At 36.2% G+C, this 54,387-nt stretch overlaps 1 protein-coding gene across 1 annotated transcript; it reads right to left on the reverse strand.

Moving 5' to 3' along the window:
• Positions 1-23,535: 23,535 nt before the first annotated feature.
• Positions 23,536-31,596, reverse strand: LOC110936191 (26S proteasome non-ATPase regulatory subunit 14 homolog). Its single transcript, XM_022178532.2, has 6 exons — positions 31,395-31,596; positions 30,434-30,611; positions 26,646-26,727; positions 26,369-26,545; positions 25,842-26,009; positions 23,536-23,856 (listed from the first exon to the last, which is right to left on the reverse strand). Exons 1-6 carry the CDS (start codon positions 31,534-31,536, stop codon positions 23,665-23,667), a joined length of 939 nt encoding a protein of 312 aa, XP_022034224.1. The 5' UTR covers positions 31,537-31,596; the 3' UTR covers positions 23,536-23,664.
• Positions 31,597-54,387: the final 22,791 nt, after the last annotated feature.

Below are 54,387 nucleotides of genomic sequence, written 5' to 3' on the forward strand. Positions count from 1 at the left end.
TTCACTCAAATGTCTAATTTAGCTTATTTTTTCTTTGCAAATATTTGGATGAAAAAGGCAAAAGGTTACAAACCTCAGGGACGACTTTGGCAAAAAATATTTAAACGTTTAGATGAAAATAACAAGTTGAGTAAACTGCCGAAATGGTCCCTGAGGTTTGATCACTTTTGTCACTTTAGCCCAAAACTCAAACCTTTTGAATCTGGGTCCCTGTGGTTTCAATCTTATTGCCATTTTTATCCAAAATCAAAATTTAGTCAGATTTTTCATTTAAAATCCAGTTTTTTTGTCTTTTTCCTCTCTTTTAATGAAGGCCAAATGGTCTTTTAATGTTTTATTATAACAAATTAAGAAAATCTAACCATTTTGCCTTTTAATTAAAAGAGAGGAAAAAGATAAAAAAGTTGGATGTTAACTGAAAAATCTGACCAGATTTTATTTTTAGATGAAAATGGCAACAAAATTGAAACCATAGGGACCCAGATTCAAAAGGTTTGAGTTTTGGACTAAAGTGACAAAAGTGACCAAAACTCAGGGACCATTTTGGCAGTTTACTCTAACAAGTTAGCCCAAAAGTGAAGGACAACATGCTACAAAAAAGTTCTTTTGAATGAAACTGGCAAACGTGGCCAAACCTATGGACGATTTTGGCAATTTACTTAAAAAAAAACGGAATCGTCATTTATGAGTTAATAATGAATTTAATTGCCTTAAATATGAAAGATTAAAAGTAACCCATGATGATCATTGAATAATACTTTAATTTACCACTTCGGTTTCTATTACTAGTTACCACCGAATCGTTCGGTTTCCGTTGGTCTTGCATGTTGTAACCCCTATAAGTATTCATTTCCATAAACAAAAGCAACACACCTTAAATCATTCGATCATAATACCCTAATCGAAGTTATCAATGACTTTGCGCTCGTTAGTAGCTTCACATGTGAAGCGAGAAAGACCAGAGATCAATGTGAAGGTGATGAGTCAACTGGACGAACTGGATCAGTATTTTAGAGTGAGGTGCGATGAGCCGCTACAACAACTTATGATCAGGTGGTCTGTTCGGGCCAACATCGAGGACTATCGTACATGTCGATTCCTTTATGATGGAAAGAGGGTTACTGATAGGCAGACGCCAAATGAAGTTGGAATGGAGGATGGTGATTCTATCGATGCTTTTACTGAACTCATGGGTGCTTGATTCTTGATTAAGTTGAATGTTTATGTTGTTAAGAACGTTAATTTTGCTCACAAAGTTTCGTAAGTGAGAGTTATAAAATATCATAGGAGTTGCCAATCTACTCTATTTTATATAATATGTCAGTTACAATGATTTGAATTTTATGAGAACATGTGTAGTGCTTAAGCCTCTTAACTTTTATAGATGTAGGGTTATATGATACGTGAGAAATGTGTAAGAAAGAGGGATTATATAATTTGAGTGTGCAGTGGGGTTATACTCTCTTCAATTATATATTATGTATATGTGTGTGATAGAGAAACCAATGGTAGCGCCGCTATGCATATTACGGCCATGTTCCATAACCTCCCATAACGCCGGCTGGGGTGATGTTCCAGCCTCCGGACGTTATGGGGCGTTATAGCCCAATATAGTACTTGTATAACCCCTCATTACACAAGGCGTAAGTGAAAATGTGCTTTGAAATAGATTATTTGATTATTACATAATCATACTAGCTTATAGACCCATGTATTACATGGATTTGATGATAGAAAATAAAAGGCCTTTAGATGACCGTGGAGTTAATCGAGTTCTTCGGAAAAATTGTGTTTCCCATCTATATAAACTTGAATGATTTTTTTAAATAAATATGTTATTGTTGAGATTGGTTGTGTTCAAGGAAGATAATCGTTATAAATTTTGAATTATATTTTATATGCCTTCTTGTATCAGACATAATCAGTGGCGGACCCAGAAAATTTTTCATGGAGGTGCGGAATATTTTCAAAGATTTTATGCCCCTAGGGGTATAAAAATATCAGTTTATAGCGGGCCGGGTCGGATCATGTAAGACAAAAGAACATCAAACTAAAATTTATAAATCATCAAAAACACGTCAAACATCATTACAAATTACAAACGTATTTAAAATTGTGCCCTGCACATTTTTTTTTTGAAATATATCCAAAATATCATCTAAAGATACTAAATACGCCAAAAGTTCATTACATTCTTACTCATTGTTCCTAACACATATAATTTGCTCCATAAGTTCATAAAACAACATTAAACACTTAAACAAAATAAACAATCATGTTCAACCATAGCCCATAACTTTCAATTATATTTTTAAACATTCAAGCCCTAATATTAAATGTTGATTACTTGTAACTAGGTAGAGGATCCTGTAAAAAGTGCTCAAAGTGTGAGAAGTGTATTATAACACTATATAACACCATATAAACACCGTATAACAATATGTAACACCATATAATACCATATAACACTTTGTAACACTATATATCATTATATAACAAATATAACACTATAGGTTGTCTGATAGCATGTATATGATAGATGTATAGTGTTATATTTGTTATATAATGATATATAGTGTTACATAGTGTTATATGGTATTATATGGTATTACATATTGTTATACGGTGTTTATATGGTGTTATATAGTATTATATATAGTGTTATAATACACTTCTCACACTTTAGGCCCTTTTTACACTATCCTTACCCACTTGTAACTAATCATTAAACAAACAAAGCTATAAATAAAACAATAAAATCATTTAACTACAAGTCTAGAACAACAAAAAAAAAATCAAAAAAATATTAAAAGATTAAACCCTTACACATTTATATTTTCTCCTAATCATCATATAAAACAAAATAAATAAATAAACCATACTAGTTCTATATTGGAATTCTGACGTAATGTGGGCCGGTCCAATCGGAATTTTGGTTTTTCCGGTAAAAAAAGTCACCAGGTCGTGAGCAGTGACGTCAAGTCGCTGGGAGTTTTTTTGGGGGCGGCATTTGGAAATGGAATGTGTGGATGGGTTTGGTTTCTTTTATTTAGTTCAAATTTCTTTAAGTTCCGTTTAGGCTTGTGTTAATAAAAATTGATTGTAGATTGGGCTTTAATTGTATTAAATAATTAAGTGAATAAGTGGTTAATAATTATTTTTTTTCTAAGTGAGGCGGTTGAAAATTTTCAAGGGGTGCGGGTGAAAAATTCCAAGGGGTGCGGTCGGAATTTCCGACAAAAAATAACACTAAAAATATTTTTTTCATGGGGTGCGCCCGCCCACCCTTAAGCCAAGGTGGGTACGCCCCTGGACATAATAAATATAAATTTTGATATGATACATATAACCCTAATATGAACTATACATACAAAATTAAAAAATATATAACATTGTTTATTTTAAATAATAGGTTAAAGAATTTTATTCCAAAACTAATATTTTCTTATTTTGGGAAATGTTATCAAAGTAGATGGAATGGAATTTGTTCATGATCTAAGCACGTATATATATATTTTAAACGTATATATACTTTTTATATATTTTTTTACAATATGTATTGTATAAATTTTGATAAATTTGGTTTTTTATTAAAATAGAGATAAGTAGATAACTAATACTAATTATTAATAATATCAAAGTGATATAATTATATACCTATACAAAAAGCAACTTAACGTTGCATTTAACGGAAAAGTGTATGGATAACCGCTCACATGTTGCATTTAACAGGAAGACTGTATGGATAACCGCTCATAGCCTCACGTGCTTCAACGTGCAACCCTATCCATATGCAACCGTCATCTCTGTTAAAATACATACAGTGATTTTGCATGAATAAAAGATGACGACGGAGCCAATAAGCTAGTGGTGGAGTGGTAAGGGAGAGACCTTGTGTTCCAAGTGACTCAAGTTCAATTCCTGCCCCTAGCATTTAGTTTCTGCGGCACCTGGTGATGATGGGAGACTAGGCGAGTAGGCGGCGATCGCTAGTTCGATCCTTGAACTGAGCGGGTTTTACCTCACCGCACTGTCGTGCCTTCGGGCGAGTGTTCACGGGCTTCAGCCCTAGGTGAGGGTTTTCCCCGGTTCAGAAGGCGAGTGTATCCTGATGTGTTGAATTTCGCCAGTAGCCCATTTGGAGGATTCGTTGGCCGTTAAAAAAAAAAGACGACGACGGAATGCGAAAAGTCACAACAGTTAAAAACAAACACATCGGTATGTTAAAAAAAGTAATGAACCGGCATGAATGCGTCGAGATTTTCATAACCTTCTCTGACGAAAACCTATAAGAACCCATGAACAATCTCCCTAACTTCCAATTCTTTAACTACCGCGTGATTGCGGTCTCATTCCAAACCACAAAACCACCATCACTATGTGTCTAATAAGATCTTCCGTATTGCCGGCAAGAACCATCTCATACCTCCGGTTAGCATTCGAGATCGTAAGATCAACCATGAAGATCTCAAAACCTCATACACCGAATCCGAAGATAACGTAATCCGTACGATGATGAGGATGGCATAATCAGCACGATGATGATCGTAGCCGATTCGAACAACGACAGTTACGTTTGGTATGAAAAATCGAGGGCGTGTTGAAGAATGCTGTTGCCGGTAACATCGGCGTGTTGGAGGTGGTGTGTAAGGCAATGGATGGAAACGGTGACGAAAAGGTAGATGTTAGAGGTTGATGATGATGAGAATTAAGCGATGATCAGGCTAGGTGGATGATGGTGATTATCGTAGATTACTTTTGATGGGTTTTTAAAGATACTTGCGGTTTGATTATACATCGCGTTGGATTTTTAAACCGTCGTAAAGTACAGTATCGGCCCCAGATTACGCGTTTCCAGATCTTTTACGCATCAGAGAGTGAAGTATTGCATCGCATAGTTTAGATACATAACGAGATCTCTATGTAGAAACCTCACATGGCGGAGAACGCCAAGAAGTGGATGAAGACAACGACGCCACTTGGACTAAGAGACACAACTCTACTGTAACGCTTGTCCTGTATAAGCCTTTTTCTTCATATCAATAAAATTTATATTTATTTTAGCATTATCAAATCGAAGTCACTTTATATTGCATTCGTGTGTCCCTGTAAGTTCAAACTTTATGTTATTTTCTTCAATGTAGACGTGTTTATGGATCAATAATGTCCTTTGAAAAAAATGATCTAAACACTGAAATTTACATAATAAGACTAATTAAGGCTATGGGGTATGGGGCTTGGGTTGGGGCGTGAGTTGGGGCAAAACGCCCAAGCCATCACCCCGGGGGCTTGGGTTAGGGCTTGAGTTTGGGCGTGGCCCCTTTTGGCGTGGGTTTGAAGCCGGGCGTGGGGCGGCTAGCAAGGTGACATGGCGGGCTCTCAATGGCCATGTGTCAACTCATGCCCCAAACGCAAGCCCCACCATACCCTATAGGCGTGGGTTTTTTTTCCCATTCCACGTGTCAACCAATGCCCAACCCAAGCCCCACCATACCCTACAGTCTAAAATGTGAAGAATTATAATTATCACAGTAGGCGTTATATTTTCATATATGAATTCCTCTTTATATGTATATATATTTTTTTTCCATATATAAATGGTCTGAGAATCTGAAAAACAAAGAATGAATTCTACTTCATTCCAACGATTTAAAATTTTAAATTGACTCATCTAAATTTGATGTATACATACCATTGTAGACTTACGCATCTTCATTAATATGCCGATTAATCTTCATCTCCCACTCTGTTAATTTATTAATTTCCTTAGTCACTTGATACATTTTGTATAATTGTGTTTACGTGCTGAATTGATACTCAACAATTGCGTTTAGTGCAGAATCAATACTTAACAATTGCGTATTTTCAACACGTTGATTGTGATTACGTTTGCTTACATAAATCTTTTGTTTCCGTTATTAGGTTTGCATAAGTTATGATTCGAGATTCCGTGATTTACTGATTTCCTTCCTTGAATCTCTTTTCTTTAGCATAGCTATTAATTTATGTAATCATTATTTTACAAATTATGATGTTTCATACCGTACTTGAACGATTAAAAGGCGAGTCTCATATTAAGTGTTTCAATTCCAACTTACACCAGATGCTAATTGGTTTCTGGTATAACAAATGAGAAATGATAATCAGCATCCCGCCGCAACGCGCGGGTGAACATTTACTCGTTATATATATAATCCAATCATTTAATATATATATATATATATATATATATATATATATATCTACTAGGTTATCACCCGTGAATACTCACGGGTTGGATATTTAAATTTTATTAATCACAAATGTTTATATAACATCTCAAGTGACCTCCATGCTACCATTTTTTTAATTTTGCATCTTCCATCACATGTTAAAAGTTTGACCCTTTATAAATAAATGAGTCGATATATAACATGTCAGATTGGTAAAACAAAATATTACCTATTACCAATGAAGTCTAGTCTCTCAATTAGCATACTAACTATTACCATGTAACTTCAACTCTCCTACTTAAAAACACATTAAAAATCTATAAACCACCTATTTATATAAAGATACCAACGAAAATCAATAAACCACCTATTTATATAAAGATATCAGTTTTATGTTTAAACATATAATTATTTCAAGACTATTATATTGTTTTAAATTTTCACTAAAGTTTGGTGGAACTATTTCCTACTAATCACATTCCACATAAAAGTCTGGGTAAACGATTATTTCCATTTAGATAGGAATTATCACATTCTACATAAAAGTCTGGGTAAATGATTAATTCCATTTATAGAGGAATTATCACCCGCGAACTTTGCGGGTTGGACCATTTAAATTTTATCAAACACAACTGTATATACATTTTTAAAAAAGATATTGGATTTAAATAACCTGAACTTTCATCAATTGGTCGATAACACTCTCAACTTTCGATTTGTACCACACCACTCTCAACTTTTAACTTATTAGCTGATAGCACTCCAAACTAACCTAGTTTGCTGACATCAACTACCACGTCACCAAACCAGTGCCACGTCAACAAAAAACGTCTTCTTTATTTTTCTTTATAATAGATAGATTATCACCAATGAATACTCACAGATTCAGATATTTAAAATTTGTTAAACACAACTGTATATATAATTTAAAAGACGGTGATGTGCACAAAACGCAACATATAAATTACATCAATTGTGGCATAAAACTAACCCTTTTTAGTATTAATGTTGGAAAAAGTGTGTTTTTGTCTTCCTTTTGTATTTTCAGGATTAAATGAGCTCAAATGAACAAAAGAAGCAAAAAGGCAGCTAAATCTAACATAAATACAATAAAAGGAACAAACGTGGCATGCCCGACCTCCCCGATAGCATCTTCCCAAGCAAAACAAGAGAGCAGAAGGCTGAACACGCCCCGTGCTCATTAAGCACGGGGGCGTGCCTAAGTGTCAGCAGAAAAGACAAAGTTGTAGAAGCTTCTATCGCCCATCACGGGGTCGTGCTCAGCGGACACGGGACCGTGGTCAACTCTAAGATTCGCAGAATCTATGGAAATCTTGATAGTACAGATACGCTTCTGCACACGGGGTCGTGCTCAGCGGACACGGGCGCGTGGTCAACTCATGCAGACAAACTGCATTTAATGAATGAAGAGAAGGAGGATGGACACGGGGCCGTGCCCGAGCTGTTGTTCAGGTTATAAATAGGGGTGCTTGGCTCATTTGCAAACCATCCCTTGGCACACCACCTCTCTCACACTTCACCCACCCACCACCACCATCACAACACCATCATCCACCACCACCATCATCCATCATCCATCATAGAGTGTGTGAGTCGTCTCGGGGTCCAAGATTGATCGTAAGAATTCTTGACAATCAAAGGACATGTTTGCCTAAGTTTCTTACATCACTTGGTGAAGACAAGTGTTTAGTGTAATACTTTCTATTTTTAATCTTTTCGCACTTTTTATTTGGTTATGTATTAATGACTTTAATAACTAGTTTCTTATGTTGAAGGTGATTCTTCCTTATCGTTTGTCCGTGGTGTCTTGACATTATTTTACTATCTATATAAAATAAAAGATTTTCACCATTCATATCTCCACGGTCTATATGGAGATATGTTGGCTACCTGGTCAGGGGTTAAGGGAACAGTTTGGCAAGAGTCTTTCCATTGTTCAATGTAAAGGTCCTGCAAAGGACCTGGGTCAAATTTAGTAGGACCTCCTTCAATACCCACCGGTATTGGATGGCGGGGGTCCAAAATCTTTGATCCCCTCATAAGTAAACTATTATTAAAACTTTAACCCGACTACTTAGGACTGTATCCCTGCTGACTCAGACTACTTAGCCGAGGGTAACGTCATCTTCAAAAGAGGGGCCTACCACATTGTGCATTAATAACTTAATTAATTATCTTTCAATAATCCGACCCTTTAGGATTGTATCCTTGCTGACTCAAACTACTGGGTTGAGGGTAACATCACCTTCAAAAGAGGGGCCTACTACAATAACTAAGATAATCTCTTAAAAGGTGCAAAAGTGCGGAAATAATCAAAGGTTACACTACACACGAGTCGGATCCAAGTGATTCATCTTGTCTATCTGTTTTTATTTTTATTTTATTTTTCAGCATTTTAGTTAGTTTTCTTTTTCTAGTTTAAAAAACCTTTTTTTCTTACTTTTGATTTGATTAGACGTTGAGGATAAATCGGTACTAAAAGCTCTTGTGTCCTTGGACGACCTCGGTATCTTACCAACACTATACTACGTCCACGATGGGTGCACTTGCCCATATGTGTGTTTAGTCTTAGTAAATATCGTGTTTTATAAATTTAAAACTTGGCTAAAAAGTGTAAAAGGACTTAAAATATATATCAAAAAATATAACACCACGCACACGTCAACGGATAATGTTTGAAAAAAAAAATCAAAAAATGTGTAGGAATTTTATTTACATCAAAAAAGAAGAATCGTCAATCAACGTTGACCGCCTTCCAAACCGCAATCCATTATGTCAATACTGTTATCCGCCATCTCAGCAATGACCGCCAATCAACATTAACATCCTTCCAAACCACCATCCATTATGTCGATACCACGATCCGTTATCTCAGCATCGACCTGTTGAGGCTCAGAAAAGGTCAAAGCCAAAATTTGTTCAAATTGAGTGAAGTCAACGGATAGTGGTGTTTCAATGCACATTAGGACTTATTATAGTTGAGAGTGAAAGAGATATTGCCACATGGCATTTTATGGAATTTATTATAGTTGAGTTAGCATAAGAAATTGCCACATGGCATTTAGGGGAATTCTTTATTAGAATTAGATAAAAAATAATTAAATTTTGAGTGTATGGAGGTAGTAATATGACATTATTATTTTATGGCGAGATAATCATTTGATCAAAAATTACTTTTAAGAAATAGAGTAAATCACAAGTTTTGTCCTAATTGTTTACACTCTTTTGCAAGTGTTGTCCCTTGACGTAAAAGTTGACAAGTTATGTCTTTAATGTCTTAAAATCTTGCATCATATGCCCTTTGATTCTAACCCAGTTAATTTCTAACGTTAAACTAAGTCATGCGCTATTTGATGTGTGTAAAATGCAACATATAAATTACATCAAATGAGGCATAAAACTAACCCTTTTTAAGTACTAATGTTGGAAAAATTGTGTTTGTCTTCCTTTTGTATTTTCATGATTAAATGAGCTCAAATTAACAAAAGAAGCAAAAAGACAGCTAAATCTAACATAAATACAAGAAAAGGAACAAAAGTGGACTGTCCGACCCCTCGACAACATCCTCCCAAGCAAAACAAGGAAGACAGAAGGCTAAACACGCCCCGTGATCAGCGAGTACGGGGCCGTGCCCAAGAAGCAGCAGAAAAGACAAACCTGTAGAAGCTTTTATTGCTCACCACGGGGCCGTGCCCAGTGAACACGGGGGCGTGCCCAAAGTACTGCAGGCGCATTAATTCTAATTGCGAATTACAATTAATGAAGAGAGATAGTGTCAGACAGGCACGGGGCCGTGCCCAGCGGACACGGGGCCGTGCCCAGGCCTCTGTTCAGCCTATAAATAGGAGTGCTTGGATTCATTGCAACCCATCCCTTGGCACACCACCTCTCTCACACTTCATCCACCACCCACCACCATCACAACACCATCATCCACCACCATCATCCATTGTCCATCATAGAGTGTGTGAGTCGTCTCGGGATCCAAGATTGATCGTAAGAGTTCTTGACAATCAAGGCCATGTTTGCCTAAGTCTCTTACATCACTTGGTGAAGACAAGTGTTTAGTATAATACTTTTTATTTTTAATCTTTTGCACTTCTTAATTGGTTTTGTATAATGACTTTAATAACTAGTTGCTTATGTTGAAGGTGATTCTTCCTTATCGTTTGTCCGTGGTGTCTTGGCATTATTTTACTGTCTATATAAAATAAAAGATTTTCACCATTTATATCTCCACGGTCTATATGGAGGTATGTTGGCTACCTGGTCGGGGGTTAAGGGAACGGTTTGGTAAGGGTCTTGCCCTTGTTCAGCGTTTAGAGGTCCTGCAAGGGACCTGGGTCAAATTTAGTAGGACCTTCTTCAATACCCAAAGGTATTGGATGGCGGGGGTCCAAACTCTTTGATCCCCTCATAAGTTAACTACTACTAATACTATAACCCGGCTATTTAGGACTGTATCCCTGCTGACTCAGACTACTTAGTCGAGGGTAACGTCACCTCCAAAAGAGGGGCCTACCATAATTTGCATTAATAACTTAATTAATTATCTTTCAATAATCCGACCCTTTAGGATTGTATCCTTAATGACTCAAACTACTGGGTTGAGGGTAACGTCGCCTTCAAAAGAGGGGCCCACTACAATAACTAAGATAATCTCTTAAACAAGTGCAAAAGTGCAAAAATAATCAAAGGTTATACTAACACACGAGTCGGATCCAAGTGATTCATCTTGTCTATTTGTCTTTATTTTTATTTTATTTTTCAGCATTTAGTTAGTTTTATTTTCTTAATTTAAAAATATTTTTCTAACATTTTGATTTGATTAAACGTTGAGGATAAACCGGTACTAAAAGCTCTTGTGTCCTTGGACGACCTTGGTATCTTACCAACACTATACTACGTCCACGATAGGTGCACTTGCCCATATGTGTGTTTAGTGTTAGTAAATATCGTGTTTTATAAATTTAAAACTTGGCTAAAAAGTGTAAAAAGGGCTTAAAATATATATATCTAAAATATATTACACTACACACGTATCAAGTTTTTGGCGCTGCTGCCGAGTACACAAGGATTTTAAGAAAGTTAAGAATCAACGGCCTAATCATTTTTTTGTTTTCTTTTATTTTTTTTAGGATTTTCTTAGTTTTTCAGCTTCTGCAAAGCTCAGCACGGGTCGTGCCTGCTGAACACACCCCCATGCTCAATCATTGGAACTGGCAATCTTGTTTTAAGTCAGACAGTAAGCTGAACATGGGGCCGTGCTCACTCAACACGCCCTCGTGCCCAAGATTCAGTTACTGAAAACAGAACCGTTAGATCCCGGCGGTTGGTAATTTCTGACACAAACATGAGTGATGGTAATTCTTTTTACTTTCGGCACTCTTATGATACGTGTTGTCAATTATGTGGAGGCAAACATAAAGAATTAGAATGTTACTTTCTAAATTATGAGCCCCACTATATAGACCCACCGTCTCCCTATAACCTTAAGAGGGGCGAAAGTAAAAACAATCACTATCTCTCCCTCGAATGCGCCCAACCAGATATTCTAGGAGAAATGCTCCTTGACGAGTTATTTCAACTAGAAAATCTAGTCCTAAATTGGTTAAAAGAGCTTAGGAAGGATTTCATTGATCCATCCCAAGACAATGACCAAGAAGAAATGTTGGGGTCGCATGAAAACAACCTCGTTGTTCCCAATCCTACCTTCGTAACTAGCAAAGACATGGGCGATAGTCATCCCTGTGCCGATTGTGCCGTGAAGGACTCTCCATCGACTTCATTCGGTGCATACATAGACCTGAGCGATTCGGCATACACCTTCTTTAACGAGAGCCCGGAAAAGGGTTGGACTTGTCCACCTAAAATAAAAATAGGAATCACCCTCACCGACAACCTCTTGGGTTCTCGTCTTAGTCTAGGGCAATTAAGGTATCTTAGGCACTTTGGGTTTGTTCCATCCAGTAAGGAACCGCCCGATCCGTATAGATTCCTTAGAAATAGACGAACTTCATAATCAGCCCCTCGACACGGGGCCGTGTCCAGCCAACACGCCCCGTGTCCACCAAAAGATTCCCTTCTGACTTTTACGTCAGAATACGAACAAACTATGTCAGGATTCTATCTGCACACGGGGCCGTGTCCAGCCGACACGGGGCCGTGTCCAGCACGCTGTCGTTTTCTATAAATGAAGCCAAGAATTCTGCACATTTGGACCATCTAGGGACAGAGATTTGAAGGAATCTTCTCTCAACTATCTTAGGTATGTTCTAAAAAAAGTTTCCAACAACCCTCTTGTCCTTTCCTCTTTTATCCATTTCCTCTTCTTCATCTTTCTCCAAAAACCTCCATTAAAGTTTGAGAATTCAAGCTTTATGGCAAGAAATATTGAATTTTGTTCAAGGAATTTTGTTAAAAATAAGTTGTATAACATTGTTTTAAGTTACTATTGATCAAAAAGGCTTCACAAGTTAGAAAAAATAACTTAAAACTTCAAGATTCCTTGTTTCAAAATTCTGCAGAAAGGTGAACACGGGGCCGTGCTCATTGAGCACGGGGCCGTGTCCAAGATACTGTTTCATTAAATAAGTTGTTTTCGGTTTATTTTCACAGAATGTCAAGTGAAAACAGTGAAAAATCGTCAGTGCATTCAAGAAACAGTAGAAGTGGAAGAAGGCCTTCCATTGAAGCTACCCTTGTACACTACGTCATGGCACTACGGGAAGCAATCGATGAGATGACTTCGGTATAGGAGGTCCAAATAGACCGTATAAATTATCTTACGGTGGGGCTGGAAAATAGTTTTCAAGAAATTAACCTCTTGCACCAGAGGTTAAATATTCTTGTAACACCTCCCATGGAACTCATCCTCCCTCAAAAGGATTGGAACCTAGCGCTCGGAGTCAATAACCCTACCGGATGGGATGATATTCCAGCAGAACCTCCCCTTGGAGATCTGCAAGAAGTCCCGGTGGAAGTCACACCTCCTCAAACTGATGCCAATGAGCCATCCTTTCTCCTCCCAAGGGAGATAGAGGAATGGCTCGCCGACATATGAGGGGTCCCTAACCGGAGGAAGGAGTTCTATGAAGCCTCATTCAACCGAGACTACTATCTTCTCGGAAATTTTGCTAATTAAAATAACTTTTAGGCTAGGGGCTCCTTGGGTTAAAACTTCTTGTGCTTACTTATCTAACTACTAGTATTTTAGGACTATGTAATTCTCTATGGATTTAATGAAATGATGGTTTTAAGTTTTGAATGATGTTGAAATAAATAAAACACACTCATGGTGGTCAAGGATGACAAGGGAAACGAGAAACATAACCCCATGCACGAAAACAGGGCATCCGACAACAATTTCTCCATTACAGTAAGTTCAGCACGGGCCGTGCCCAGCCAACACGGCCCCGTGCTGAACATCCTACAGACAAATGCCCAGTTCAGGTAACTGGACACGGGCCGTGTTCACCGAACACGCCCCCATGTCCAGGCTTCTGTTTCTTTTCTTTAATTATTGTTACCGGCACCTGAACACGGGGCCGTGCCCGGTCACCACGGGGCTGTGTCCAGACTGCCAGTAACATAAAAATTTTGCTTTTAACACCATTTTGCACATTCAATCAACCTAAAAATTTATTTTTGGGACACATTAAGGACAATGTGTAATTTAAGTGTGGGGGGATGCTAAAACCTTGAATTTTGCAAGTCCTAATAACAAGCCTTACACAAAACTCTATTGGAACCGCTAATCACCCCAAAAAAAAATTTTCAAAAAAAAAAATTTTTCATTTTTTTTCAAAAAAAAAATTTCATTGTTTTTACTTGTCTAAGTTTAATTGGGAATTCTAAGACTAACAGGGTTATATTTTTATAAGTTTACGACCGATAGCGTCGTGATAAAAAGAACCAACATAAGAAAATTATGAAACAGCATGACAAGCTTAGTTAAAATTTGATTATATATACTTGATCACATAAAAACCCATTCCCACAAAAGTGAGTTTTGAGCCTTTATTGAGTATACAAATATACATCTTTACGCTAAATGCTCATTTTTCGTTTCTTGTGTGAATAGCCGCTTGGTTCTTACGACTCTAGAACTTGCCATGACAATTCATTCCCGGTCCTTACCAACTTAAACCCAAGTAAGTAAATGATGGAGGCATTAGGACTAACCTTTTTTCTTTCAACACCATTATTTTTATTTTTATTTTCACCTACCCAAAAAATCCCTCTAGTTAGCCCCTTTGAGCCTAAACCTTTTCATTTCTTAACCCAAAACCCTTTTTACCCACCAAAAACCCTTTTTATTTTACCTTTTATTTTAGTAACAAGCTCGGTCTTCGTGTGACAAAATTATATATATATATATATATATATATATATATATATATATATATATATATATATATATATATATTACAATGAAGTTAGAAATAAACAAACAAAGCTCCTTAAACAAAAGCTTGTTTGAATAAATACTTCATTGAAAATAAAAAATCACAAAAACAAAATGTTTTACGAAAACTGACGCTTTTTACGACTTTCGCCCTTTTTCTACTAACCACTAACCCAACCACCCACCTTTAGCCCAAGCCAAACCCTTCACCCAAAAAGTCCTCTTGATATTTACAAAGGTATAAAGTTAAAAAGGAGGAGGATTGATTGCTTGGCAAGCTTATGGTAGGAATAAGTTCCATGCCACTCTCGAGTGATTCACTAAAAATACACCTTCGGCCGAGTGTGGGTGATTTCTCCCGTGAGGTATGTGAACTTGTATATAAATGGAATTTTAGAAAGGTATGTTATGCCCTAATAAATGATTTACCTTATGAAAAGTTTTTAATAAATCATGACGAATAGGATTGTAAATAAGTAAAAATAAGACCTAAACAATCTTGGAAAATCCCGACACTCTATGACAAGCCCAAAACCTTCTCTTCTACACATTCCATTTGGGAGTGTAAGCCACATATTAAAGAGTTTTGCTTGAGGACAAGCAAAAATTCAAGTGTCGGGATATTTGATGTGTGTAAAATGCAACATATAAATTACATCAAATGAGGCATAAAACTAACTCTTTTTAAGTACTAATGTTGGAAAAAGTGTGTTTTTGTCTTCATTTTGTATTTTCAGGATTAAATGAGCTCAAATTAACAAAAGAAGCAAAAAGACAGCTAAATCTAACATAAATACAAGAAAAGGAACAAAAGTGGACTGCCCGACCCCTCAACAGCATCTGCCCATGCAAAACAAGGAAGAGAGAAGGCTGAACACGCCCCGTGCTCAGCGAGCACGGGGCCGTGCCCAAGAAGCAGCAGAAAAGACAAACCTGTAGAAGCTTCTATTGCTTACCACGGGGCCATGCCCAGTGAACACGGGGGCGTGCCCAAAGTACTGCAGGCGCATTAATTGTAATTGCGAATTACAACTAATGAAGAGAGATAGTGTCAGACAGGCACGGGGCCGTGCCCAGCGAACACGGGGCCGTGCCCAGGCCTCTGTTCAGCCTATAAATAGGAGTTCTTGGATTCATTGCAACTCATCCCTTGGCACACCACCTCTCTCACACTTCATCCACCACCCACCACCATCACAACAACATCATCCACCACCATCATCCATTGTCCATCATAGAGTGTGTGAGTCGTCTCGGGATCCAAGATTGATCGTAAGAGTTCTTGACAATCAAGGCCATGTTTGCCTAAGTCTGTTACATCACTTGGTGAAGACAAGTGTTTAGTATAATACTTTTTATTTTTAATCTTTTGCACTTCTTAATTGGTTTTGTATTAATGATTTTGATAACTAGTTGCTTATGTTGAAGGTGATTCTTCCTTATCGTTTATCCGTGGTGTCTTGGCATTATTTTACTGTCTATATAAAATAAAAGATTTTCACCATTCATATCTCCACGGTCTATATGGAGGTATGTTGGCTACCTGGTCGGGGGTTAAGGGAACGGTTTGGTAAGGGTCTTGCCCTTGTTCAGCGGTTAGAGGTCTTGCAAGGAACCTGGCTCAAATTTAGTAGGACCTCCTTCAATACCCAAAGGTATTGGATGGCGGGGGTCCAAACTCTTTGATCCCCTCATAAGTTAACTACTATTAATACAATAACCCGGCTATTTAGGACTGTATCCCTGCTGACTCAGACTACTTAGTCGAGGGTAACGTCACCTCCAAAAGAGGGGCCTACCATAATTTGCATTAATAACTTAATTAATTATCTTTCAATAATCCGACCCTTTAGGATTGTATCCTTGCTGACTCAAACTACTTGGGTTGAGGGTAACGTCGCCTTCAAAAGAGGGGCCTACTACAATAACTAAGATAATCTCTTAAACAAGTGCAAAAGTGTGAAAATAATCAAAGGTTATACTAACACACGAGTCGGATCCAAGTGATTCATCTTGTCTATCTGTCTTTATTTTTATTTTATTTTTCAGCATTTAGTTAGTTTTATTTTCTTAATTTAAAAATCTTTTTCTAACATTTTGCTTTGATTAGACGTTGAGGATAAAACGGTACTAAAAGCTCTTGTGTCCTTGGACGAACTTGGTATCTTACCAACACTATACTACGTCCACGATGGGTGCACTTGCCCATATGTGTGTCTAGTGTTAGTAAATATCGTGTTTTATAAATTTAAAACTTGGCTAAAAAGTGTAAAAAGGGCTTAAAATATATATCTAAAATATATTACACTACACACGCATCAAGTTTTTGGCGCCGCTGCCGAGGACACAAGGATTTTAAGAAAGTTAGGAATCAACGGCCTAATCATTTTTTTATTTTCTTTTATTTTTTTTAGGATTTTCTTAGTTTTTCAGATTCTGCAAAGCTCAGCACGGGCCGTTCCTGCTGAACACGCCCCCGTGCTTAATCATTGGAACTGACAATCTTGTTTTAAGTCAGACAGTAAGCTGAACATGGGGCCGTGCTCACTCAACACGCCCCCGTGCCCTAGATTCAGTTACCGAAAATAGAACCGTTAGATCCCGGCGGTTGGTAATTTCTGACACAAAAATGAGTGATGGTAATTCTTTTTACTTTCGGCACTCTTATGGTACGTGGTGTCAATTATGTGGAGGCAAACATAAAGAATTAGAATGTTACTTATTATAGTTGAGAGTGAAAGAGATATTGCGGCATTTTATGGAATTTATTATAGTTGAATTAGCATAAGAAATTGCCACATGGCATTTAGGGGAATTCTTTATTAGAATTAGATAAAAATAATTAAATTTTGAGTGTATGGAGGTAGTAATATGACATTATTATTTTATGGCGAGATAATCATTTGATCAAAAATTACTTTTAAGAAATAGAGTAAATCACAAGATTTGTCCTAATTGTTTACACTCTTTTGCAAGTGTTGTCCCTTGACGTAAAAGTTCACAAGTTATGTCTTTAATATCTTAAAATCTTGCATCATATGCCCTTTGATTCTAACCAAGTTAATTTCTAACGTTAAATTAAGTCATGCGCTATTTGATGTGTGTAAAATGCAACATATAAATTACATCAAATGAGGCATAAAACTAACCCTTTTTAAGTACTAATGTTGGAAAAGTGTGTTTTTATCTTCCTTTTGTATTTTCAGGATTAAATGAGCTCAAATTAACAAAAGAAGCAAAAAGGCAGCTAAATCTAACATAAATACAAGAAAAGGAACAAAAGTGGACTGCCCGACCCCTCGACAGCATCCTCCCAAGCAAAACAAGGAAGACAGAAGGCTGAACACGCCCCGTGCTCAGCGAGCACGGGGCCGTGCCCAAGAAGCAGCAGAAAAGACAAACCTGTAGAAGCTTCTATTGCTCACCACGGGGCCGTGCCCAGTGAACACGGGGGCGTGCCCAAAGTAGTGCAGGCGCATTAATTGTAATTGCGAATTACAATTAATGAAGAGAGATAGTGTCAGACAGGCACGGGGCCGTGCCCAGCGGTCTATTTTACTGTCTATATAAAATAAAAAATTTTCACCATTCATATCTCCACGGTCTATATGGAGGTATGTTGGCTACCTGGTCGGGGGTTAAGGGAACGGTTTGGTAAGGGTCTTGCCCTTGTTCAGCGTTTAGAGGTCCTGCAAGGGACCTGGGTCAAATTTAGTAGGACCTCCTTCAATACCCAAAGGTATTGGATGGCGGGGGTCCAAACTCTTTGATCCCCTCACATGTTAACTACTATTAATACTATAACCCGGCTATTTAGGACTGTATCCCTGCTGACTCAGACTACTTAGTCGAGGGTAACGTCACCTCCAAAAGAGGGGCCTACCATAATTTGCATTAATAACTTAATTAATTATCTTTCAATAATCCGACCCTTTAGGATTGTATCCTTGCTGACTCAAACTACTGGGTTGAGGGTAACGTCGCCTTCAAAAGAGGGGCCTACTACAATAACTAAGATAATCTCTTAAACAAGTGCAAAAGTGCGAAAATAATCAAAGGTTATACTAACACACGAGTCGGATCCAAGTGATTTATCTTGTCTATCTGTCTTTATTTTTATTTTATTTTTCAGCATTTAGTTACTTTTATTTTCTTAATTTAAAAATCTTTTTCTAACATTTTGATTTGATTAGACGTTGAGGATAAACCGGTACTAAAAGCTCTTGTGTCCTTGGACGACCTCGGTATCTTACCAATACTTTACTACGTCCATGATAGGTGCACTTGCCCATATGTGTGTTTAGTATTAGTAAATATCGTGTTTTATAAATTTAAAACTTGGCTAAAAAGTGTAAAAATGGCTTAAAGTATATATCTAAAATATATTACACTACACACGCATCAAAGGCAAATGAGGGTGTTTTAGTCTTCTCCCTTACCCTTTTTAATTCCACCCATTATATCACCCTAAACACTAACACTGATGTCGCCACCATCGCCGCCACCACCTCATGTCACCCCCACCACCTGCCAACGGTATAACTCAATCCCTTAAATCCATTAAAGCATAACCAAACCCAATACTTAGTAAGATCCACTAGTATTGTAACATCTCAGTAGCGGCCATCAAGTTCCAAGAATCATTCATATAATTTCATATAATTATTATGATGATTATCAAACTCAAAAAAGCTAGTTGTTGCACCACTTATGCAATCGGTGGTTGTCATTGTACAGATGTTACTTATGAGATTAATAATTTGATTGAGGTAATCTAACCTCTAGCTCAGCTCACTCATCTCAGCCCTAAGAACAGAGTTCTCCTCTTCCACTTTAACATACTTCGGCGTTGTGTATATCTGAAAACATAAATGTCACACCCCAACCGATGGCGGAAACATCGGAGTGAGACGAAAACAAGATTGCTAGAGACTTCATAACACTATTTTGCGACAATATTTAATAAACTCAAATTTTATTTCATTGAATAATATTCAAGTACAACAATTTGAAACAAAGTACAACAAGTACATGAAACAACTACAACAACATGTTCGTGAATTAAATACAACATAAGTTCTAAATTAAAGTGAGTTTCTAGTTCATCATACTAGATTTCATCATCCTCGACGTCATCAAATCCCTGTAAAACATTTCAAAGTATAGTTCAATACAAAAGTATTGGCGGGTATACAAGTTTATCTAATAGCATAAGTATCAAAAGTGTTAAACAATCCATATGGCAAAACTTGTTATCTAAAATTAACATATGACTGGCATGTAACTATAAATGTCAACCCAAAGATTTCCGCTAGCGTAATCTTATCATAGAAACGATAAGACCGTTATGTTTTAACTTAACATGACCTCAAGAATACGAGTGGTGCGTTACTCCTATAGCGTTATACATGTTAAGGGAGGCTTGTACGAAGTTAATGACAAGAATACCATATAAAAATGTTCCAGCACATACGAATTAAAGCATAACGTATTAAGCATGTATGAATAATTTTTTGTTTGTGTTTAAGCATAAAGTATGTGTGTTTGTGAGATTTTGATAGCATGAATGTGTTGCACCCAAAAGTGTAAAAATAGAAAGGGGTCGAGTATACTCACGGTTTTGCAAAGCTTCCTTTTTAATTCTGCGAGTTGACGTTGAGAAGTTCAGAACACCGGTGTTACCCTACATTGGGTAAATGAAGGTGTGTGACTTATTTGAATTCGACGGAGGATTCAAATTGGAATTAAAGTACGAAAAGTATGTATTAATGAAAGTATATCTCGTCTAAGCACTTGTTTAGACACTGATTTTCTGTGATTTCATGGGTCCAAGCTTGCCCATCAGAATCGAAATGAGGAATTCAGAACAAAGATAAAATAACTTAAGTTCATAACACTGTTTGTGCGAACAGAAAGGCCTTTCGTGCGAAAGGATATCAGTCCGTATGAATCTAACTAGTTTTTTTACCCGCCGAACGTTGAGGCGGCGCCGACGCGATGTGATAAATTATAGACTACAATCAACCCAACTCATTTTTGAACTAAATTTACGTTGAACGTAGAGTAATTCGAATTTATACCGTTGAATGAAAATGTATTATATTTGACATGACTTGTTTTTAACCAAATTTACGTTAATACGTAGTTCAACTCAAAAGATACATAAAAATAAAACATTATATAATCAACTCAAATCGTTTCCAAACAAAAACTACGTTAAAAGATAGACAAACTCGAATTTATACCGACAAATACAACAAAAAAAATAAGAAAAGATAAGAACTTAGTTTTAGAGTAAACTCGAAACTTTAAAATTTTAAGGGAGTCAAAGTGACATTTACAAAGTTAAAGAGTTATTTTGACATTATCACAAAGTTTAGGGGTAAGAATGATTAAAAAAACAAATGTATCTCTTTTTAAATAAATACAAAAATTAGATTATACATAGCTAATTCGCCTCTGTGTTTGAACTTTGAAGACCCAGATTAGAGATGTTGTGCGCCACATGACAAATTCTGACATATGCAAAATGATGTGCTCTTTTAACTTGTACCTAAGCTTTAAAAAATTGTAAAAAAAATAAATAAATAGTGTATGCTACTCAAAAAATTATTAAATAAGACAGGGGAAATTAAGATGCCAATTTTTTATACCGATATCACATTTCACATATATCTCAATAATTAATATTTTTGGATCACTAATTACAGATATTAAATTAATACTCTCATTATTCTCACACTTTTAAAATCTTATTTTCACACCACTACATGTATACGTCTTGAATAGAGTTATACGGGCCGTAAAACCGATTGTTGCAAAAAAAAAAAAAAAAAAAATTGTCAGAGAATATTTTTTTTTGTCTCCATGTATACGGATGTATAACATTATACAGGTCGTGTAGAATGTTATACGACCCATATAATGTTAATTTTCTCAATCTATACGAGTTGTGTAACATTATACGACCCATATAATGTTAATTTTCTCAATCTATACGTGTGTAACATTATACGACCCATATAATGTTAATTTTCTCAATCTATACGTGTGTAACATTATACGACCACAATTTGTCATGTCGGATTATTCTATACGGGCGGTATAACATTATACCACCGTATACAGGGTGAGAAATTAAGATTTTAGAGTGTGTCTTTATTAGACTATCTCCAATGCTAAAGGCATCCTTAGGCGTCCTTAGCTGCCACGTCATCTGCCACATAATATCCTTACAAATCCTTAAAAACCCCTATTTTATCTCCAACCCTACAAATATTCTTACCTTCTTTAATTTCCACCTTATCAACTACCCATTACACACAATATTTCAATAAAACTTTTCTTTTTTTTTTTTACTTTGGGCTCACCTCATCACATAAACCAAGACAAACACATGTCCTTGTGCAAGGGCATCTCACCTAAGGGCCTCTAAGGATGGATGAGCTCCAATGATAAGGGCATCCAAGGGCCTCTAAGGGCATGATCTCCAAGGGCCCATTGGAGGTAGTCTTAGGACCCTAAGTTAATCGTAGTTATTTATAAGCTTTTGAATGTTAAATATCAAATTAACAATATACGGATGGGGTTGGGCCCAATTGGTAAAGTCATTAGAGTTAAGGTGTTTCCCTTAAAGTCAAGGGTTCGAACTCCACCAAACACAAATTTTTTGTAATTTTAAGTTGTTCAAAAAAATGAACAATTTAAAATTTATTCAATGTTTATGACATTATATTTACTTATATTTTGGCATTTAGTCATTTACATGTCCGGGTATAAACTTTCTTTATAGCATTCACTTCTCTATATTTATATTATACTATAACTTGACAAAGTCGGAACCCTACCGGCTTTGCCTCCCCCTCCCTCATACTTTTATGATGTTACGATTTTATCCCCTTTACTTTGGTATCTTCAAAGTTTCATAAAATGGCAAATTTAGTCCCTAAACTAATACTCCATTTTACACATAGTTTGCTTTTGACACCACAACTTTGTGGTAGTTTCCTTTCCAAACCAAATTTGTTATAGTTTCCTTCTTACCCCAAAACTTTATCAGATTTTATCTTTACCCTTTCTTAGCCTTTAAGTTTACGAAATGCAACCGCTTAACTTTTTATGAACTTTGTTAATGCCACTTTGACCCCCCTCGAAAGTTTTTCGCTTGAAGATATAAATTCGAGTTAGTCGAGTCGCGTATAATACGTTATGATTGTACGATATAAATTCGATTTACGTTACGTTTTGATCAAATCGCAATGCAACTATAGAATACATTGAGTTCAATCGAATACGTCAAAACGTGCGTTTTCATATGGTTAACACATCACATAACGTTTTCATATGGTTAACACATCACATACGCTTGGTGTATTATTAAAGATCTTAAAAATTGAATGAGGATCAACGACGAGATGCATTAACAAAAGGGTTGGTATAAAACCGCAGTTTTTATATGTAAAAAGCCGCAGTTAGTTAATAAGGTAACTAGTATTAAGCTCCACCGCGTTGCGACGGGGTGCGTAAAACCCTGCCAAATAGCATCAATGTCACACCCCCCGTAAGCGACCACCAATACTAAATTTGCGGTGTGTTAATGTGAAGAAATTAGACCGAAACGTAAGACATAGAAAATAACAACCAAGCCGATCTAGGACCTACACGTTATGACGAACCTGTCAAACACAAAAAATAGACGTAAAAACGTTGAATCACACAAGCACATTGCGTCGTGTTAACTCGAGAAACTTAGAACGAAGCATAAAACGAAACGTAAAAACGTTGAGCCACACACATATGGCGCGCCGTGTTAACTTGCAAAATTTAGAACGAAACGCAAAGGGGTGTAAATGGAATCCAATCGGATCACAAACTAGCAGTTGGATGACAATATCATAATAAAAACAAAAACATTTTAAAAAGTTATAGATCTTAATAAAATAAATAGTTGTAACTAAGCCATAAATCCACAATATCAAGTTGCTAGATTCACACATCAAGGTACAAGATACATGGTTGAAAAGCTTAAAAGACAACAGTGTCCAGCATGGTACCCAATGTCTGAATGATGTTGGATGACATTAAGTTTGACACATGTTCTTCCAGATGTTTCTTCGCATCTTGCCTTCCAACGTTTGCGATCGCTAGTTTCTCCGGAGGTAATTCGTCCTCTTCCTGAACCGCTTTGTTATATTTGATAGCTAGACTCAGCATTTCCTGCACACACACACGTAACTTAGGGTATGAATTTCTAATAAAACAAGAACCTAACATCAAATTCACACGTTTGGGTTTTTTTATATAAACAGATCACCTCAGTTTCGGGTCGAACCGACCAACACGTTTAGCTAAAAGTATCGGTGGCACATTGAACCATTAATTTTTGAAAAAATTTAAAGGGTATTGCATGTCATTATATTTTTTCGAGTAAAATGCCAATTTCATCCGACTCGTTAACTCCATCCATTTTTCTCCGTTAAACGAGGGGCATTTCGGTCTTTTTAGACATTTTTTATTAAAATAAAAAACACTAGAAATAAAGATCAACCTCTGTTTACTTTCTCCCCACTCAATCCTTTTAATCATCACAAAAAAATGTCTAAAAAGACAGAAATACCCTTGACTTAACGTTAAAAAGTGGATGGAGTCAACCAGTTGAATGAAAATGGCAAAATTTCAAACCTTTTGGATCCAGATGCGGAAAAACAAACCTTTGGACGAACGTCGCAAAAATAGCCAAACATCATGAACGAACATGGTTTTAAAAAACGGTTGAGGCGTGGGCCTCGAGGTGAAACGCCCAAAAAACAATTTTGAGGCGCATCTCAAGAGAATTCTACTGTACGTGCGCCTCAGAGGGGCTGAGGCGCTACGCCTCAGGGGTTTCTGATATTTGTTTTTGATGTTTTTGACTTTTTGTATCAATTTCGAGCAATTTCTGTCTTTTTTATGTGTGTTTTTGATGATGATTTTAGTTAGTATTGTTATTTTATAAGATATAAAATTTTTAATTCCGCCTTGACCTTACGCCTTTGTTCGCCTCGAGACTTAGGCCTCGCGAGGCGAAGGGAAAACGCCTCGAAACTCGTTTGCGTTTTTTTAAACCTTGGGGATGAAAATAGCATTTTACTCTATTTTTTGTCAAAACTAAAATGTTAAAAAGCAAACGAGCTTTAAGATCTGCGGTTTGACCAATTTTTATATATGTTGTTCGGTGTGAATTTGTAATTTTATAATATTGATAAAAAGTTCAGACTAAACGGATCATGTCCGTGTCAATCCATGAATACACGAGTTGTGTTGGTATTTGAGTTGTGTAAAACTTTTGGTTTGTGTTGGGTTTGACAAACCAACCCATAAACACAACCCGTTTAACAAACCTATAAAATAAGCTTGATTTAAAAAAAAAAGCGTGCTTAAAGCATTAAGCGTTCGGAATAGCGTTTTTTTTTTTTTGCCTGAAGCGACAATTTACGTGAAGCGTTTTGAAGTGCCTCTTTAAGCCCGAAGCGCCAAGGGTTTGAAGCTACGCTCCAGCTCAATCAGGTTAGATTTGGGTTTTATTTGGGCCCAATAGTCTCCAATAGGGTTTAATTGAGGTCCAACAGCTTTTATTGATACACCCGCTACTTCTTTACCCTTGATACACCCGCTACTTCTTTACCCTAAAAAATAACATTAACTTTGTTCAGCTGCTCTCTCCCTCTTCTCCATCGATTCTTCATATTTTCTTAAAAAATTCAGCCTTCTCCAATGATCTACAAACTCTATATGATGAAGATGAGCTTGAAGAAGATATTGGATTGAGTGATGTCGATGGAGAAAAATACTTACTTGATTATGATGATTATTGATTAAAGACTATTTCTATGTTTATGCTTTAGGTGTGTTTCGACTTTCATTTATGTTTTAACTATGTTTTATGTGTTGAGTGTATTTTATAATCATGTTTTTGTGTTTATTATTGATTAACAAGCAGAATTGTCATATTGATGTGTACAAATACTTTTATATGTTTTTTTTGAGCGCTTCGCATATGTGAAGCTCTCGCTTCGCGCTTGAAGCGTAGCTTAAAGCTTTTGGAACCAAACCGCTTCGGAGTGCCTCACGCTTTTTTAAACCAAGAAAATAAGTGGGTCGAATTGTGATTTGTGTCAGAAACAACAAAGTCATCATAAACTCGGCAGAAAGAAGATTGTTACCTGGACAGTCTGCTCATTGGTTTTAGAATGGGTATCAAATCGTTCAAGTGTGAGCCCATCAGTCCATTTTTTCTTGTGAAGGTTAAGTAGCATCTTCTCCTCAAGTTTATTCTTCCTGTAATTAATGGCGATCGAGTAATAATGCCTGTTCAAACCATGGATCAACGCCTGCAAAAGAACATGAAATCCGTACGATGATAACATGAAAAAAATAATGGTCTGAGACTAGAACTGGCCATTTTGATCCATTTATTTATGTATGGGTCGTCGATAAGTTGTTTTCTATCTCAAACAGCTCAAATGGATCGAATCAAAATACTTAGTTAAAAAGGGAACCATTCAAATTACATTGTCTTATTCAAGAATTTAATTTATTATTGCAATAATTAACGCGATATCATTTAGAAAAGCTTAGATTGAATAGATAAGTGAGGCATCAACCTAACCCAGCCCGACCAGTTTTGGCCTGTGGTAAAGATGGCTCGTTAAGTCAAGACACGATGCAGTGGTATATGAGAAACACTCACCTGGATGGATGGTTTATTGAGATGGCCAAGATTGGAAGTTGTCTGACGTGGCTCTTGACCAAGCATCATGGTTTGGGGGTTAATTAAACGGAAGGCATCTATGACAACCTTCCCTTTAACACTCTGGATTGGATCCACCACCACCGCAATGGCTCGTTGATTCAGCGCTTCAAAACTCTGATTCCAAATGCAAAACAATCAGGTAGAAAGTATTAATTAAGGCAGCGCATATGAATATATGATCAAAGTAACAAATAGAAGTGTGTGAATCCAGAACCTGTTGTGTGTTGATGTCAACCCCAGATAGCCAACAGCCGAATCCAGGATGTGAATGGTACCATCCAACCACCATTTCAGGCCTGAGACAACAAATAAAAGAAGCAATCAAGCCACAAGATCAGAACATATAAAAATAGCAGCAGAAGAAATAAATGTATTCAAAACAACTATTAGACTCTTCTAGATAAGCAGCACATCTTTAGAAAACCAAAATGGCCAAAAGAACCATCGACAAAGTTAATCAAAGGGTCCACAACAATAGATTGCAAACATATCAAGTAGAGAACTATATGGTAAACCTCTCCAGGCGCAACTAGTTACAATAGCTTATATATGGAAGTATATGAAAAATTGAGAACCCACAAGGGGACTAGATTAGACTGAGACAGTGTTAAATAGTATCATGTACAAGAAAGTAGAAACTATCAAGAGAATACAAACATGGGCAAATTAAAAGGCAAATTGCCTTTGTGAGTGTTTTTTAACTGTAGAGCATTTACTTTTTTTCAAGCAGATTGTACAAGCCATTATAACGTGTTTTCGTTTGGTGTGTTAACTTCTCTCTAACTCTGAGACCCCCGATTTCCTTTGATAGAGACGAAATCAAATACTCTGGCATGGAGTTGAAAGAAACATGTCCGCACAGCTCGACAAAATCTCCAAGAGGGCCATGAACTCGCCGTCAAAGTCCTCAATTCCAGCCGCTTGAGCACGTACAAGAAACCGCACTTATCTCGGAAGAAGGATATGGTCGAGAAGAAGATATCGAAGTTCGTACAAGGTACACTTTAAGCTCCCTTGCTTACCGATTTGCATCACATGAGGTTCAAGGCAACCGAACGATTCGATCCGCTTGAAGGCGTCTCACGATGGCTGGAGCAGCGGGCTCAGATCCATGAAAATTGACAACACCGGCACCGGAGAACAATGGTGGTTGGAACAATCGGTGAATTAAGGTATTCTGATAGCAGTGAAGATGGATTTTGGAAAAAGAAAAGTTAAGCATATGATTTTCGTTCGAGATGATTTGTGATTAAGGAGTGTTAAAACTACTTTAGTTGGAGAAATTTGCAGAGATGATATGTACGAAGTCAGTTAATTTTTCAATTCTAACCTTCATACTTTCATATAGCCTACCAAGTGTTCTACAAATATCTACTTTGTAAATTAATTTATTTAAAACTGCAATTATTCTATAGATTATGCAGCTGTTTTGGGCTGAGCTGGTCTTTGAATTGTGTATGTTCAATTGGTCATTCTGAGCATTAGCATTGCGGTTTTAAAACTATACAACGCGAAAACCACCGGGAAGCGCGGGGCTATCTACTAGTTCACGACAATTACCACTTAAAAAAGTTGCAGTCGCCAGTTTGAAAAAGGAAGACACGAGAAAGAGCTATACAAGTATAAAGTATTACCAGAAATTTAGTCTAGGGATGTTCAACAAATCTATGAGCTAATATTATCACCGTAAGACAATAGATTTCAAAGTACACCACAATTCGAGCTTATCTACTTTTCCAAAAAACATCATAATTAGCATTACGCCTTAAATTCCTCATAATCCTGTTTCATTACCCTCTTTCATCATCCTTCCACGATGCATCATCATTCGACAAAAGGCATATTGAAAAAGTGCACGAAATAGTCAGATTAACTACTCCTAGAGACACTTCAGTTTACAAAGAATTATCAACAACACCTTGTAACTTAAGCTTAACACTAGTAGACATCTAAACATTAACTCCTTCCAACACAAGTAATGATACTAAAGAATTCCTAGTATGACTCGTTCCAAGAAAACTTGCTTGCACCTTAATAACTAATAACCATCTAAAGATTTAGCATTCAATACCATAAAACAGAGTTTCCAACTTCCAACCACTAATTTCCACAATCAAGTACCAAATACATAACAGCCAAAGTTATTAAAGGCACTAGGCGCACTCATAGCGCATAGGACCTCGCCTGGGGCCTAGGCGTAAGGCGCAAAAAAGTGTGGGCCATAGGAAAGAAAAGGGCACAATGAAAAACAATTAAAATATATTATGTATTAGAAATATAATACTATTCTTCAAAAAAAATAAACAAAAGCTATTATATAACATTTAATACCGTCTATTTAGTACCAAAAGTAATATAATATTAGTGTATTAGGATCATGGTTTAAAAAAACGGCCGAGGCGGTCGTACTGAGGCGCGCCTCAGTTCGAAACGGAGGAAAAAACGTATATGAGGCGGCGCCTAGGGTCAGAAATTATGCACACGCCTCAGTTGAGTGAGGCGTAAGTTTCAGATCGAGGCGGTACGATTTTGGCGAGGCGTAAGTATACTTTTTTAGGAGGGATTAAATGATGGATTAGGGTTTTTTAGGCGCCAAAACCATATTGGCGGCAATAAATAATAGCGCCATTATTATACATATCCAAAAACACACGCATCTCTTCTTCAATCTTGATTCCTCACTACAGCTATTTCTTTGAATCTTCTTCAATCTTCAATACAGTTATTTCTTTCAATTTTCTTCAATCTTCAATACAGGTAAGTTTTCTTCACTGATTCTGTTAATTGATCTTGTTATGACTTATGGCTGATTTTTACTGATTCTTGCTATGGCTGCTTTCTTTCAATTCGTTTTTATTGTTCGAGATACATGCTGTATAATTCTGTTAGTCTGTTCTGTTAGTCTGTCCTGTTCCTGTTAGTGTGTCCTGATACTTGCTGTACAATTCTGTTAGCTTGTTAATAATATTGCTGCTGTAGCTTGTCAATAATATTGCTGCTGTTAGCTTGTATAATTCTGTTAGCTTGTTAATAATTGGGTTGAGGAAGATTGTGAGGATGATGAAGATGATGTTTGTTATGCTATTTGAGTTAATTAGAAACTATTTGTGTTTTTTTATGTTAAGTATTTGATGAAATTTGAATCTTTTTTTATGTTTTTAACTGCAGAATCTAATGAAATTTGATGAGAAAAGTCATTTTTTGATGTTAAGTATTTATTATTTTATGATATATATAATTTTAATATTTATTTATTAACACCGTCTCAGCCTTACGCCTCGTTCCGCCTCAATACTTACGCCTCGTAAGGCGAAGGGAAAACGCCTTGATACCTATGTTGTCAAAAGCGCAAAAAGCGCGCACCTAGGCGCCCGGGCGCAGCGAGGCGCACCTATTGCGCCTGGTAGTAGCCTAGGCGCAAAAATGGGACTTTTTTAAAAAACGGTGCTGAGGCGCAAAAAGCGCACGCCTAGGCGCAAAAAACGTTGTTGAGGGGAAAAGGTAAAACAGCACAAATGACCATTAAAAACGAAACCGAGTGCGTGCAAAACTGCCTCACGCGTGCAAAACTATTTGCTACATGATCTTAAATGGCATATATAATAGCTTTTTTAATTTTATATGTGGAATCTTATTTATTATCAAAGCATAACATATTTTTTATATTTTTTTTCTCTATGTGCGTTTTTTTAAAAAAGCCCACGCTTTTTTTGCGCCTTGCGCCTAGGCTCCAGGCGAGACCGATGCGCCTCGCCTGCGCCTTGCGTCTTTGACAACATAGCTTGATACTCGTTTCCGTTTTTTAAAACCTCGATTTGGATAGAAAAGTAGTTTTCCTTCGATAAAAGTAGACATCTGGCTGGAATCTTGCCGGACTTTAAAGACTTAAAGCGCAATTGCCACGCGTCGCCTAAAAAATGGGCCTATGCGCAAGAGGTGATGGCTTTTAACTATGGTATCAGCAATACAAATAACCATGTAATTGAACAAACAAATACTTACCTTCCGGTTTGCTTAAGCATATCAAGCATATTAGTCTGGAAAACATGATCAACAGCTTCAACACTAACCCCGGTACCACTCTGAGGCATAGCAAACACATCCACAACACGAACAGTATACTCATCCACAAATTCCCCAAGCATCAATCCCATAACTTCCATCGGAACTCCCGCTCTCCCTACACATCACATCAAAAACATCATCAAACCCTAACACAATACACAAAACTAGAAATTCACTTATGCATATAACAGTAGATACAAACCAAATCACATCAGAAAATCATCAAACCCTAACACAATACACAAAACTACAAATTCACTCATGTATAAGCCCTCCAGCAATAGAATACAGTCAAATCGTAGTAGAAACATCATCAAACGCAATACACAAATGACCAACTATAAATTCACTCGTGTATAGAAAACAACTCATCGCGGCAGAAACATCATCAAACCCTAACTCAATACACAACTCCAGCAATAAAAAAACAACCAATTCGCAGCGGAAGCATCATTAAACCCTAACACGATACACAAAACTCACTAAACTACAAGCACTTCGGTAAAAGAAAACAACCAACTCACAGCAGAAACATCAGCAAACCCTAACGCAATACACATAACTACAATATCATTCATGTATAACCCCTCAATTAATAGAAAACAATCAAATCACATCAAAAGAATCATCAAACACCCTAACGCAATACACAAAACTACAAATTCAAAAATGTATAAGCATTCCAGCAACAGATAACAACCAAATCGCAGATTAAACATCATCAAACCCTAACACAATACACAAAACTACAATTTCACTCATGTATAAGCAATAGAAAACATCATTAAACCCTAACGCAATACACACAACTACAATTTCACAAATCTACAAGCCTCAAGTAACAAAAAAACAATCAAATCAAAACGAATCAAGTAAAAGAAACCCTAGAAAATTTTACCGTGTTTAAGCATCTTCAAGAGAGCAAGTGACGAGATGTAAACTTGTTCCGATGTATCAAGAGTCGGTGAATCCGGTGGCGGGTGACCTAACGCGCCACCGGCGCCGGCGAACATTCTCTGTAGTCGTTCCATCCCTGACATTTTCGCTACCTGCGTTTGCTCTGTTCCGATCAGAGTTTTGATTTCTTTGGAAACACGATATCTTTTATTTGCAAATAGGTATATAGGCTAGTAGTATTTCATTTAGGCCCCTGATCTTTGTGGTTGTTCAGTTATGTCCCTTTATTTCAGTCAATTTTGCAGTTTCGGATGGGCCCATTGGCCACTTGATAGGGACTTTGAAAAATTTAGTAGCTTTAGCCCAAATAAATCGGCCCATTACGCTAATAATAATGGGCTTAAAATCTGCAGAATTTATGTATTTGTAACTCAGGCTTTTCAGTAATGGGCTTAAAATCTGCAGAATTTGGAAGTCAGGGTTAAGACTTTAGCGCTGTGTTCCCATGTTTCATTTAACGAGAGAAGAGAAATGAAGGGAAATTAGGAAAGGAAAGAAAGGAAAGATCTGATTTCATTTCGTGTTCCCAAGTTCAGTGGAAAGAAAACGGAAAAGGAAAGGAAATTAAACATTCTATGTGTTCTCGAGTTGGAAAGAAAAGAAAGTTGCAATTTTACTATTATACCCTTTAACATAAATTATAATTATCAGCCATTGCACCAACTCCTTTATTTCTACTTAATTTTAATAGAAGATCAAACATTTATTGCTACTTTCTTTTTTTTTTTTTTTTTTTTGAACGGCAAATTTGGATCACTGACGGACCACTGGAGTATCATCGTGCCACCAGAGGAACCACCCGATCATATCCATCTCCACTAGGCATAATGCCACACCAATTCAGGAGGAAACCCAATAAACATGGGAAAACCCCCCTTGTGGGAATCGAACCCAGGACCTATTGGCCCCAAAGCCTTATCCCACCACCAAGATGCCACTAGGCTATAAAGCCATGGGCTTATTGCTACTTTCTGATCTAATATATTTACATTCTGCTACTACTCTGAAGTCCAAAAATTGTTTGATGTGTTCAAGTGGGCTATAGGTCAAACAACTAGGAATGTTTGTTTATTTTTTAAGCAAAGCTGTCTAAAAAGATAAAAAAAACAAAGAAAAAAACCCAACAAAGGGAAAATATAGTTCAACAAGCTACTGATTCAAGGAAACAGCAGCCAGCATCGTAATATGGTTTCCCCCTTTTCTAGTATCTTTTTTAGGAGAGTATGTTCTATAGGGAGGGGCTGAGCTAGGCAAATAGTTCCAACAACAGAAGGTTTTGTAATGAAATGGTGTTCTTGGGCTCGAGCCCGTTTAAGCTCGGCTTGTTCGAGCTTTTTTCGAGCCGATCTCGAGATGTTCAGCTCGTTTGCACCCCCATCTGCAACACTTGCAGCAAAGCCTGCAATATTACGACTAACAACAATGTCTAAAAAGTAACTACGGAACCTAAATCACTCATAGCAAACCAAAAACTGAGGCATGATAACGTAGTAGGCAAATCATCATAAGAGTCTGCACAAGGATCTAGAAGGAGAATACAATCATCATAGATCAAAGACACCTGCCTACCTTAAACGTACCGAACAAAAATAGAACTCATACAAAAGCAACTAATCTAGACACTACTAAACAAGCAAAATCTTAACTAGAAAAAACCGGTTAACTAAAAGTAATTTAACTTATCTAGTCATAAAAGGACATGTTCAATTTCTTTAATAATGCAATAGGTCTGTGTGTATTACCTGTAATAAATGGGTACAATGGATCGATAATGTCAGTGGATTCATGGTGAAGTCTAAAAAAAGCACATGTATGATGATGGCCGGTAACGATGAAGAATGTTTACTTCCTTTCTTCATCTAGAATTTCTTTAACAGGTCTATATGTTGAATCAATACAAAGGTCTTGCAAAAAAATAGAGATAATCACAATGTGTAACTTTGACCAATTTACCTAAGAGCCTGTCACATTAACATGTGTGTATTACCTGTAACAAATGGGTACAATGGAAAAACATAAAAATAAAACGGGTCAAACAAATATAAGTCACCCAAAGTGTATTTTTATTGAACATATACCTCAGAAAAATACCTCCTCCACAGCCCAGGTTTACAAATATTAGTCCTTCAAATAGTCTTGCAGAAAATTAATCCTTGTTGAGTAATGTAACAACCTTTATAGTAGGTGTTACGCATAATACAAGATATCAAATTGGCAGTTAAGCATGTTGCTGTGAAAACAATCAATCATGTACAATGTACCCAAAATTGTGAAATAACGCTAAAACCACTACATGAAAGAAAACTTAAAAAAGAAATAAGGAAACCTAGTCATTGAGAAAGCAAGATCCATAACCATATAGTAAGTCATCCTAGTCTTTGATCGTTTTTAATATTTTCGCACGGGTCAATATAATACTAAACTGATGTAAGATTGTTAGTGCATTTATGTCTATCGTCTCCATCAATTTAAACCGTAGCAAGAAACTGAAGAAAACTAGAGTTTATATTGTAATATTTAGGGAAAAGGCAAGGTGACAATTATGTAATTAATGAGATCTCTCATTAAAAGCCTTGGCCTATAAATAGGAGGCTTATGCCTTTAGTTTAGAACTTTTGCCATTTTACACATTTGGAGCTTTAGAGCTAGAGAGAGAAAGTAGAGAGAAAGGCAAAAGGTGATTCACGTGACTTGTAACTTTTCAGATTATTCAATCGAATCACAGATTATAGTATGTTCGTGTGTTCGATCCACGCACGTGTACGGATTCCGCACGTCACACGTGTCATATGCAATCGTTTGGGAGTCAAAACCGGTCCTACAAAGATATTATGTTTTAATGGCTGGATAATTTTTTATGTTATTAGTTATTATTGAAGCTTTCATTTATCTAATTAAACCACGAGTAGACTGGCATTTTTCATGTACAGAAACACGCTCATGCAAGATATTACAGCACTGCTTCATAGTTCATAAAATCGAAAGATTTTTTAATAACATCAAAATTATCTAAGCATTTAAACATAATCTTAAACTATTTTTATAGCAGACTAACTATTATTAACACTATATAAGACAACAAAACCATAGGGCTTGCCGAGTTAGTTACATATTCCCTCCATTCTCAAAACAGGATATGGGCTTGTGCTTTGTTAATTCTTGTTGTTCTGTGCCCTAAATTGTTGCCAATATTATGAACTATTACTAACAAATAATATCCACAGTCATATATCAAGAAATACAAATCAATATTCTACTAAACCAAGTTTGTCCGCAAGGTAAACTAGTCTAAAGGTTACTCAGGTTGACCTAGCAGGTGAGTTAATGTCGCAACCCCCGACCTCTGCCTCAGGAGGTGGGCGGCCGCGGCTTACTCAGAGATGGTGCTATCGATGTTTATCATTATTTGGCAGCGGAAATTTCATTAGGACCGTAGTTAGGAAATATTTTATCAGAGTAAAACACCACATTTTATAATAATAGATATATTGGGATGAAACCCAAGTTTCCATACAAACGTGTTTTTAGGGGTAAATCCTAATTTAATGAAATAAAACATCTTCTTTATTTAGGTAATTTTTATAGCCACTTTTCCAAGCCTTTAGTGCTGTCCAGCTAGCTTTTATTTGGCTTTCACATTTTGTTACCTGAAACGCGTTAAAAACATTTGGTCAGTGGGAAATACTGGTGAGTGAATCCCAATTTAATCAAAACATGTTTTATCAGTTTACAGCATTGAGGGTAATCCAGCAATTACATTTGTTTATATCTCTACTTTATTTACCACCCACGGTACTGTCAACCCGACTTGTGGTCATGTTACTACTCATAGCGTAGTAACAAATTTTGTATACAAAACCCCAACATGCCGACGATAGTTGTAGAATACAAATACTCAATCACTGTTAAATATAAATTAAAACAATTGAGGTTTTGTAAAAATAGTTCGCTAAAAGGTTTACAAAAAAGAGATTACTCATATTGCTATTTTAGGTATTTTCCTGTGTCTTCCTGGTTATAATCAATTAATTAAACAATGCACACACGTTAGTATAATAACCCAATTTACATTAGTTATACCCACCCCGAGATAGAACTCCAACGACTACGTCAGGTAGAGCCTCGACAGCCGTTACGGAGCACTAGATCAATCGGGCAGCGTATCTAATACGTAACCGGGGGTTAAAATACTTACAACGAGGCAGAGCTTCGCTATTTTAGTGGGTATTATACCCAAAATTATAATTACTACGTAGAAAATTGAGAAAGAGATCGAGAGAAATGAACGAGTTGGACTGAAGGCCTGAACTCCAAATATATAGGGCTTGATCGGCCATTTGTCGCGCCCCGCGTAAGCCGAAGACAAAGTCTTCGCGGCCCGCGAGCTAGGGGTGTAGGGCCTAGGCTTGCTGATTCGCCGGTTATAGCCTTGACACAAGCCTGCCACGTGGCGGCTCAGGGGCTTGTCTGATGGTCCAGCTGTCGCGGCCCGCGACGAAGCTAGCCAAAGGCTTCGCGCCCCACGAGCTAGTATAGAATTTTGTTTTTATTTAATTTTTATGAAATTAAAAGTATCTAGGGCCATTTTACGTATACAGGGTTTTTTTAGGACATATGGGGGTCTTCTAAATATTTTAGGAGGGTTGTTATATCCTCCCCACCTTGTTTTAGAACTCGTCCTCGAGGTCTACTGGAATAGGTGTGGATATTTCTTCTGCATCTCAGATTCAAATTCCCATATGTACTCTGGTCCTCTCTTGGAATCCCATTTCACTTTGACTAGAACCAATCTCTTGTGTTTGAGATTCTTGACTTTTCTGTCTTTAATTTGTAGAGGTTTCTCTACAAACTTCAGCTTTTGATTTACCTCTATGTCTATAAGAGGTATTACTAATGATTCATCGGCTAAACACTTTTTGAGATTACAGGTCCTATTCTTCTAATAATCTCAAAAGGTCCAACATACCTGAGGCTTAGCTTTCCTCTTTTGATGAATCTGACTACTCCTTTCTAAGGAGAAACTTTTAACAATACCTTATCTCCTACCTGAAATTCCAACGGTTTTCGCCTGTTATCAACATAACTCTTTTGACGATCACCTGCTGCTTTTAGTCTATCCTTGACTTGAATGATCTTGTCTGTTGTTTCTTGTACTATCTCGGGTCCAGATAATTGCTTTTCTCCAATTTCTGCCCAACATACTTGAGTTCAGCACTTTCGTCCATAAAGTGCTTCGAATGGTGCAGCATTGATAGTGGTATGATAGTTGTTGTTGTTGTAGGAAAATTCTATTAATGGTAAGTGATCGTCCCAATTTCCTCCGAAATCAATTACACAAGCTCTAAGCATATTATTAGTGCACTATGTCTGTTGACTTCGTCTTGTATCATGTCATGTAATAGAACTGATAGATCAGGGCTCGTAGTTCGAGAAAGTAGGTTTTAGGAGATTTAGGGTAATTCCGTACGAAATTACCATATTGGTAATTCCGCATGGAACAGGTAATTCCGCATGAACGGTTAATTCCGCATGAGAGTCAACAACTTAATTTCGCACAGAATTAGTTTAGGCTAATTCTGCATGAACCAAACTTGTTAATTCCACACGGAATTAAACGTCTATAAATACCCTTAATATCGTTTCATTCCATACGGAATTAGAAATTGGTAACGAAGTGCTGCCGAATTGTGTCCAGGTGTTGTAAGACTATTAAATCAATAATAGTGACATATTAAAGAGTATCAAGCTGTTTCCAAATCCGTTTCACTGATTCCGCCTTTGATTCGGATCTAAAACTCTTCTGATTGGCTAGTTCGGGTCAAACAACGATCCTACAAGTGGTATCAGAGCATAGGAGGAGGAGTTTCATCAAAATCAGCTTGATTTCATCAGAATTTCATACTTCTACACCTTCTTTTCTAATTTGAACATGATTTCACGGTTGAAATGGACTGAATTTCACAAATGTCACGCGAAACAGTGTTTTAACAAAGCCTTAAGAAAATCAGACCAAAATTCGGATTAAAAATGACAAAAATGGACCAAAAATCTAATTCCGTTTGAACAAACAACGATCGAACAACATAATTCCATTTGAGTTTGATTCTTAATTCCGCACGGAATTAGATATTCTGAGTTAATTTCGCTTGAATTGAAACCTAATTTCGCTTGGAATTTAATTCCGTTTGAAGCATTTCAAACGAAATTGTAATTTCGTTTCAAGAACTAGTTCCGTTTGTGCAGTCCACGCGGAATTAGTAATTTTGTTTCAAATTAAGTAATTTCGTTTGAAATTGTTATTCCGCACCAAATCTAATTCCGCTCCAAAAACTTAATTTCGTTTGAAATTGGATTTTTCGTGTCAAGATCATTTCACGTCAACCAAGTGTTAGTCTGTTTCAGGTTATTTGATATTATTGAAACTGATTTTGTTTGTTTGTCTCCAGGATCACATCATGGCTGAAGAGTTCTACAACATGTTCTTCAACGCATTTACATCCGAGTCTTCCGAAGTTTCAACTATTACGCCAAAAACAATTAGAAAAGCGATAAATGAGGACATTAAACATGACAACTTCTACGGCACACATTCAAAACCACCAACTCTGGAAAGTATTGAAGATTATACATGGTGGAAAGAGCGTTTTATCAACTGGGCAAAAGCGTATGCACACGAAAGCTGGTTTTGTCTGGAGTTTGGATATGAAAGACCAAAGGATGATAAAGGCAAAGATCTTCCACTTAAGAAATTATCCAAAGATGACAAAGTAGAGTTTGTAGCTGAACAGAGGATGATTGCTTTGATTCAATCATCAATCAGAAATATTATGTTTTCTTTATTACAACATAATGGATCATCAAAATCCATTTGGGAAGCCTTAAAGGTTAAAGCAGAGGGGGGTAAACAAATAAAGAAAAACAAAATTGCTTTATTAAAGAAAAAAATTGATTTATTTGATAGTCTGAGTGGTGAATCAGTTAGGCAAATGATTGAAAGATTTGGTCATTTGAAAATTGAGCTTGATCGTTTTGGAATTGTCAAAACAAGAGATGAAATCATTGATAAGATCATAGAAGCGTTACCACGAGCTGATCAGTGGCAAACGTTTGTTTTTATTCTGAAAAATGATGCTTTGTATGATGAAATTTCTCTTTATGTTTTGATAGAAAAGATTGAAAGTCATGAACTGGAGTTGCAGAAGCAGAACAAGATGAGCAGTTCTTCCCATCAACAGAATGTTGGTCTGTATTACAAAGGAAATTTACCTTCGGTGAAAGCTGATAGTTCACCAAAGACAACATTCAATGGTGAGAGGAAAAAAGAGCCACAGAAAAGCTCATCAAGTTATGATCCGGGTTATCATTCATCGGCATCAAAAGCTAGTTCTGAAGAAGCAGAGGAGATACTGTGCAACATTGCTCTCAAGTTGAAAAATTCTCCGGCAATGAGCGTCAATGCAGCTAAACAGCAAATGAGCTTTCTTGCATCAGTTCTGGAATTGTATGAAGGTCTTGTAGCTGGTAAAATTGGAAACTCAGAATTAACCAAAGAAGACTATGACCAGATTGATCCAGAAGAGATGGAACTCATTGACATTCGCTGGTGTTTAGCTAGTTGCATCAGAAGAGCTCAAAGATACATGGAGATTACTGGGAAAGAATCTTTAGGCGGTGCATCAACAAAACTTGGATTTGACAAATCCAAAGTGACCTGCCTCAAATGTAAGCAAAAAGGTCATTTCAAGAGAGAATGCAGTAATTCTGCAGTTGATGGAAATGAACATCCGTTCAATGATGATTACTACCGAAAGGCAATCTACCACCGAAGCAGAGAAGAGCCGAAATGATTGAAGATAAACCCAGAGAAAAATCAAGAGCTTGTGTTGTAATTCACAATGACGAAGGATATGATTGGAGTCAGGTTCTTCCAGAAGAAGATCGTTTGGAGAATATTCGAAAAACAGCTCATGGAAAAGCTATAACAGAGAGCAAACATTATGTTTTTGTTGCTGAAATCAAAGAGGAAAACAAAGAAGAAAAAGGCACGGCTGAAATCAAAGAGAAAACCAGAGAAGAAATTCTGAGTGAGAAAACATACCGAGAAAGAAACATTGTTTTAAACAGAATGAATGAAATGCAGGAAGAGTATGAGAGTGTTGTCATCAATAAGAGATGGGATAAGAAGAGAGAGTGCTATTTCAACAGAGAAGGTGAACCGGTTGTTCCAAAGAAAGATATAATCTTTGAAGATGTTCTTCTCATAATTCCCTCATCGGCCGAATACTATAGAAATGTATTAAAAGATGACACGTATGCAAAAAGGCATGAAAAGGAAATTAGATATGCCATGACATCGTGTTTGAGGAAGAGGGATGAAGAGAGAATGACGAAGAATGTTGAAGAAATGGTGAACAATCTGAAGAAAGTTGCTGAAGAGGTTAAAGTTAAAGCTGTGAAAGTGGAGAATGTGAAGATAGATGAAGAAGTAAATGAAGAGGTTGAGAAAGTTGTTACTGAAGAACAGCAGGTTGTAGAAGATGAAAAGAAAATTGGAAGTTTGACTAAGGTGAAGAATGAGAGTTTAAAGTTTGTTAGTGATGCTGGTGATGAGGTTGGTGTTGAAGAAAAGCAGAATGATGCTGATCAGACAAATGCAGCCGAAAACACCAAAGTGTCAATCACTGAGTTAAATTATTATTCTGAAATCTAAAAATCGATTGAACAGTGCAAGAAATGCATGGAAACATGCAGAGCTTGTACTGAAAAAGATGAGAAGTTCAGAACAAGAGATCTTGAATTCACAAAATCGAGAAAATTTTCAAAGAAAAATGCAAAGAAATGCTAGACAATGAAAAAGTTTTAAAAGAAAATGATGAAAAACTTTTAAAAAATATAAAAAATTCGAAAAAGAAAATGAGATTTTGAAAGAAAATGTTTTGAAAAAGACAGAAGAATGTGATCAAAAAGAAAATGTTTGCCAAGAAATTAAGAAGGAATATGATTCAATGAAATTGACATATCACGTTACAAAAGAGTCATATGAAAAGTTGAAGGGTGAAATGAAATTTGTTCAATTAAGATTGAATTACTGTTCTGAAACATCAAAGGAACTAAAACGAATGTATGAAATTAAACAAGGTGTTGTAAATTCATATATTGAAGATGTTGCTAAGCTAAAACGACAGATTGCTGATTTAGAACAGGATAACAACAAATTAAAAAGTTACCATGCGTCGTCATATGTGCTTGAACGAATTTTCAACATAAAACCGAATGGGAATGATTCTGAGCAAAACAAGAAAGGTATTGGCTCAGAGTTTCATCAAGTTCCACCACCGGAAAAGATTGTTTTTTATGATGAAGAAAAGGTCGAAAAAGCTTTCAACTTGGTTGATCAATTGCCAGACAACATTGACATAACCTATTCCAAATATGATGATTCTAGTGATTCAGAGGTGATAGGTAAGGTCGTTGGCTTTTCAAGAAAAATATAAAAAATTAGAAAAAGAAAATGAGATTTTGAAAGAAAATGTTTTGAAAAAGACAGAAGAATGTGATCAAAAAGAAAAAGTTTGCCAAGAAATGAAGAAGGGATATGATTCAATGAAATTGACATATCACGTTACAAAAGAGTCATATGAAAAGGTGAAGGGTGAAATGAAATTTGTTCCGCAGTGACCAGGCCCGGGCGACTGTTTACCAAAAACACAGGTCTCCGCAAAGTCGTAAGACCATGTATGGGGGCTGACGCCTGCCCAGTGCCGGAAGGTCAAGGAAGTTGGTGACCTGATGACAGGGGAGCCGGCAACCGAAGCCCCGGTGAACGGCGGCCGTAACTATATGTCACACCCCAACCGATGGCGGAAACATCGGGATGAGACGAACAAATTGCTCAAAACATCATAACACTACATGTAACAATATAATTAAATTTCATTTATTAAAATTGCAAAGTTTCATACATTGTCATAAAAGGAAATAACAAACATTAAACATAGTTTATTTCAAAAGTGGGTTTCTAGGCCATCCTATTCATTTCTTCAAATCTTGACTTCCTCATCCTGCAGTATGCATTTAAAATAAAGTCAACAAAACATGTTGGCGAGTATACAAGTTTGATAATAGTATAATATGTTTGAAATAGTTTAACATGCTCAAATCCACGTGACTACATGAGTTCATATTAACAGTTATACTCGTAACGATGAAATCTATGTGTTCAAACCAAAGTTTAACGCAATTAACATAGCCTAACCCTAGAAGGGTGGTAACATGAGTAACATAGAATAAACCTAACAATACCCATAATATTATGGGAGGGGCGTTTCTCAACCTACAGCGCTGCCATTGTTAGGGGAGGCTTGCAAAGTTAATGAACACACAGACATAAATGTTTAACAGTAGCATAACATGATTAACATGAGTCAAATAGATTCACATGAAATGTGGATTGATAGTGCAAAAATGTTTAACATAGTGTGTTTGATATAGAAATGCATACAACACCCAAAATGTGATAAAATAGAAAATGGGTCATGTATACTCACCTTAGGTTGCGTTGCGTTTTTCTTGGAAAGGATTAAGAATCAAGGGATTGCCCAAGAGAATGTGCACAAGAGATTTACCCTATTAATTTTGAGGATTTGTTAATTATTGGGAATTTAGAGATTATTTAAATAACAAGACATTTATAGGATAATATTAACATTTCTAAAATAATAATCATATGTCTCATTTTTATAGTTTGTATTTAACGAAATACATGTCAATTTATTTATAAATAAGTGAGTAAAAATAAATACTGATTTTTATATACTATTAAAATAATATTTCTGATTTTACCAAAGTATTATAAATATTATTACTAAAATTCTGGATTATATAAATAATAATTCCTGATTATTAAGTACCTAAAAATAATAATTCTGATATATATAAAGTAATAATTCTGATTATTATTAATATTAATAATATAGATTAATAATTCTGATTTAAAATAATAAATCTGATTATTATATATAAAATAATAATTCTAATCTAAATAAAATAGTAAATTGGTTTATTATATAATAATTCTGATTTACATATATATAAAATGATAATTCTGATTTAAATAAACTAATAAGTCTGATTATTATAAAATAATAATTCTGATTTTTATAAAATATTAATTCTGATTTAAATAAAATAATAAATCTGATTATATAAAATAATAAATCTGAATAAATAAAGAATAATAATTCGGATTTAAATAAGAATTTAAATAATAATTCTGTTAATTAATTCTGATTTTATATAAAAATTCTGAAAATCTGAAAATAATCTGATTATTTTGTTGTAAAATTCTGATTATTAAAAAGAAATAGGAAATAAATTTCTGTTATAAAAATCTGATTTAAAAATATTTATAAATCTGATTAATAATATTAATAATATTTCTGATTAATAAGTATATAATTCTGATTTATTATAAAATAACAATTCTGATTACATAAAGTAACATTATCAAATAAATTTCTGATTTCACATATATTATAGTTAATATTACTGATTATAAATAGTAATAATATTATGATTAAATCTGATTATATGTAATAATAATAATAATAATAATAATGAGAATATCAATAACAGAAAAATAATAGGGTAATAACAGTAACAATGCATGGCCGGGAGTAAAAGAAAAGGTAACCGGAGAGAGAGGATTACCGGAGTGAGAGTGTAACGCCATGCTTTTTCATACTTTCCATAATTAGAAAGCTCGCCTTGTAATGCTATTTTTGGAAATCTCGTATTATTGTAGTCGTCTTTTCGTTGTAAAATCCGAGAGTTGGATCATAAATAAAATTCGTATTTCTTTAAATTCACCATCTACATATTCATACATGTTCATACGTTGGAATTCATTGTACATCGAATCCTTATTTGTAATCCATACTTATACGATACTTATTCACGATGCATGTCCATGCTTGTCCTCAAATTGTTGATACCTAAAAACCCCTAATAATATGCTTATTTATACAACGGTTAATCATCTAATATGTGACATATACTTGTCACTTACAAACATGTTACATACTTGTACATTACACTTTTTACCTAGTTAAATCATGTTTTATTTCATATTTCACCTTGTTACAAGTTAGGGGAAACATTGTTGCATATTATTACACAACTTAATTAACAAAATTACTCATTATAATGTTTTAAAAAAAATAAAAAAATAAAGAAATATGGCAGCCCCAATTCAGCAAAATTCAGCCCCATGTAGTTGGGTTTTGTGGGCTAGTTTCAAGGTGTAACCCCTTCTAAACACTTCCAAAGCCCAACCCATTGAAACCCTAATCCTTCCCCCTATAAATACCACTTATAACCAGCCTCCCTACCACTTTTGCAACACTAAAAACTCTCAAAACATCCTCCAAACCGTAGCTGAAAGCAAAGGTTCGAGCAGATTGACACCCCTTCACGAAAATGAGCATAACTCACTCAATTCTTATCCGATTCACTCGATTCTTTTTCCTACTACTTTGTATTGACTTTATCTACGTTTCCATGGGTTTTTCACAGTAAATAAGTCCCTGGAACTCCAGCAAAAAGGCTCCAAAGTCCACTGATTGTTTTTGTTTTCATGAAATCCTTGTTATTTCTTACCAAACTTGAGTCTATCTCATCTCAAACCTATGTCCTAATGCTTACAACACTTTAGTGGTTGGTTAGGCTTAAAAACAAGGTTGAGACACTTAAAAATCAGAGGATTAAACCTCATAAACTTGGTGTTTTGTTTAGGGTTTTTAACCCATAAGTCATGTCAAACTTAGTCTTTGATACACGAGTGATTATGGAACAACTTGGGTTGTCCAAACATACAATCCTCACATGATTTGATGATTTCTATTAGTTAGTTTACTTTACATACTTGTAATGACCTTAGTTCATGACCCTCCTTGGTTGTTTTTACATCAAGTGTAGTGGTGAACATCAAAGGGGTACCTAAATGGAAGCCTTGTCTTCCTACCCCATCCATGACACCCATGACCCAACTTGAGGTACCTAAATGAAGATGTAATCTTCTACCTCTTACTTGAATACTTGAACATTTGGACTTAATAATATGTGTATAATATACGACCTAAATACTATCTATGTACACTCGAATCTTTGATGTTGAAATCATATTCATTTGTCAAAGTAGTAGGTTATCATCTAAGGACCTAAACCTTGTTATGATTCTTATGGGTGTTCAACTCATAAAATCATTATAACCCTTGTGGTTACCAAGTGTCATACAAGTGTTATGTGGGAAGATGAATATTTTGGTATAATATTTTCATGTCACTTTCATTCCGAATCTCGACTCTAAACATGCTTGAACTTAAACCCTTACGCATTCAACCTTCCAACCTCGTCAACTTTGTCACATTGGATAATCGGAAAGCATATGCAAACTTTGTGAGTATACTCGCAACCCCCTTTTTATGTTTACCACTTTTTGGGGTGTAACATGTTTTATTATTAAACTACACTTAAACTTATTCTCTATGCAATGCACAAAACAATCCTTATACATGAATACTATGTTGTGATACTTGATGCTTACGTGGACCATACTTATGTGATATGTTTTAGTCATTAGCTCTCACGAGCCTCCCTTCGACATGTATAGCGCTATAGGAGTAACGCACCGCCCCCCTTAAACTTGGGTCATGTTGAATTAATTAAACTTTCTTGCGTAAACAGAGGTTGGCTAGAAATATTGCATGCCACGCTAGGTTGATCTCGTATAGACTAAGTTGCCATGTGGATTCGTTTTAAACTTTTAAACTTATACTTATACTTATGCTTAAACTTGTATACTCGCCTTTGCTTTTGCATTGAATTGTATTTTAAACATGTTACAGGTTGATGATGATGATGCTATGAAAAGAAGTAGCGTTGATGCCTAGATACACATTTAGACGTTTAGGTTTAATATGTTGTATCAATTTTGCTTGTGTTGTTATGTACTTCTTTTGAACTTGTTGTATTTGAATTTCTTGTAATGTTGACAATTTACTTTATGAAATGAAATCGGATTATTAAAATATTGTCACAAATAGCGTTATGATGTCTCTAGCAATCTTCACACTTCGTCTCATCCCGATGTTTCCGCCATTGGTTGGGGTGTGACAGATTGGTATCAGAGCCATAACTATAGGGAATTAGGAAAAGTAGGAATGCTTTAGCCTAGTCTATAGTTTTAGAGCCTTATTCTTATGCTTTGCTTGAAGCTACTTGCATGCTACTTTATGTACTCTTATTTATTCTCTTTTGATCTTTTGAGCATATATGTCGCTTACGTGTTAACACTTGACATGCTATACTTGCTTTATTATGTGCTAATATATGTTTTATTGTCCCACTCATTATGTGCTATTCTTAATATGCTTCATTGTTCGTTTATATTTTTTTGTTTATTCCTTTAACATACTCTTTCCCCTCATGCATTTTACTCGACTATTCTAAATCCATAAACACTCGTTTTACACAAATGAGACAAATTCACCAAAATAGGCGTGAAACCCACAATTTGGTGAACGACTCTCAACCTACCCATTCTTTTTACACGAGATATCGCCATTAAGCTAGGAGTGAAATCCACATCTTAATGGTAAATCTCAAATTTCAAATTCTAGTGGACCCTCGTCAACATGTCGAAATTAAATTTTGACCCGACGAGTACCAACCACACTTAGGATACGAAATCGTCAAGTTAGGGGTGAAACCCGCACCTTGTCGACTAGTTCCACTCCTTGGTATTTTTTTTTCATAAATCCCGCCAAGTCTAGAAATTTCGATTGATTTGGGACATGTAGTAACCGGAAGGGTAAATACCGTTAACCGACTTGTCGGCGAGAGTATTTTACCTATTAGGCCAAAGCATGCTCCTCAAATTCAAAAGACTTTTCGACCACTTTGGTTAGTAAAAGTTCCGTTTTGGAACCATCCAAATTTTGATCAACATGTGTTTCTATTATTTATTTTATACGATGCAATCCTTCAAACTCGAGTTTACTTTCGATATTCTCTTTTCACACACACAACATATTGAATCTTTTCCATACATTTATATATATGCATGATTTTCATATAATTTAAATTCATATTCCTTGTAACGACTAGTGGAGACATATCATTGAGATTGGAGTAATTTCCTTACCTTGACGATTAACTCCACTCCCCTTTACTTAAAACGACCTCACCAACAAGTTAGGGGTGATTCCCTTACCTAGGTGATCGTTACCAAAACGTCTCTTCAAAAATATCTTATTATGCAAACTCGATCATATTTTATACCCAAATTGTTTATCATTATTCAAAATACCCACTCATACCGATTTCAAAATGCATTGTTTTATCAAACGTACTTCTTATTCTACAATCTATTTTCACTCAACTCATATACGCGAAAATTCATAATCATGTCTTAAAACGTTTTATTGCTCGAACTTCAAAACCTTACGAAATGCTACCTATCAATTTAATCGGCAATGAAACTCTTGCCCATGAACTTCATATTCGACTTAATCACTGAAACATGCTCACCTTCTACTTTTAATCAAAATCCAACCAACCTTTCTGAAATACTTATAAGATCTTATAGAAGTTATATGATTGTTTTACCAAATACCCTTTTCAACATCAACAAATCATTTGTTAATTTTTTTAATCACTAAGTCCTTTTGCTAAATTTCTCTTCTAAGGATCCTAGTTTTCACAGGAACCTCCTAAATTCATAAGTTCTTCTTTGATGAAACGAACTTACTTTTTAACGAAAACCTTTTTCCTACACCAATTTACAAACCACGTGCGCAAGAAGACTTCATAGGGACCGACCATTTTTTTTCGGATTACGTAAACCCTTTTAAACAAAATTAGCATTTCTATTTGTTACAAAATACGTTATGCATAACCAACGAGTACTTTATGTTCCTTTACATATACAAACTATATTCTACCTTTCAAACCAGGCTCAATCTAATTTTGATTCGATAAACTCAACGTTTTGTTGGAACAACTATACATGCACATCGTCATACACGTTTTAGTCGATATCTCGCGATAACACTATTTATATCGTTCGTATCTACATACTTAGCCTTTCTAATCCGCAATGCCTCAACGTACACTATATACGCAATATTTATTTTTTATAACTACACCTATGTTCATACGTTTTATGCTTGTACTTATACGCATACTACTTATACGTTTTACGCTTCTGCTTATACACATACTACTTACACGTTTTATGTTTATGCTCATACATACATGCGTATTCATACTTAAACTTATGCTCATACTTTCATCCTTACTCATGGTTCATACATTCGTACCTATACGCGAGCGTAACCTGAGGGATTCGCTTGCGTGGGTCCCACACATACTTAAACATGGACTTGCTTATATACTATATTCTTGTACGTAGACATTCTAAATTTTTTTATGTATACCCCGATTCATACACAACTAGTACAAGCTATGCGGACCATGCGACGATCAAAATAATCACGGGTGCACACGGGATTATAGTGATAGGCGTATGAGAACCATAGAGTGTGCTACTGCGTATGGTAATACACGGAACGTAACATGACACCGAAGACGAAACGGACGTAACGTGGTCAAAACATGGTGGATACGCCGCTGGTACTTCCTATATATAAGTGTTTTAATTTCGTAAAACGTGCCATGGGAAATTCAGTGTTTTACAGACCTCTTGGACCTAATACAAGCTTTAAGCAACTCACAAACACATTATGTCCGATTATCCATGACGAGACTTCATCCTTAACAATCAAGCTCGTTTAAGCATTCAAATCCTAACTTATCTTATTACCCATAGAACTTTCTAATTTTTAGCAATTTCAAATCGTTTTACCTATACCTGTTTACCCCTGCTTATGCCTCAAACCCATTTCAGCTCGACAAATCATTTTACAAACTTATCTTTATCTTCCCAAAATCTCGTACTTTTCAAAACGTTTCAAAATTTCAAGTCTCGAACTGTTACCAAAACTCTTTAAACCTACCTCTTAAATAAATTTCGGGACGAAATTTCCTAAAGGAGGGGAGACTGTAACGCCCTGCTTTTTCATACTTTCCATAATTAGAAAGCTCGCCTTGTAATGCTATTTTTGGAAATCTCGTATTATTGTAGTCGTCTTTTCGTTGTAAAATCCGAGACTTGGATCATAAATAAAATTCGTATTTCTTTCAGTTCACCATCTACATATTCATACATGTTCATACGTTGGAATTCATTGTACATCGAATCCTTATTTGTAATCCATACTTATACGATACTTATTCACGATGCATGTCCATGCTTGTCCTCAAATTGTTGATACCTAAAAACCCCTAATAATATGCTTATTTATACAACGGTTAATCATCTAATATGTGACATATACTTGTCACTTACAAACATGTTACATACTTGTACATTACACTTTTTACCTAGTTAAATCATGTTTTATTTCATATTTCACCTTGTTACAAGTTAGGGGAAACATTGTTGCATATTATTACACAAATTAATTAACAAAATTACTCATTATAATGTTTTAAAAAAAATAAAAAAATAAAGAAATATGGCAGCCCCAATTCAGCAAAATTCAGCCCCATGTAGTTGGGTTTTGTGGGCTAGTTTCAAGGTGTAACCCCTTCTAAACACTTCCAAAGCCCAACCCATTGAAACCCTAATCCTTCCCCCTATAAATACCACTTATAACCAGCCTCCCTACCACTTTTGCAACACTAAAAACTCTCAAAACATCCTCCAAACCGTAGCTGAAAGCAAAGGTTCGAGCAGATTGACACCCCTTCACGAAAATGAGCATAACTCACTCAATTCTTATCCGATTCACTCGATTCTTTTTCCTACTACTTTGTATTGACTTTATCTATGTTTCCATGGGTTTTTTCACAGTAAATAAGTCCCTGGAACTCCAGCAAAAAGGCTCCAAAGTCCACTGATTGTTTTTGTTTTCATGAAATCCTTGTTATTTCTTACCAAACTTGAGTCTATCTCATCTCAAACCTATGTCCTAATGCTTACAACACTTTAGTGGTTGGTTAGGCTTAAAAAAAAGGTTGAGACACTTAAAAATCAGAGGATTAAACCTCATAAACTTGGTGTTTTGTTTAGGGTTTTTAACCCACAAGTCATGTCAAACTTAGTCTTTGATACACGAGTGATTATGGAACAACTTGGGTTGTCCAAACATACAATCCTCATATGATTTGATGATTTCTATTAGTTAGTTTACTTTACATACTTGTAATGACCTTAGTTCATGACCCTCCTTGGTTGTTTTTACATCAAGTGTAGTGGTGAACATCAAAGGGGTACCTAAATGGAAGCCTTGTCTTCCTACCCCATCCATGACACCCATGACCCAACTTGAGGTACCTAAATGAAGATGTAATCTTCTACCTCTTACTTGAATACTTGAACATTTGGACTTAATAATATGTGTATAATATACGACCTAAATACTATCTATGTACACTCGAATCTTTGATGTTGAAATCATATTCATTTGTCAAAGTAGTAGGTTATCATCTAAGGACCTAAACCTTGTTATGATTCTTATGGGTGTTCAACTCATAAAATCATTATAACCCTTGTGGTTACCAAGTGTCATACAAGTGTTATGTGGGAAGATGAATATTTTGGTATAATATTTTCATGTCACTTTCATTCCGAATCTCGACTCTAAACATGCTTGAACTTAAACCCTTACGCATTCAACCTTCCAACCTCGTCAACTTTGTCACATTGGATAATCGGAAAGCATATGCAAACTTTGTGAGTATACTCGCAACCCCCTTTTTATGTTTACCACTTTTTGGGGTGTAACGTGTTTTATTATTAAACTACACTTAAACTTATTCTCTATGCAATGCACAAAACAATCCTTATACATGAATACTATGTTGTGATACTTGATGCTTACGTGGACCATACTTATGTGATATGTTTTAGTCATTAGCTCTCACGAGCCTCCCTTCGACATGTATAGCGCTATAGGAGTAACGCACCGCCCCCCTTAAACTTGGGTCATGTTGAATTAATTAAACTTTCTTGCGTAAACAGAGGTTGGCTAGAAATATTGCATGCCACGCTAGGTTGATCTCGTATAGACTAAGTTGCCATGTGGATTCGTTTTAAACTTTTAAACTTATACTTATACTTATGCTTAAACTTGTATACTCGCCTTTGCTTTTGCATTGAATTGTATTTTAAACATGTTACAGGTTGATGATGATGATGCTATGAAAAGAAGTAGCGTTGATGCCTAGATACACATTTAGACGTTTAGGTTTAATATTTTGTATCAATTTTGCTTGTGTTGTTATGTACTTCTTTTGAACTTGTTGTATTTGAATTTCTTGTAATGTTGACAATTTACTTTATGAAATGAAATCGGATTATTAAAATATTGTCACAAATAGCGTTATGATGTCTCTAGCAATCTTCACACTTCGTCTCATCCCGATGTTTCCGCCATTGGTTGGGGTGTGACAGAAAGGAAAGGCGGCAGTGTTCTCCGGCGGTCGGTGTCTCCGGCAGTGGCACAGACGGCAACTTCGTCTTCTCCGGCGAGGGTGGTAGCTCCGGTGGTGGTGTATTTCTTCCGGCGAAGACGTGAACGGAGACGCGAGTCGGTTACGGTTTGCTTCGGGGATCGGGGGTGAAGGGACCAAAGGTGTTGAGGTTTGGTCGGGTTTTAAAGGGATGCAGGGTGACCCGTTACGAACATGGAAGGTCTCGGTTTTCCGGTAAGCAACTCAAAGGTCGGAGAAGACGATCAGTTTGGCGGTTTTATTTAAATTCAGCGAAGTAAAATTGCGTATAAAACCCATTTAAATCCAAGCATAACCGGATGTGGCATGCCCGGCCGAGTGGTTAGTCGTTTGATTGTTAAGCGCATGGTCCCGAGTTCGATCCTTGTTCCGCGCGGTTCAACCCCCTTTTTTTTACTAACAGTTAGTCTGACTAACTGGGTTAGTCACTAACTAAGTTTTCTAACTCAGTTAGTGCTGTCCTTTGATAAAATTAACCCAGTTAGCTGATTTAACTGGGTTTTCACTAACTGAGTTAGTTTAACTAACCAAAACTAACAAAATCCTTAAAAATTCAGTTTAAAACATTTATTTATTTAATTTTAATTATTAGTTTACTTATTTAAAATATTAATAAAATAATATAAAAATTATTTTAACCCAATTTTGATATTTTCACCGAATTAACGTATAAATTCCCGATTTTTGTACGGTTTAGGGTAATCTCTTAGCAGTGATGAATTTGAAAGCTGAGATTAAGATGTATTTTCACTGTTTTTACGTGTTTAACATAGTTTAACATGTTTTTAATTGTTTTGACTATACATAGTATCCAAGCACAAATATGAATAAAATAATGCACTTTCATTATGATTTCAAGCCTCGAGTACAATTTGGGAATAAAACCAAATACCACAAAGGTACAACTTACAAAAATAGAAAGTACAAGTAGACTTGCCAAAAATGGAAAGATTGAAAATACGAGGTGTCACAGTCTCCCCTACTTTAGGAGATTTCGTCCTCGAAATCTTAAGAAGAAGACTGATCGAAGAGATGTGGATACTTTGCCATCATGTCACTTTTGAGTTTCCAAATAAACTCAGCACCACGCTTGCCTTCCCATCGTACTTTTACAATGCGAATTTTGCTGCGTCTGAGCTGCTTGGTACCTTGATCCACAATTTCAACTGGTCTTTCCACGAAATGAAGCGTATCGTTGATTTGCAAGTCGTCGACTGGGACATGAAGTCCTTCATCAGCTAGACATTTCTTGAGATTTGAAACGTGAAATGTCGGATGAACATTACTCAGTTCCTGTGGTAGATCCAGCAAATACGCTACCTTGCCAACTCGTTCGAGGATTTTGAAAGGTCCAACGTAACGAGGGGCAAGTTTACCCTTTTTACCGAATCGAACAACCCCTTTCCATGGAGATACTTTAAGTAATACTTGATCTCCAACATTGAATTCCATGGGTTTGCGCCCTTTATCTGCGTAACTCTTTTGTCGATTCCTGGCCTTGAGTAAATTGTCACGGATTTGAAGAATCTTGTCCGTGGTCTCTTGAATAAGCTCAGGACCAGTAAATTGCTTATCACCAATTTCGTGCCAACTGATTGGTGATCGACATTTTCGCCCATATAACGCTTCGAATGGGGCCATTTGAATGCTAGAGTGATAGCTGTTATTGTACGAGAATTCGACCAGAGGTAAATGCACATCCCAACTACCACCAAAGTCAATGACACAGGATCGAAGCATATCTTCGAGAGTTTGAATGGTACGCTCAGTCTGTCCATCTGTTTGAGGATGGAAGGCTGTACTAAGATTTAAGTGAGTACCCATGGCTGATTGAAAAGTTTGCCATAGGCGAGACGTGAAACGACCATCGCGGTCTGAAATGATGTCACGAGGTATGCCATGACGACAGATGATTTCATCAGTATAGACTCGAGCAAGTTTTTCAACTTTGAAGTCTTCCCGAATAGGTAAGAAATGGGCTGACTTGGTCAAACGATCAACGATGACCCAAATACTATCATTACCAGATGAGGTTCGAGGAAGTTTAGTTATAAAGTCCATTGCAATACTATCCCACTTCCAAACAGGAATTTCTGGTTGTTCGAGCAAACCAGAGGGACGCTGATGCTCTGCTTTAACCTTCGAGCAGGTAAAACATTTTGAGACATACAAGGCTATATCATTCTTCATACCAGGCCACCAATAAGATGTTCGAAGATCATGATACATCTTATCAGCACCAGGATGTATTGAGTATTTAGACTTATGAGCCTCGTTCATGATAAATTCACGAAGATTGTCGCGATTTGGTACCCAAATGCGATTAAGATAATATTGAAGTCCGTCTGATTTCGTCACAAGTTGATCCATAGATGCACCACGGATTTCGACGAGCAGACTTCCTTCGTTAGCTGACGCAAACTGTGCCTCACGAATACAATTGTGAAGGTCACTTGACACTTGAAAACAACGCATACGATAGGAATGAGTCTTACGACTCAGGGCATCAGCTACGACATTCGCCTTTCCAGGATGGTAGCGAATTTCGCAGTCATAGTCGTTAAGTAATTCCACCCAACGACGTTGACGCATATTTAGTTCTTTTTGATTGAATATATGTTGTAGACTTTTGTGATCAGTGTATACAACACATTTCGTACCATAGAGGTAGTGACGCCATATTTTTAATGCGAAAACGACTGCACCAAGTTCAAGATCGTGAGTAGTGTAATTTTTCTCATGAATCTTTAATTGGCGAGAAGCGTACGCAATGACCTTGCCTCGTTGCATAAGGACGCAACCAAGACCACGATTTGATGCATCGCAATATACTACGAAGTCATCATTTCCGTCAGGTAGGGTTAAGATAGGAGCATTGCAAAGCATGTCCTTGAGGGTTTGAAAAGCTTCTTCCTGCTCGTGACTCCAAACGAAAGGTTTTTCCTTTTGGGTCAACATAGTGAGAGGAACAGCTATCTTAGAAAAATTCGAGATGAATCGACGGTAGTAACCCGCCAATCCTAGGAATGAACGAATTTCTGATGGGTTTTTAGGTGCAATCCAACTTTTGACTGCTTCAATTTTAGCAGGGTCGACATGAATACCTTTTTCGCTAACGACATGTCCAAGGAATTGGACTTCCTTGATCCAGAATTCACACTTTGAGAACTTTGCGTATAAACGTTCACTTCGCAAAAGTTCGAGTATGAGACGTAAATGACGCTCGTGATCGACTCGAGATTTTGAATAAATTAGGATGTCATCAATGAAGACAATCATGAATCGATCTAGATAAGGTT

This window comes from Helianthus annuus, chromosome 4 (genome assembly GCF_002127325.2).
Source record: "Helianthus annuus cultivar XRQ/B chromosome 4, HanXRQr2.0-SUNRISE, whole genome shotgun sequence".
Taxonomy (NCBI): Eukaryota; Viridiplantae; Streptophyta; class Magnoliopsida; order Asterales; family Asteraceae; genus Helianthus; species Helianthus annuus.

Bases quoted from the DNA above. Each gene is read 5' to 3' on its own strand.
- LOC110936191 (XM_022178532.2), bottom strand. From the start codon at position 31,536: ATGTCAGGGATGGAACGACTACAGAGAATGTTCGCCGGCGCCGGTGGC. The intron at 26,010-26,368 runs GTGAGTGTTTCT...GTTCTTTTGCAG, and splicing joins TCAATAAACCATCCATCCAG to GCGTTGATCCATGGTTTGAA. The intron at 23,857-25,841 runs GTAACAATCTTC...GTGTGTGTGCAG, and splicing joins CCAATGAGCAGACTGTCCAG to GAAATGCTGAGTCTAGCTAT.